The sequence below is a fragment of the Hetaerina americana genome, unplaced genomic scaffold (genome assembly GCF_022747635.1).
Source record: "Hetaerina americana unplaced genomic scaffold, ioHetAmer1.1.p SCAF_39, whole genome shotgun sequence".
NCBI classification, from domain to species: Eukaryota; Metazoa; Arthropoda; class Insecta; order Odonata; family Calopterygidae; genus Hetaerina; species Hetaerina americana.
Window position 1 is genome coordinate 877349 of NW_027286974.1, and position 72089 is coordinate 949437.

The 72089-nt window shown below is 36.5% G+C and overlaps 2 protein-coding genes across 2 annotated transcripts; both read right to left on the reverse strand.

Moving 5' to 3' along the window:
• Positions 1 to 6271: 6271 nt before the first annotated feature.
• Positions 6272 to 39558, reverse strand: LOC139691672 (GDNF-inducible zinc finger protein 1-like). The gene is made up of 6 exons (XM_071589515.1): positions 39445 to 39558; positions 35357 to 35476; positions 35037 to 35153; positions 17254 to 17377; positions 10632 to 11030; positions 6272 to 6426 (listed from the first exon to the last, which is right to left on the reverse strand). Exons 1-6 carry the CDS (start codon positions 39556 to 39558, stop codon positions 6272 to 6274), a joined length of 1029 nt encoding a protein of 342 aa, XP_071445616.1.
• Positions 39559 to 50510: 10952 nt separating this feature from the next.
• LOC139691673 (zinc finger protein 239-like) lies at positions 50511 to 51665 on the reverse strand. Its single transcript, XM_071589516.1, has 4 exons — positions 51655 to 51665; positions 51451 to 51610; positions 50742 to 50918; positions 50511 to 50627 (listed from the first exon to the last, which is right to left on the reverse strand). Exons 1-4 carry the CDS (start codon positions 51663 to 51665, stop codon positions 50511 to 50513), a joined length of 465 nt encoding a protein of 154 aa, XP_071445617.1.
• Between the last annotated feature and the right edge of the window lie 20424 nt (positions 51666 to 72089).

Genomic DNA, 72089 nt, shown 5'->3' on the forward strand with positions numbered 1-72089 from the left:
GGGATCCGTAAAAAAAAGTCTACATAGAATTTTAAGTTGAATAAATAGCAATTGAAAAGTTCTGTGCAAAATTGCCCTCTTCAAAAATGGCTGGTGGAATTTTATATCCTGATATTTTTTGAATTGTATTACTTATTATATTATTTACACATAACCAGGCATTAAACTATGGACTACAGTTTATTTCAGCAATTTCATGGTTACAATATAGCTGTAATATAAGGCAATGTTTTCACAAGGCAATGTAATCAGCATTTTCTCTCAAATCTCTTAACTATCAAAGAGTTAACAACATTGTCAACAGAATAAAATGCTTAAAAATGTTAGGGTAGATGGGAAATACTAAAATATACAAAAATTAGTATCAAAAATACAGTAACAGATGAGATTATATGCATATATACAAAACAAAACTACCAAAAACATACCTCTATGTGGCTAAAAGGACATACTAACAGTAATACTAGCACACACACTCAATAGATATAATAACGCGCACTCATGAAGACATACTAACACATGCATAAACTTACACGCATGAGATGGCACATATCTGGGTGCTCCAGTCATTTAAACCTCCAAGATTGAATCATGTCCAATTTCAGTCACCACTTAGCAATCCTCTCTCACCACCTTGTCAATTTCCTATTGGACGAACAGATCTTCTTCCCTCACAATTCCCATACCAAAACTGTCTTCATTTTTACCCCAATGACTACTTTATGATGGCTACCATCAAAACTACTCACATAAGTATCCTTTCTTTGTTCTTGTAATATCTTGATGCTTATTTTTATACATTTATGAATGGTCATGAAGCATTGTGTTCCAAAGATAATTATATAAGTATGTATATATATATGAAAATACACACATATATATATATATATATATATATATATATATATATATATATATATATATATATATATATATATATATATATATATATATATATATATGTATATAAGTGGGTTGCTGTAGTCCAGTGGGTAAAGCATTGGACTGCTGAACAGAGGGTCCTGGGTTTCAATCCCAGGTAAGGTACTCAGGGCACCTGCAGCTCCATTAAAGCTAAAGTGATTTTTGGGTAACAGGTCTTCCAGGGAAAGCATAACTGGAACAGAGAAAGGAACTGGCTTTCATACCCTGATAATTCCCTGATAAGTTCTGAAATTGTGTCTGCAGGGCTAGAGCCCATGTGGGTGGCTCCTGCTCCCTCATGCTCAGTGGTTATGATGGGGGCTCCCAGTCTGCTTAGTCTCAGATTTGGGGACCAAGTGGATATACAGGTGAGACAAGGCCTGAGTTGGTCATTTGGTCAAAAAGGTTCAGAGAGACAGAGTGCCTCCAGATCTCTCCATTGTTAGTGGTGGGTACGCACATGTCAAACCAATTGACCTCACTGGTCTTCAGTCCGAGACACATCTGGCAACAAGCAGAACATCCAGAAGTTAGACACAGATCCCATCCACAGCCAAGCATGTCTCTGCCATCTCCTGAACCAAGGAACATGTCACCAATGCTGAGAATGGGGGAGAAGGATCACCCGCATGGGCTCCAGCCCTGCAGACACAATTTCAGGCCGTATCTCAAGTGATGCAGACCACTAGGCAATTGCAAATCCAGCCCGGTAAGTCAGCAAGACTGATAACGCTGCTACCGCCAGTACAAATGATAGCACTGGAGTAGATGTTCGTGGCACTATGCTCTGCAAGCCTGGTCACATGGACCACCCTACCAGAGGACAATGATGAGGTCCTCACCTTGTGCCATTAAGTTAAGGATGGCAGGAATTCATCTAAGCTGACCCGGCATGACCTCCACAAGTTTGATGTAATGGTAGCCACTTTGGCCTATTGAATGATAATCCTGGACCTGGTAAAACATGTAGTATAAAATAGAATCCGGGTACTTGCTGTCATCCAGGCACATTTCTGGGAAACAGACACCATCAGAAAATGCCCTGCTGCAGCTGCCCTTGAATACTATCCAGCCGCAGCTCACCATTATAGTAGAAGCACCACCACGACAACAATACCAGCCAGCAGGACCGCCCAGCAGACAGGCAGGAGCCAAGAATGCCTATACTCAGTAATCCGGGCAGCCCTTTTGGGGCAAAAGATGCCCAACAACAACATGTTCCTCCTCTGCCGGGTTTGACAACTGAGCAAATGCCTGTGCCAATGCCATCACTCCCTGTGGTGCCAAGCAATCTTAACTAGATGGCTAATGAATCTGGGGTCCTTGTTGAGTCCCTCAAAGGTTCCAGAGACCCCAGACACCAAGGAGTGGGAGACAGACTCCTCATCTTCAGAAGAATCAATGGTAATTGAAAGTTATAAACAGGAAATAGTGACAGGTGTGTCAACCACAATGAGAAATAGTGAACTTGATATGGACCCATACGAAGAGACAAGTGTGAAGCAATTGCCACCGCAACTCGCTACACATGACACGCATGGCAATTACAAGGGCCAGAATTATAACTTTGAGCCAGACAAGGAAAAGGAGCCAAGGGAGCAGCCACTGTTACCAGGACTACAGGAAGAAGAAGGAAAAAGTACTCCCTACCTCAGGCAGATACCCATATAGATGTGCATCCTTCAGTCAGACCATCCATTGGGGTGCCAATGTACCAAGACCAGAAGGAATTCGGACGAGAATCTTAATGTGTCATGCATTGGCACCTGCCATTTTCCAACAGTGGGTGCAGGCAGTTAGTAGTGAACTGTACAAGAAATTCCAGGTAGTCATGATAGCATATCAGGACCATTGGCTTATCCTGTTGAATACTGACCAAACAACGTTGGTGCAACAAATACTCCAGTTCATAGAAGTAGAGCTAGGAATAATGGTCAATCTTGAAAAGAGCTTGTTAATTCCATCAGTGAGAATAAAATATCTGGGGTTACATATAGACACTGCTTTAATGTAGCTCAGCTTGACAAAGTACACATTGAAGCAGATCAGATTCATGATTGATTTTGTCCAGAGATAACAACAAAAGGATAAACCCAAGGCAGCGGCATATATTGCCTGGATAACCTGCATTTTGAAACTTGACCTAGTCCAGGACACAGCAAGGTGCAACATCACATGGCTGGAGTGCCGATCGGATGAAAATGAATGTCAGGGACCCATAGCCTTTTCCAATTATAAGTACATTTTAGATGTGTTCAGTTACAACACCCTATTCCAGGTAGCATGGGTGATTCCGATGCTTTCAACCTCTGAAATATGTGCCATAGAGCATTAGAGACCAATTATGGAGACATAGGCTTTGGTGGCCTAAATGAAGGCCTATCATGCAATCAATATTGCAGACCCCAATATGAATGCATTAATTTGTTCAGATGATGAAGCTGTAATTTCATCCCTGACTATGGGAAAGGGTTTTATATTTATGTGTCTTGATATCTTATATCCATTTATGAGCTTAATAAAAGAATGGTCACAGAATGTGACCTGGAGGTATATTCCCTTGGAACAAAATCTGGCTGACCATCCTCCGACTGTCCTGCCTCCCTATGTCCACTTGGCCTTGGATTTGGGAGTCAGGTGGATATATAGGTGAGTTGAGGCCTGAGTTGGTCAGTTGGTAAAAAAGGGTCAGAGAGGGAGTGCCTTCAGATCACATCCAGTCCTGTATACCTCTGATCATCCTCTGCCATTCACCCGACCTGACTTATCCTTAAAAGGTAACAGATATCACCCTTGAAAACTATTTTCCCGCCCTTTCCATCAAGGAGTCAGCTGGAGAGGCATTCATCTCGGAGGAGATCTCTGCAGACCTGCAGGGCGAGTTGGAGGAAGAGGAGGAGGAGAGGAGAAATGGGAAGTTGCTGGAGAACAGTATGGTGGTGGTGGGAATCATCTCAGTGACTCCATACCGGATCAATGCCGGCTAGATCCCCAGCAGTGCTGCAGCACCATCTGACTAGGCAGCAGTCAGGTAGGATGTCATTGATGTTAAGGAGCCAAGGTGCAATGGAAATAATGAGATGGCATCCTGGGATGAATTGACCCCCGGCACCAATTGGCTCAAGTTTGGTCAGCAGCTGATCCTGTCTTAATCCACGCTGCTTACTTAGTGACTTAAGCCACTTGGCCCACACAGACTCCTCCGTGATGGAACTCAGCTAGTCTGAGGAGCATGAACTCATGCCTTCAGAGTCAGAGGTGTGATGGACAAGGGCAGAAGTGTGCGCTGCCCTTTGCGGTTGGAGTGGATTCTTGAAACAATAGGGCTAAAATCAAGGAAAAGAAGAAATGAAATACAATCCATTTAAAGAAGTTGTATTTCCAAATTGTTTGTGTAGAAGAAGGGGGAAGGAGCTGGATTTCCTCCCAAAAGTATTTTCCCACATCTTCCCACCCCCTTGCCTCTACCTTCTTCAAACCTGGGCTTTCCAGCAAATAATCTTATTTTCTAGGTCAATATTTCTTAAATATTCTTATTTTCTTCCTTTGCATCAATAAATATTCTATATAATTAACATGTCATTAAACTTGCAATCATTTATTTCAAAACCTTTATGGCTATGTCTTAGGTGAACCCCGGCATTATATAATAATGAGCCCTGAAACCCTGATATTCATGATATTATATTTAAGGATGGACAAAATAGTGAATGAAAATGTTGATAAAAGCAAAGTATTCATAAACCTATCAAATGATAATTTATTATTGGTAGAAGTGCACATGGAATCTACACCCTTGATCATCATCTACATACCAAGCAATCATAATCAGAAATTAATTGATAGGATTTATCAAATTTACAGGACATAATAAATAATGAGTTCATGCAGGTAAATAAGGCAGCATTTGTAGCTTACGATAGTGATATAAGATTGGAATAAGATGTAAGGCAAATTAGAGATGGGAATTAGGTCCGAGACTACAGTTTGTGCACAAGAATTCACCACATAGAGAAAGACATTGAGTTCTGCAGGTTAAAATGAGGATTAGCCATTATTTATTCCTTGTTTGGACACAAAAAGACATAGGTATGCATGAAAAACGCCAGGTAACTCAGATAGGCATTAGTTAGATAATTAATACTAAGATTTAGGTACAAATAAGCATAAGGATAAATAATAAATTAACCTAAATTATACTAGTATAAAAAGAATTGTATAAATGTTGTCTGAGGCTGTGGAAAGTGTACAGAGTAAGGGTGGAATTGGTGCACTATACAGTAATGCAGACTAATTGCCATTTGTTCAATGCCATTGGCTTGCTTCTTGTATTATAATTTCAGGGAGAGAGTACTAGGAAGGGAGAGATTGTGAAGAATTGGATGAATTTGTAAAAGTGCATTAAATAATAAATAATGCAAGTAAGCAATAATGCAATACAAAGAATTTATCTTGTCTTAATGCTGGAATGTGTATGATCAGTTACCATCTTACTTGCCTCATCATTGTCTGACCATTTCCCATTCGACAAACATCTCCCCTCACAATTTCCCTATCAAAACTGTCTTTATTCTTCCCCCAATGACTACTTTCTGATGACTACCATCAAAGTTACTCATGAAAGTATCCTTTCTTTGTTCTTGAAATATCTTTATCCGTATTTTTGTATATTTATGCATGGTCAAAAAGCATTGTTTCAAAGATAATCATAAGTATGTGTGTATTTATAAATATAAACATATATATATATATATATATATATATATATATATATATATATATATATATATATATATATATATATATATATATATACACATATACATGAAAATACACATAAATATATACATATATATATATAAATATATATATATATATGTATATATATGTATGTATATGTGGGTTGCTGTAATCCAGTATTGGCATTGGAGCATTGGACTGCTGACCGGAGGGTCCCTGGCTCAATTCCCAGGCAAAGCACTCTGGGCACCTGCAGCTCCACTAAATCTAAAGTGATTTTTAGGTACCAGGTTTTCCTGATAAACCTTAACCGGAAGAGAAAGGAACTGGCCCCCAATACCCTGATGAGGCCTGATATTGAATCTCCAGGGCTAGGGCCCTTACGGGTGGCTCCTGCTCCCTAATGCTCAGCAGTAATGATGACGGCTCCCAAATCCGGTCCGCTCAGCTTCAGATTCAGGAGTTGGGTGGATAGATAGGTGGGATAAGGCCTTAGTTGGTCAGTTGGTCGAAAAGGTTCAGAGAGGGAGAGTGCCTAGGAATCTCTCCATTGTTCATGATGGTTACCCCATCATGTACATGTCCAACCAGTTGACCTCACCCATCTTCAGTCTGAGACACACCCAACAACAAACAAAGCATCCAAAATTTGGAAACCCATCTCGACCACAGGCAAGTCTCTCTCTGCCATCTCCTGGACCAAGGAGCATGTAGATAATGCTGAGCATGAGGGAGCAGGAGCCACACGCATGGGCTGCATCCCTGGAGACATAATTTGAGTCCTTATCAAAAGAGATGCAGACCATTAGGACATTGCAAATCTATCCCCGTTAGTCAGCAAGACCAGTAACACTTCTACCACCGGCACCAAGGCTGACACAGGGGAAGATGTTCGTGGCACTATACTCTGCAAGCCTGGCCGCGTGGATCACCCCACCAGAGGACAATGATGAGGTCCTCACCCTGGGCCATCAAGATAAGTATGGCAGGAATTCATCTAAGCTGGCCCGGCATGACCTGCACGAGTTTGACTTAATGGTAGCCATTATGGCCAATTGAATGATACCCCCAGGCCCAGTAAAACATGTAGTATACAATAGAATCTGGGTACTTGCTTTCATCCAAGCACATGGCTGTGAAGTAGCCATGCAATTTCAAGAAATATTGGGTAACATCCTGCTGCGGCTGCCTTCAAATACTATCCAGCTGCAGCCCACCATTATAGTACAAGCACCACGGCAATAGCTATATAAGCCAGTAGGGCAGCCCAGCAGATAAGCAAGAGCATAGAATGCTTATACCCCGAATACTGTAGATTCTGGGATAGCCCTTTCAGGGTTGACAACTGAGCAAATGCCTGTGCCTGCACCATTACTCAGTGTGGTGCTAAACCATCTGAACAAGTTGGCTAATGAACCTGGGGTCCTTGTTGAGTTTCTCAAATTTCAGATCCCCTAGACCCCAAGGAGTAGGAAACAGACTCGTCGTCTTCAAGAGAATCAATGGTAAGTGAAAGTGGGAAACAGGTAATAGTGACAAGTGCATAAAAAACAGGAGATACATTTCCCAATTACTTACTGAACTTTAGTCTGTAACTCAGTGACTGGTGTTGAGAAAATAACATAAAAGGTAATAAAATTCAATTAATATCAGAGTAGAAAAGTTCTGCCATTTTTGGAGAAAGAAACTTTGGACCAAACATTTTAACATCTATATATATATAATTTCATCATTGTGTATATGCTCTTTGTAAGGCTCCTATTGCATGGATACCCAATAAAAAAAGGAATTTTTAAAAATGAGAATGAGTATTGTAATATCTTACCGCTAGCATTAGAATTTCCTCAATTGCTCTGATTGAATTTTAAAACCTTTCATGTTATTTGCTCAACCCCAGTAACTGAATAACTGATTACAGTTCAGCAAGTAATTAGGAAATTTGCCCATTATGCATCTCTGTTTTTCAAATGGCACTCCATAAATTCTCTCATAACCTCAAATTAAGGTGCATTTTTAATTAGATACATGCGAATAGTTTATAAACTAATGCATACATGTTTGTAGACCATATTCAAAATGACCTTCAGGACCATATCTGGAGGTAACCTTTTCTTATTATGCATGCAAAGTTTTTTAGTCATTACATTCATAAAGTATATTTTCAGGAGTATCTTTTACAAAAACATATTCAATTACTATGGAAAGAAAATCTAAACCTTATGCTGTTTACAAATTTCAGTGAACTAGAGAGTTATTAAGTTGAGGATGAAGTTTTTTTGATGATTGTAACAGGATCCATTTGCTTTCATGAGGGTAATGCTTATTAACATAAGAATTCTCGTGAGAGTACGAAAAGGCAGGATAAAAGGAGATAAGTATAAAAGTTCTCAACTTGACACAGGAATGCAATTTCAATCAGAGAAATATTTATGATTCCTTCCTGGATGCATGTGTGTTTAGTTTGAAAGGCAAGTTCCATATTTTTCTCTCAAATAGTTTTTTAAACATATTGTAAGAGTACTAGTCTTTTGTGTTTCTGATTAAAAGTGAAAAACTTGAATTTCTTGCAGAAGTGAAATTCTTCTTTTTAAATGAATTAATTCCTTAGGAAATTCACTTGAAGTTTATGAATGTTTAGGGAGACTCATTCAATTTCAGCTGATAAAAACTGAGATGCTGAAATTTAACAGGATTCTAATATCCCTTTGAGATGACACACAAGATGGAGAGCCATCAAGTGCTACAGTACAGAAAAATATCAAAATATATACAAAATAGTACGACATTAGACGATTAAAGGGGCATGAGATACGTAAGACCTTAAGGAAAGCAAAGGAAAAGTTGCAAAATAACTTGCCTAAGAAATTTGGATGGGTAAGCTCAAGGCAAGGTGAGTGCTGCATTTGTTAAAAGCCCTTTAAAAGCAATTTCCCAAACAATGTTTTGGCAGATTCCAGACGTTACCAATACATTATCAGGTGGCTTAGTCCCAAAGAAACCAATGGTGAACACATATGGTTTAATAGCAGGAGTATTTGGGTAAATAAATTTTTAAATGTTTCGATGATAAAAACTTCCTTCATTAACCCCATGTGGTTTGGACTGAAATATATCAAAGCCTCTTTATCAAGAAAGCAAATTCCACAGAAATACCTGCATTATAATCTATTTTCATATAGAAACATATATTCACAAATCCTAACATCCTGACCCACTTGCCCAAAGACAACATATGATTAGGCAAAGTAAAAATACGACTAAAAAATACATTTAAAACCCAAGGTATAAAAAACTTCATTTATATTCCCAATTGAGTCATATTTCTTCAATAGCAGTGGGAGTGTTAAGGATAATCAAGTTGGAAATGTTTGGATGAGAAAAGCTTTCACTATTGATCCCTTAATTGACCTAAATACATAAAAATAAGGTATTTTGGACTGGTATACCTCAACACCTCCTTATCCAGAAGGATCATTTCACTGAAAGTAGTAAACTTCTTATCTCTATTTTTGTTTAGAAAGAGATACTCCCAACTCCTATTTTACTCTCCCCACCAGACAATGTCAGCAATACAATCCTCATAATGTTCAGCAAGAGCTGGGGAATACCCTTGCAGCATTTCAGCATTGATATATAATGGCACGTCTATAGATGTCTACTTAATACTAATTAAATGCTGTGCATTTGAAGATGGATCTCTTTAGTATCTTCTTACTTTAAATGAAGTCATGCAACAATACGTTTTGCAACACATCAGGGTTGTTGATGAACTGCCAAACTTAACAGCACTCTTAATGAAAAATCCACCTTCACTGAAAAGCGTTAGTAAAAAATATATTCTCATAATGTCCTACACTATTCCTCTTTCATATCAACAACCTATCTAAATATTTACACGCAGTTGATTCATGCATAGGTCATCAAATGATTGGAACATTAAGTCATTGTAGCTTGACTTAATTATATTCAAATGAATGATAGTCAAACGAAATTTTTCATAACTGTTAATTTTTATTCAAAGAAGTTTTACAAAACAGAAGAATGATGTCACAGTTTTACAAACTTGAAATTTATGTATTATAATGATCTTTGGTAGTGATAAAATTATTTGGAAGTTTTTTATCATAATATAAACGTCATTATCTAAATTATGCATGTCATTCATACATTGCCTCTGTACTTCTTGGGAGAAGGATTTTTTTAATTCGAGCACTTTAGCTTTTTCCTTGTTTCTAAGCCTGCCTTTATTCAATGATAAAGGTTGTTTTTAAAATTCTCACGAACATATCAACCTCATTTCTGCTTTCAAATGTATGTGGCCTTCAATAAGGCTCCGGTTATGAGTATGAGTGAATGAAATTGAATATAATTTACATTGCTCCCTGATCATTTTGCAGTGTGTGACTTCATGTGTGACTTGAGATTTCTTTTCCGAATGAATGCTTTAGAACAGATGTGGCACCTATGTGGTCTTTCTCCAGTGTGTGTCATCATATGCCTTTTAAGATCCCTTTTCCAAGCAAATGCTCTTGAGCATATCTCACACTTGAGACTTTTTTCTCCGGTGTGCACCAACAAATGCCTTTTAACATCATTATTCTGAGTAAATCCTTTAGAACAGATCTTGCACTGGTATGGCTTGACACCAGTATGTCTCAACAAGTGTATCTTTAGATGACTATTCCGAGCAAATAATCTTGAGCATATCTCACACTTGTGTCTCTTTTCACCAGTATGTGTCAACACGTGCCTTTTAAGACCACTGTTCTGAGTAAATCCTTTGGAACAGATTGTGCACTGGTATGGCTTTTCACCAGTATGAATCAACAAGTGCGACTTTAGAGTACTATTCAGTGCAAATGCTCTTGAGCATATCTCACACTTGTGCCTCTTTTCATTCGTGTGTGTCAACATGTGCCTTTTTAGATAATAATAATGAGTAAATGCCCTTGAGCATATTTCACAACTATGTGGGTTTTCTTCAGTATGTGTCAAAATGTGCCTCATTAAATACTGCTTTTGAACATAACCTTTCAAACATATAGCACATTTAAATGGTCTTTCTGCATTATGTGATGACTCTTTGAGCGCAGGTAAAGTTTTGATGAAGTTTTGGGTGCAGAATTCACGTTGGAACTTCCTTTTCCCAGCATGCACCAAGTTGATGTGCCTTGCAAGGTCATTTTTTCTGTCAAATGCCTTTGAGCAAGAGTCACAATAGAATTTTGTTGCATTCCAAACATGCACATGCAAGACATGATCTTTGAGAAGGTCCCTTTGTGCAAATTCCTTGTAGCAGATTTGACAAGCATGCAATAAAATGCCTCCTGCATCTTTCCCTGCAACATCTTGTTTCTTACAATTATCTGAAAGATTTAAAGAAAAGTAATCTTATCAATGAAAAATTTTAGCTGCAATGAACAAGTTTTTTATCTCCAGATGACATTTAAACATTTATGTACATAAATTACTCCTATAATATAATTGTACTATGGCATGTGGGCTCATTTCAGATGATTTTCATTATGCCATCTTCAATAAAGCTAAAAGGCCAGGGACAAAGCACGTCATTATCTGATGCTGACCCAATAATGTATTCAGTTTTTTTCTCAGAAAGTCTGCTGAAAATATTTGTACTCAACACAAAAAGGTTAGCAGAATACCATTTAGCTTCTATAATACCTTTTTCAGAAGATATGGGCCAGGAAATTGTTTCCCTGAGTTGTTACAATCAAATCATCCATTGAAGTTCTATTTGAAACAAACAAATTAAAACACATATACTTGTTGCTCCATTACCTGATTTTATAAAATCATGTTTAAGAATTATTTTCATGTTCCATTAAAATTATTTAATGTAAATGATGATTGAAAATTTTTAATGTCAAGAAATTAAATTATGACCCTTGCACAAGAGTTCACCAATTTACTTAACTGATGGCTTGTTTCAACCAGCTTGCACATTCCATGAGCACCTAATCGTTGACTTTAAACATACAAGTACAAAGAGATACGCAGTAAAATGAATATAGTTTTCTGGTGGTAAATTGACTTACATACATAAAAAATTATCAAGAAAAGGGTTCAATGCCATCACGCATTACATTTCCACAATTGTTTACTTGGCATGAAAAAATGCCTAGAAAATTAAATTTGTAAAAGGATTTTGAGAAGAAATAAGAATATTTCCTGTTTTAAATGAATGGAATCAGAGAAAAGACTGGTGTATAAAAAAGGGAAATTCATTTCCTAGGGAATAGATAATTAATTGAAATTAACTGTGTGGCTGTTTTTTACCCAAAGCACAAAGTCCAACAATAGAAGTTAAAATACCAAAATGACAATATTTAAGATGGGGACTAGGAGAATGAAAATCTTTATTGATTAATAAAATCCTCAATTCATTCATGGACAAATTACTAATCAGGTAAAATGGTCATTTTAGTAAGTGATAAAGTCATTTTCCTCAAATAATTTATGTTTCATACTAAATTTATTTATAACATCTATTTATTATGTGAAAATACTATTAGTATGGCAATCCCTGATTTCCAACTGAGACATATGATTCCCTTAAAATTACTTTTATACATAATTTTGATAAAATTTATCCAAAAAAGACGTTTCACATTTCCTGGCATAACTTTTCATATAGTTGTCCTTTAGATTGCTAGAACTTTCTGCAGCAAATAAATTTTTTACAAGAAATTTAAGAAAGAAAATAAAACCCCCACTTTAAAGTTCTGTAAATAAAACGATTTAAAAACATATTTATTGCTTAAAAAGGAAATTTATTTTTAGGTTTATGGTCTGAAAACAAAATTTATGGTGGTTTCTTTAAACAAAAAAAAGTATCAGTGTATAATATGTGACAATTCTGTTGGGTTTAAAAGAAAATTATAATAAAACAAGTTATAATTACGAAATGTAAGTGTCATAAAAAGTTATGCTGAGCAGCTATTGCTAGCTGCTTGCTGGCTTTAGGCAAGATCAATTCTGAGGCACTTCTCTGTCATGAATATTTTAAATGCCAGCATTCATTGTGCTTTAATAAAAAAGAATTAAAGAGTATGACCTTGTTTCAATCATGGGCAGATAATTCTGACTCAATTACATGGGCTATTAATTTAATTCTAAAGAATAAAATACATTAACTATAATATTCTTTTTCTTGATATATTTAAAATTTCACTACCTAGCAATGAAAGAAATATAGGACCAATTGGCGAAATTATAACCTCAAAGTGACCAAGATAAGTGTATATTAACCCTCTTAGTGTGGTTGGGATTTCAGGGGTATTAGTGTGAAGTGCGAAGTTTAATTTAAGAAAATGTGTCGCCTTAGAAAAAAAACATTATGAAGTTATTTGTTTAGATATCCATATGCAGTTTTTTTAATTTAAAATATAATAATAAAGTTAATAATGATGTAGTGCATTTACATCATCTGAATAATGAATGTAATTATTAGAGTATCATAAATTTGAAGAATATTTCTTGAGCAATAATATTTTGATTTTTAGACACAAAAGAAATTTTTTTAAAGACATTTTTCAATTAAACTATGATATTTATATATAATAAAGAATCGAAAAGACGTGTAGAAAATATTATAGATAATTAAAGAGAAACCAGTGAATAGCAAATTTTTTTGTCAGCCTCTGCATAGTTTGATTTTGTTGAAAAGGCTTAATTTACTGTTGTTAAAATGGGACTTTTCCCCTTTCCTTGAGACTGTGGCAATGTGCTTACAATCTAAAGGCAGAAAAAAACCAAGTTCTAACTCACAGAGAACTGCTGACAATGTAATCCATTAAACAGGGCACAATTGATTAGATAGGATGGACGGCAAGAGAAACCAAAATGAATACAAAGCAGTGGCCTCATTTCCACCGTCTCAATAAAGTCTTAATAAGCAGGTACATATCAATACGACCACTCAACATCACATTCAAGAGATTACAGATGAAAACAGATTAGTAGCCTTTCAGTGGCTTTTCATAGTGGAAAGACCACTCAGAAAAAAAAACAGGCAAACAATTATGCTGAGATTCCTGATCTGTACAAAACTGAACGAAAAATTATAATAGGAATTATAGTATTTTAAAAGCATTTAAAATTGCTAATAAAAAATTAAAAAATTGGTTATGCAGTTCTAGCAAATTCAACCTATTGATAGCACAAAAACGATAAATTATTAAAGAAAAAACCATAAGTTACAATTATTTAAACAAAAGCCTACGCAAGAGCCAATATATCGGCCTGCCGCAATTTTCACCAGGGATACAAAAGCTGATATATCAGCCCACTGCACTAAGATGAGCATGGCAAAATAACTCATTAGGACCTTAGAATTAAAAATATGTTAGTAGCTACTAAACTTACTTTTAGCTGCAATAATATCTATAACAGTAGGGATTATATTTTTAATTTTTTGTGACTTCATGTTACATCATTATTTGGCGCTCTGGTTCAATTATGAAATTAGGAACTATGAAAAGATATGGCATAATTCCAGGCTAAAATATCTCTTGAGTACAGGATGTGAAATATAATATATTAAGGTGCTAACTTTTTAAAAGGTAATTATTTCTCACAAGGACTTTGCTAAGGACTAAGATGTTAATTCCCAAAAAAAAAAACTAGAAACTAAATAAGCAAAGAGGATATATAAAATTAAGAATGTAAGCCATTTCTATAAAAGGACAATATCTCAAACTATTGTTTTATACATTTGAAAAAATTACATCATTAAGGAATTATAAACAAAGCTAAAAAAATTCTGAAACCGCAAATTTTGGATCTGCACAACTAATAAATAATTGGCATTGACAACTATGGCATGATAATAAGGCTCTTCTTAAACAAAAGGATTCAGACTTCTTTTATGGAAAACGGTGGATTTTTTGTGTGAATGCACTTACAGGGTCAGTAAAATAGGTATCAGGACTGCCTTGCTGTAGTCCAAATACAGCAGTGGATAGGTGTGTGACTTGTAGGCTTAGTAGAGGATATCCCCAAAAATAATAAATATTAGTTTAATTGGCTCTGTGCATGTATTGAGAAAGATGGTGGATATTAGTTATGACTGATTTTTTTTTGTTTTCATGAAAGAAATTAGTGTATATGGGAGCAATGCTCTAGTTCCAGGTCTTAAATTTGGAGTCCTGGAACTAATTAAAGAGGCTTATGCAAATGATGTCTTAAGCCTGAGAAGTTTTTAAGTAGCAAAAAATGTATAAGAAAGCGTGACAACTTAATAAAGATAAAGGCCAGGTAAGTTACCTCATGACCACTGCAACTGATTCTGAGCTGTCAAAAATAAAACTATTTCTCACTCTGCTATGCATTTAATAACCTCCCTAGTTAGTAAAGAATCCAGCCTATTGGGCGGAACCAACATTAATAATTAATGAAGATCTTGTGTTAAGGGAGGTATGGGCAAAGGTGGTTGCAAGAGTCTTGAGCAAGGAACAAAAATAGAAAGAAACTGCTGACATAATTTGCCATTGCAATGCTCTTATAAGCCCTGAAATGGCTCTACTGTCCCTTTTCTTGTATTTGAAACAAAAAGGCAGATAAAAATATAACAATTATACTCCAATCTAACAGTTCAAGTACTGATGACAAATGCTGAAACAATATTCTAGAAAATGATTTTCAGTAGACTTTTGACGAGTGGAAGATAAACCAACATGTATAGGTATATTGATGCAGGATGAACAAATTTTCAATTTTTTTAGGTACCTGTAAGGATAACATCATTGGCTTCTGATTTTTAGAGGCAACGATGATACTTATTATGTATGGATCCTACTTAATTTTATACCCAAAATCCCTAAAGTGAATAATTAAAGGTTAAATATTCAAAACAAGTAAATTGGAATACCTTTTAAAAAACGTTTCTACAAATTAAGACCATAGTAAATAAACCTGGAGTTAAATTGATCAGTGTACTAAAACCTTGACAAAGGAAACTTCCGAACTGAGGAAGAATATTCAACAATTCCATTTATAATCATGGCCAAAAGGGGTAGAGATCCTTAACTGTTAGTATAAAATGTAAAAAAGGCAACCATGGAATATTTGTGGTTCAACATATGTATCAGATTGGTACTTAAATTATTAAAGTTTGAAAACAAGAGGGACTTAGAAAATAACAACCAGCAGCAGTGAAATGAAATCTATTATATGCATTTTATTTTGTTAATTTTTAGGATTTTTGCCCTGTCAATTCCTGAAAGAGAGCATTTTATTTTGCAAAGTCTTTTGCAGTTGTTCTTGGGATCATAACCAAAAGGAAAGAGAGTAAGGCAATCAATAACTTACAGGATGATCAGTTTAGGTATAGGAAGGGGGAGGTACATGTAATGTCATTGCAGCAATGAGATTTTTAATCAAAAGGAATAAAGAACATGACCACAAGATATAATGCCAAAAAAAGGAATAGATTAGAGGGAAATGAGGCTAATCTGCTACCTGTTCATGTCCAAGACTGCTCAGGTGCGAGTGGAAAACGGGGAGTCAGGATGGGCAGTGTTAGGAAGAGGTGTAAGGCAGGGTTGCCCATTATCACCATTGCTGTTCAACATGTATGCAGAGGAAATGAATAAGAAGGCATGGGAAGAACTGGAGGTAGGAATGAAAGTGGGTGGGGAATTCATAAAATCAGTTAGGATTGCTGATGACCAAGCTTTAGTTTGTCAGTCAGCCAAGGGGCTGCAAGCATTGCTTAGTAAATTGGCAATTCGGTACAACAGGTATGAGATGAGAATCAATATTGATAAAACAAAGAATATGCAATTTTCTAGGATGAAAAAGCTTAGGTTAACATTAAAATAGGGAGGCAAAAACAAGAGCTGGAAAAACAATTTATGTATCTCAGTATTCATTGGACCAACACAGTAAAAGTAATAGGGACATAAGGATAGGAATTGCTTTAGGCAAAGGGACGTTGAGGAAGGACATTATGAAAAGATTCTTTAGGAAACTTTGATATGGAGGATAGCTATATACAGTGCAGAAACGTGGTCATTGAAGCAGGAGGATAGACATTGACTGAAGGATTTTTAAATGTGGGTGTGAAGAAGAATGGAGGAAGTAAAATGGACAGAAAAGAAAAAAAATGAGGAAGTACTTGGTATATAACGCAAAGAAAAAGGTTTGCTTGGAGATATCTTATGGAGGCAGGAAATGTTTCTGAAGGGGGTATTGACTTGCAGCTGGATGTTGAAGACTAATGGAGGGTAGATTGTTAGGCAAATGAGGAAAGAGAAGGAACAGAATAGGGATGTTAGACTGGATGATGGGAGGAAGAAGGAACTCAGAGCTGAAGAGGGACCTGATATAGCATAGAATGTTGTATTTTGCTAGGGGTGGAAATTATTTTATTAGTGTTTATGTCTATCCATAAACCTACATTGACCGGTAGATTACCTGATAATAATAATTATGTTACAGGTTTATTCTGATTTAAATATTTTCCCATCAATTTTTGTAATTAGTCATAATATTGTATCTGACGTTTTCAGTATTTCTAAAATATTCAAAATGCAAAAGTAAGACAACTGAGTCTCCAGCTCCCCTTACCTTGTGTCTTCAACTGATCTGATGTAACTCCGCCCATCTCCTGCAAAGTACTGTCGTCACATTCTTCCTTATTATCTACTTCTTCATCAGAGGATAAATGCAATTCTAAATCTTCTAAATCATCCTGAAAAATATCAACATAACCAATGTAGATTGTATTCATGTGAAACATTAATAAAATGCCCCAAAAACTTTCAAACCTAATCTATAAAATTACACAAGGTTTAAAATTATATATTTTGATTTAAATTAATAATTACCGAGCATTTGTCTTAATTTCTTCAAAAGCATTAACATTATTCATTGAACCTTCTAACATCAAATGATATTGCCAGTGTATCAATTCAAGTTTAGAGAAGGTAAATTAAGGTTTTCCCTTTGACAAATTCCAAATAAACTGCGGGAGATGCTCGGTAGCTTAAGTGGCTAAAGCACTCGACCGGATATTGAGGGATCTGGGTTCGAGTCCCAGTCAAGGCGAATGATTTTTACGCTCTGAAATTGTTGCATTGAAATGCACATTAGCAGATGACTCCGTTAAAAAAAAGTTACTGTTGCGGCATCTCCTGCAGTTTCTTTGGAATTTGTCAAAGGGAAAACACCATAACTGTTTAAAGTTGGCTTTAACCTCGTGGACAGTGGTGCCTCGCGCACGACTACGAATGCATGTGACATTGTATGTATGGTATTTCGTCATAACATCTAGTTCCTTTAAAAGCCCCAAAATTTCAGAGTTTAAGAGGACGCCTCGGTAGCTTAAGTGGCTAAAGCACTCGACCGGATATTGAGGGATCTGCGTTCGAGTCCCAGTCAAGGCAAATGATTTTTACGCTCTGAAATTGTTGCATTGAAATGCACATTAGCGGATGACTCCGTTAAAAAAAAGTTACTGTTGCGGCATCTCCCGCAGTTTCTTTGGAATTTGTCAAAGGGAAAACACCATAAGTGTTAAAAGTTGGCTTTAACCTCGTGGACAATGGCCCCTCGCGCACGACTACGAATGCATGTGACATTGTATGTACGGTATTTCGTCATAAAATCTAGTTCCTTTAAAAGCCCCAAAATTTCAGAGTTTAAGAGGACGCCTCGGTAGCTTAAGTGGCTAAAGCACTCGACCGGATATTGAGGGATCTGGGTTCGAGTCCCAGTCAAGGCGAATGATTTTTACGCTCTGAAATTGTTGCATTGAAATGCACATTAGCAGATGACTCCGTTAAAAAAAAGTTACTGTTGCGGCATCTCCTGCAGTTTCTTTGGAATTTGTCAAAGGGAAAACACCATAACTGTTTAAAGTTGGCTTTAACCTCGTGGACAGTGGTGCCTCGCGCACGACTACGAATGCATGTGACATTGTATGTATGGTATTTCGTCATAACATCTAGTTCCTTTAAAAGCCCCAAAATTTCAGAGTTTAAGAGGACGCCTCGGTAGCTTAAGTGGCTAAAGCACTCGACCGGATATTGAGGGATCTGGGTTCGAGTCCCAGTCAAGGCAAATGATTTTTACGCTCTGAAATTGTTGCATTGAAATGCACATTAGCGGATGACTCCGTTAAAAAAAAGTTACCGTTGCGGCATCTCCCGCAGTTTCTTTGGAATTTGTCAAAGGGAAAACACCATAAGTGTTTAAAGTTGGCTTTAACCTCGTGGACAGTGGTGCCTCGCGCACAACTACGAATGCATGTGACATTGTATGTACGGTATTTCGTTATAAAATCTAGTTCCTTTAAAAGCCCCAAAATTTCAGAGTTTAAGAGGACGCCTCGGTAGCTTAAGTGGCTAAAGCACTCGACCGGATATTGAGGGATCTGGGTTCGAGTCCCAGTCAAGGCGAATGATTTTTACGCTCTGAAATTGTTGCATTGAAATGCACATTAGCAGATGACTCCGTTAAAAAAAAGTTACTGTTGCGGCATCTCCTGCAGTTTCTTTGGAATTTGTCAAAGGGAAAACACCATAACTGTTTAAAGTTGGCTTTAACCTCGTGGACAGTGGTGCCTCGCGCACGACTACGAATGCATGTGACATTGTATGTATGGTATTTCGTCATAACATCTAGTTCCTTTAAAAGCCCCAAAATTTCAGAGTTTAAGAGGACGCCTCGGTAGCTTAAGTGGCTAAAGCACTCGACCGGATATTGAGGGATCTGGGTTCGAGTCCCAGTCAAGGCAAATGATTTTTACGCTCTGAAATTGTTGCATTGAAATGCACATTAGCGGATGACTCCGTTAAAAAAAAGTTACTGTTGCGGCATCTCCCGCAGTTTCTTTGGAATTTGTCAAAGGGAAAACACCATAAGTGTTAAAAGTTGGCTTTAACCTCGTGGACAATGGCCCCTCGCGCACGACTACGAATGCATGTGACATTGTATGTACGGTATTTCGTCATAACATCTAGTTCCTTTAAAAGCCCCAAAATTTCAGAGTTTAAGAGGACGCCTCGGTAGCTTAAGTGGCTAAAGCACTCGACCGGATATTGTGGGATCTGGCTTCGAGTCCCAGTCAAGGCGAATGATTTTTACGCTCTGAAATATTTGCATTGAAATGCACATTAGCGGATGACTCCGTTAAAGAAAAGTTACTGTTGCGGCATCTCCCGCAGTTTCTTTGGAATTTGTCAAAGGGAAAACACCATAACTGTTTAAAGTTGGCTTTAACCTCGTGGACAGTGGCGCCTCGGGCACGACTACGAATGCATGTGACATTGTATGTACGGTATTTCGTTATAAAATCTAGTTCCTTTAAAAGCCCCAAAATTTCAGAGTTTAAGAGGACGCCTCGGTAGCTTAAGTGGCTAAAGCACTCGACCGGATATTGAGGGATCTGGGTTCGAGTCCCAGTCAAGGCGAATGATTTTTACGCTCTGAAATTGTTGCATTGAAATGCACATTAGCAGATGACTCCGTTAAAAAAAAGTTACTGTTGCGGCATCTCCCGCAGTTTCTTTGGAATTTGTCAAAGGGAAAACACCATAAGTGTTTGAAGATGGCTTTAACCTCGTGGACAGTAGCGCCTCGCGCACGACTACGAATGCATGTGACATTGTATGTACGGTATTTTGTCATAACATCTAGTTCCTTTAAAAGCCCCAAAATTTCAGAGTTTAAGAGGACGCCTCGGTAGCTTAAGTGGATAAAGCACTCGACCGGATATTGTGGGATCTGGCTTCGAGTCCCAGTCAAGGCGAATGATTTTTACGCTCTGAAATATTTGCATTGAAATGCACATTAGCGGATGACTCCGTTAAAAAAAAGTTACTGTTGCGGCATCTCCCGCAGTTTCTTTGGAATTTGTCAAAGGGAAAACACCATAACTGTTTAAAGTTGGCTTTAACCTCGTGGACAGTGGTGCCTCGCGCACGACTACGAATGCATGTGACATTGTATGTATGGTATTTCGTCATAACATCTAGTTCCTTTAAAAGCCCCAAAATTTCAGAGTTTAAGAGGACGCCTCGGTAGCTTAAGTGGCTAAAGCACTCGACCGGATATTGAGGGATCTGGGTTCGAGTCCCAGTCAAGGCGAATGATTTTTACGCTCTGAAATTGTTGCATTGAAATGCACATTAGCAGATGACTCCGTTAAAAAAAAGTTACTGTTGCGGCATCTCCCGCAGTTTCTTTGGAATTTGTCAAAGGGAAAACACCATAAGTGTTTAAAGATGGCTTTAACCTCGTGGACAGTAGCGCCTCGCGCACGACTACGAATGCATGTGACATTGTATGTACGGTATTTCGTCATAACATCTAGTTCCTTTAAAAGCCCCAAAATTTCAGAGTTTAAGAGGACGCCTCGGTAGCTTAAGTGGCTAAAGCACTCGACCGGATATTGAGGGATCTGGGTTCGAGTCCCAGTCAAGGCGAATGATTTTTACGCTCTGAAATTGTTGCATTGAAATGCACATTAGCGGATGACTCCGTTAAAAAAAAGTTACTGTTGCGGCATCTCCTGCAGTTTCTTTGGAATTTGTCAAAGGGAAAACACCATAACTGTTTAAAGTTGGCTTTAACCTCGTGGACAGTGGTGCCTCGCGCACGACTACGAATGCATGTGACATTGTATGTACGGTATTTTGTCATAACATCTAGTTCCTTTAAAAGCCCCAAAATTTCAGAGTTTAAGAGGACGCCTCGGTAGCTTAAGTGGCTAAAGCACTCGACCGGATATTGAGGGATCTGGGTTCGAGTCCCAGTCAAGGCAAATGATTTTTACGCTCTGAAATTGTTGCATTGAAATGCACATTAGCGGATGACTCCGTTAAAAAAAAGTTACTGTTGCGGCATCTCCCACAGTTTCTTTGGAATTTGTCAAAGGGAAAACACCATAAGTGTTTAAAGTTGGCTTTAACCTCGTGGACAGTGGCCCCTCGCGCACGACTACGAATGCATGTGACATTGTATGTACGGTATTTCGTCATAACATCTAGTTCCTTTAAAAGCCCCAAAATTTCAGAGTTTAAGAGGACGCCTCGGTAGCTTAAGTGGCTAAAGCACTCGACCGGATATTGAGGGATCTGGGTTCGAGTCCCAGTCAAGGCGAATGATTTTTACGCTCTGAAATTGTTGCATTGAAATGCACATTAGCGGATGACTCCGTTAAAAAAAAGTTACTGTTGCGGCATCTCCCGCAGTTTCTTTGGAATTTGTCAAAGGGAAAACACCATAAGTGTTTAAAGTTGGCTTTAACCTCGTGGACAGTGGCGCCTCGCGCACGACTACGAATGCATGTGACATTGTATCTACGGTATTTCGTCATAACATCTAGTTCCTTTAAAAGCCCCAAAATTTCAGAGTTTAAGAGGACGCCTCGGTAGCTTAAGCGGCTAAAGCACTCGACCGGATATTGAGGGATCTGGGTTCGAGTCCCAGTCAAGGCGAATGATTTTTACGCTCTGAAATTGTTTCATTGAAATACACATTAGCGGATGACTCCGTTAAAAAAAAGTTACTGTTGCGGCATCTCCCGCAGTTTATTTGGAATTTGTCAAAGGGAAAACACCATAAGTGTTTAAAGTTGGCTTTAACCTCGTTGACAGTGGCGCCTCGCGCACGACTACGAATGCATGTGACATTGTATGTACGGTATTTCGTTATAAAATCTAGTTCCTTTAAAAGCCCCAAAATTTCAGAGTTTAAGAGGACGCCTCGGTAGCTTAAGTGGCTAAAGCACTCGACCGGATATTGAGGGATCTGGGTTCGAGTCCCAGTCAAGGCGAATGATTTTTACGCTCTGAAATTGTTGCATTGAAATGCACATTAGCGGATGACTCCGTTAAAAAAAAGTTACTGTTGCGGCATCTCCCGCAGTTTCTTTGGAATTTGTCAAAGGGAAAACACCATAAGTGTTTAAAGTTGGCTTTAACCTCGTGGACAGTGGTGCCTCGCGCACGACTAAGAATGCATGTGACATTGTATGTACGGTATTTTGTCATAACATCTAGTTCCTTTAAAAGCCCCAAAATTGCAGAGTTTAAGAGGACACCTCTGTAGCCTAAGTGGCTAAAGCACTCGACCGGATATTGAGGGATCTGGGTTCGAGTCCCAGTCAAGGCAAATGATTTTTACGCTCTGAAATTGTTGCATTGAAATGCACATTAGCGGATGACTCCGTTAGAAAAAAGTTACTGTTGCGGCATCTCCCGCAGTTTCTTTGGAATTTGTCAAAGGGAAAACACCATAAGTGTTTAAAGTTGGCTTTAACCTCGTGGACAGTGGCGCCTCGCGCACAACTACGAATGCATGTGACATTGTATGTACGGTATTTCGTCATAACAACTAGTTCCTTTAAAAGCCCCAAAATTTCAGAGTTTAAGAGGACGCCTCGGTAGCTTAAGTGGCTAAAGCACTCGACCGGATATTGTGGGATCTGGGTTCGAGTCCCAGTCAAGGCGAATGATTTTTACGCTCTGAAATATTTGCATTGAAATGCACATTAGCGGATGACTCCGTTAAAAAAAAGTTACTGTTGCGGCATCTCCCGCAGTTTCTTTGGAATTTGTCAAAAGGAAAACACCATAAGTGTTTAAAGTTGGCTTTAACCTCGTGGACAGTGGTGCCTCGCGCACAACTACGAATGCATGTGACATTGTATGTACGGTATTTCGTCATAACATCTAGTTCCTTTAAAAGCCCCAAAATTTCAGAGTTTAAGAGGACGCCTCGGTAGCTTAAGTGGCTAAAGCACTCGACCGGATATTGTGGGATCTGGGTTCGAGTCCCAGTCAAGGCGAATGATTTTTACGCTTTGAAATTGTTTCATTGAAATGCACATTAGCGGATGACTCCGTTAAAAAAAAGTTACTGTTGCGGCATCTCCCGCAGTTTCTTTGGAATTTGTCAAAGGGAAAACACCATAAGTGTTTAAAGTTGGCTTTAACCTCGTGGACAGTGGCGCCTCGCACACGACTACGAATGCATGTGACATTGTATGTACGGTATTTCGTCATAACATCTAGTTCCTTTAAAAGCCCCAAAATTTCAGAGTTAAAGAGGACGCCTCGGTAGCTTAAGTGGCTAAAGCACTCGACTGGATATTGAGGGATCTGGGTTCGAGTCCCAGTCAAGGCGAATGATTTTTAACTCTGAAATTGTTGCATTGAAATGCACATTAGCGGATGACTCCGTTAAAAAAAAAATACTGTTGCGGCATCTCCCGCAGTTTCTTTGGAATTTGTCAAAGGGAAAACACCATAAGTGTTTAAAGTTGGCTTTAACCTCGTGGACAGTGGCGCCTCGCGCACGACTACGAATGCATGTAACATTGTATGTACCTTATTTCGTCATAACATCTAGTTCCTTTAAAAGCCCCAAAAATTCAGAGTTTAAGAGGACGCCTCGGTAGCTTAAGTGGCTAAAGCACTCGACTGGATATTGAGGGATCTGGGTTCGTGTCCCAGTCAAGGCGAATGATTTTTACGCTCTGAAGTTGTTGCATTGAAATGCACATTAGCGGATGACTCCGTTAAAAAAAAGTTACTGTTGCGGCATCTCCCGCAGTTTCTTTGGAATTTGTCAAAGGGAAAACACCATAAGTGTTTAAAGTTGGCTTTAACCTCGTGGACAGTGGCGCCTCGCACACAACTACGAATGCATGTGACATTGTATGTACGGTATTTCGTTATAAAATCTAGTTCCTTTAAAAGCCCCAAAATTTCAGAGTTTAAGAGGACGCCTCGGTAGCTTAAGTGGCTAAAGCACTCGACCGGATATTGAGGGATCTGGGTTCGAGTCCCAGTCAAGGCGAATGATTTTTACGCTCTGAAATTGTGGCATTGAAATGCACATTAGCGGATGACTCCGTTAAAAAAAAGTTACTGTTGCGGCATCTCCTGCAGTTTCTTTGGAATTTGTCAAAGGGAAAACACCATAACTGTTTAAAGTTGGCTTTAACCTCGTGGACAGTGGTGCCTCGCACACGACTACGAATGCATGTGACATTGTATGTACGGTATTTTGTCATAACATCTAGTTCCTTTAAAAGTCCCAAAATTTCAGAGTTTAAGAGGACGCCTCGGTAGCTTAAGTGGCTAAAGCACTCGACCGGATATTGAGGGATCTGGGTTCGAGTCCCAGTCAAGGCAAATGATTTTTACGCTCTGAAATTGTTGCATTGAAATGCACATTAGCGGATGACTCCGTTAAAAAAAAGTTACTGTTGCGGCATCTCCCGCAGTTTCTTTGGAATTTGTCAAAGGGAAAACACCATATGTGTTTAAAGTTGGCTTTAACCTCGTGGACAGTGGCCCCTCGCGCACGACTACGAATGCATGTGACATTGTATGTACGGTATTTCGTCATAACATCTAGTTCCTTTAAAAGCCCCAAAATTTCAGAGTTTAAGAGGACGCCTCGGTAGCTTAAGTGGCTAAAGCACTCGACCGGATATTGTGGGATCTGGCTTCGAGTCCCAGTCAAGGCGAATGATTTTTACGCTCTGAAATATTTGCATTGAAATGCACATTAGCGGATGACTCCGTTAAAAAAAAGTTACTGTTGCGGCATCTCCCGCAGTTTCTTTGGAATTTGTCAAAGGGAAAACACCATAACTGTTTAAAGTTGGCTTTAACCTCGTGGACAGTGGTGCCTCGCGCACGACTACGAATGCATGTGACATTGTATGTATGGTATTTCGTCATAACATCTAGTTACTTTAAAAGCCCCAAAATTTCAGAGTTTAAGAGGACGCCTCGGTAGCTTAAGTGGCTAAAGCACTCGACCGGATATTGAGGGATCTGGGTTCGAGTCCCAGTCAAGGCGAATGATTTTTACGCTCTGAAATTGTTGCATTGAAATGCACATTAGCAGATGACTCCGTTAAAAAAAAGTTACTGTTGCGGCATCTCCCGCAGTTTCTTTGGAATTTGTCAAAGGGAAAACACCATAAGTGTTTAAAGATGGCTTTAACCTCGTGGACAGTAGCGCCTCGCGCACGACTACGAATGCAAGTGACATTGTATGTACGGTATTTCGTCATAACATCTAGTTCCTTTAAAAGCCCCAAAATTTCAGAGTTTAAGAGGACGCCTCGGTAGCTTAAGTGGCTAAAGCACTCGACCGGATATTGAGGGATCTGGGTTCGAGTCCCAGTCAAGGCGAATGATTTTTACGCTCTGATATTGTTGCATTGAAATGCACATTAGCGGATGACTCCGTTAAAAAAAAGTTACTGTTGCGGCATCTCCTGCAGTTTCTTTGGAATTTGTCAAAGGGAAAACACCATAACTGTTTAAAGTTGGCTTTAACCTCGTGGACAGTGGTGCCTCGCGCACGACTACGAATGCATGTGACATTGTATGTACGGTATTTCGTCATAACATCTAGTTCCTTTAAAAGCCCCAAAATTTCAGAGTTTAAGAGGACGCCTCGGTAGCTTAAGTGGCTAAAGCACTCGACCGGATATTGAGGGATCTGGGTTCGAGTCCCAGTCAAGGCAAATGATTTTTACGCTCTGAAATTGTTGCATTGAAATGCACATTAGCTGATGACTCCGTTAAAAAAAAGTTACTGTTGCGGCATCTCCCGCAGTTTCTTTGGAATTTGTCAAAGGGAAAACACCATAAGTGTTTAAAGTTGGCTTTAACCTCGTGGACAGTGGCGCCTCGCGCACAACTACAAATGCATGTGACATTGTATGTATGGTATTTCGTCATAACATCTAGTTCCTTTAAAAGCCCCAAAATTTCAGAGTTTAAGAGGACGCCTCGGTAGCTTAAGTGGCTAAAGCACTCGACCGGATATTGAGGGATCTGGGTTCGAGTCCCAGTCAAGGCGAATGATTTTTACACTCTGAAATTGTTGCATTGAAATGCACATTAGCGGATGACTCCGTTAAAAAAAAGTTACTGTTGCGGCATCTCCCGCAGTTTCTTTGGAATTTGTCAAAGGGAAAACACCATAAGTGTTTAAAGATGGCTTTAACCTCGTGGACAGTAGCGCCTCGCGCACGACTACGAATGCATGTGACATTGTATGTACGGTATTTCGTCATAACATCTAGTTCCTTTAAAAGCCCCAAAATTTCAGAGTTTAAGAGGACGCCTCGGTAGCTTAAGTGGCTAAAGCACTCGACCGGATATTGAGGGATCTGGGTTCGAGTCCCAGTCAAGGCGAATGATTTTTACGCTCTGAAATTGTTGCATTGAAATGCACATTAGCGGATGACTCCGTTAAAAAAAAGATACTGTTGCGGCATCTCCCGCAGTTTCTTTGGAATTTGTCAAAGGGGAAACACCATAAGTGTTTAAAGTTAGCTTTAACCTCGTGGAAAGTGGCGCCTCGCGCACGACTACGAATGCATGTGACATTGTATGTACGGTATTTCGTCATAACATCTAGTTCCTTTAAAAGCCCCAAAATTTCAGAGTTTTAGAGGACGCCTTGGTAGCTTAAGTGGCTAAAGCACTCGACCGGATATTGTGGGATCTGGGTTCGAGTCCCAGTCAAGGCGAATGATTTTTACGCTCTGAAATTGTTGCATTGAAATGCACATTAGCGGATGACTCCGTTAAAAAAAAGTTACTGTTGCGGCATCTCCTGCAGTTTCTTTGGAATTTGTCAAAGGGAAAACACCATAAGTGTTTAAAGTTGGCTTTAACCTCGTGGACAGTGGCGCCTCGCGCACGACTATGAATGCATGTGACATTGTATGTACGGTATTTCGTCATAACATCTAGTTCCTTTAAAAGCCCCAAAATTTCAGAGTTAAAGAGGACGCCTCGGTAGCTTAAGTGGCTAAAGCACTCGACTGGATATTGAGGGATCTGGGTTCGTGTCCCAGTCAAGGCGAATGATTTTTACGCTCTGAAGTTGTTGCATTGAAATGCACATTAGCGGATGACTCCGTTAAAAAAAAGTTACTGTTGCGGCATCTCCCGCAGTTTCTTTGGAATTTGTCAAAGGGAAAACACCATAAGTGTTTAAAGTTGGCTTTAACCTCGTGGACAGTGGCGCCTCGCACACAACTACGAATGCATGTGACATTGTATGTATGGTATTTCGTCATAACATCTAGTTCCTTTAAAAGCCCCAAAATTTCAGAGTTTAAGAGGACGCCTCGGTAGCTTAAGTGGCTAAAGCACTCGACCGGATATTGAGGGATCTGGGTTCGAGTCCCAGTCAAGGCAAATGATTTTTACGCTCTGAAGTTGTTGCATTGAAATGCACATAAGCGGATGACTCCGTTAAAAAAAAGTTACTGTTGCGGCATCTCCCGCAGTTTCTTTGGAATTTGTCAAAGGGAAAACACCAAAACTGTTTAAAGTTGGCTTTAACCTTGTGGACAGTGGCGCCTCGCGCACGACTACGAATGCATGTGACATTGTATGTACGGTATTTCGTCATAACATCTAGTTCCTTTAAAAGCCCCAAAATTTCAGAGTTTAAGAGGACGCCTTGGTAGCTTAAGTGGCTAAAGCACTCGACCGGATATTGTGGGATCTGGGTTCGAATCCCAGTCAAGGCGAATGATTTTTACGCTCTGAAATTGTTGCATTGAAATGCACATTAGCGGATGACTCCGTTAAAAAAAAGTTACTGTTGCGGCATCTCCCGCAGTTTCTTTGGAATTTGTCAAAAGGAAAACACCATAAGTGTTTAAAGTTGGCTTTAACCTCGTGGACAGTGGCGCCTCGCGCACAACTACGAATGCATGTGACATTGTATGTACGGTATTTCGTCATAACATCTAGTTCCTTTAAAAGCCCCAAAATTTCAGAGTTTAAGAGGACGCCTCGGTAGCTTAAGTGGCTAAAGCACTCGACCGGATATTGTGGGATCTGGGTTCGAGTCCCAGTCAAGGCGAATGATTTTTACGCTTTGAAATTGTTTCATTGAAATGCACATTAGCGGATGACTCCGTTAAAAAAAAGTTACTGTTGCGGCATCTCCCGCAGTTTCTTTGGAATTTGTCAAAGGGAAAACACCATAAGTGTTTAAAGTTGGCTTTAACCTCGTGGACAGTGGTGCCTCGCGCACGACTACGAATGCATGTGACATTGTATGTACGGTATTTTGTCATAACATCTAGTTCCTTTAAAAGCCCCAAAATTTCAGAGTTTAAGAGGACGCCTCGGTAGCTTAAGTGGCTAAAGCACTCGACCGGATATTGTGGGATCTGGCTTCGAGTCCCAGTCAAGGCGAATGATTTTTACGCTCTGAAATATTTGCATTGAAATCCACATTAGCGGATGACTCCGTTAAAAAAAAGTTACTGTTGCGGCATCTCCCGCAGTTTCTTTGGAATTTGTCAAAGGGAAAACACCATAAGTGTTTAAAGTTGGCTTTAACCTCGTGGACAGTGGCGCCTCGCGCACGACTACAAATGCATGTGACATTGTATGTATGGTATTTCGTCATAACATCTAGTTCCTTTAAAAGCCCCAAAATTTCAGAGTTTAAGAGGACGCCTCGGTAGCTTAAGTGGCTAAAGCACTCGACCGGATATTGAGGGATCTGGGTTCGAGTCCCAGTCAAGGCGAATGATTTTTACACTCTGAAATTGTTGCATTGAAATGCACATTAGCGGATGACTCCGTTAAAAAAAAGTTACTGTTGCGGCATCTCCCGCAGTTTCTTTGGAATTTGTCAAAGGGAAAACACCATAAGTGTTTAAAGATGGCTTTAACCTCGTGGACAGTAGCGCCTCGCGCACGACTACGAATGCATGTGACATTGTATGTACGGTATTTCGTCATAACATCTAGTTCCTTTAAAAGCCCCAAAATTTCAGAGTTTAAGAGGACGCCTCGGTAGCTTAAGTGGCTAAAGCACTCGACCGGATATTGAGGGATCTGGGTTCGAGTCCCAGTCAAGGCGAATGATTTTTACGCTCTGAAATTGTTGCATTGAAATGCACATTAGCGGATGACTCCGTTAAAAAAAAGATACTGTTGCGGCATCTCCCGCAGTTTCTTTGGAATTTGTCAAAGGGGAAACACCATAAGTGTTTAAAGTTAGCTTTAACCTCGTGGAAAGTGGCGCCTCGCGCACGACTACGAATGCATGTGACATTGTATGTACGGTATTTCGTCATAACATCTAGTTCCTTTAAAAGCCCCAAAATTTCAGAGTTTTAGAGGACGCCTTGGTAGCTTAAGTGGCTAAAGCACTCGACCGGATATTGTGGGATCTGGGTTCGAGTCCCAGTCAAGGCGAATGATTTTTACGCTCTGAAATTGTTGCATTGAAATGCACATTAGCGGATGACTCCGTTAAAAAAAAGTTACTGTTGCGGCATCTCCTGCAGTTTCTTTGGAATTTGTCAAAGGGAAAACACCATAAGTGTTTAAAGTTGGCTTTAACCTCGTGGACAGTGGCGCCTCGCGCACGACTACGAATGCATGTGACATTGTATGTACGGTATTTCGTCATAACATCTAGTTCCTTTAAAAGCCCCAAAATTTCAGAGTTAAAGAGGACGCCTCGGTAGCTTAAGTGGCTAAAGCACTCGACTGGATATTGAGGGATCTGGGTTCGTGTCCCAGTCAAGGCGAATGATTTTTACGCTCTGAAGTTGTTGCATTGAAATGCACATTAGCGGATGACTCCGTTAAAAAAAAGTTACTGTTGCGGCATCTCCCGCAGTTTCTTTGGAATTTGTCAAAGGGAAAACACCATAAGTGTTTAAAGTTGGCTTTAACCTCGTGGACAGTGGCGCCTCGCACACAACTACGAATGCATGTGACATTGTATGTATGGTATTTCGTCATAACATCTAGTTCCTTTAAAAGCCCCAAAATTTCAGAGTTTAAGAGGACGCCTCGGTAGCTTAAGTGGCTAAAGCACTCGACCGGATATTGAGGGATCTGGGTTCGAGTCCCAGTCAAGGCAAATGATTTTTACGCTCTGAAGTTGTTGCATTGAAATGCACATAAGCGGATGACTCCGTTAAAAAAAAGTTACTGTTGCGGCATCTCCCGCAGTTTCTTTGGAATTTGTCAAAGGGAAAACACCAAAACTGTTTAAAGTTGGCTTTAACCTTGTGGACAGTGGCGCCTCGCGCACGACTACGAATGCATGTGACATTGTATGTACGGTATTTCGTCATAACATCTAGTTCCTTTAAAAGCCCCAAAATTTCAGAGTTTAAGAGGACGCCTTGGTAGCTTAAGTGGCTAAAGCACTCGACCGGATATTGTGGGATCTGGGTTCGAATCCCAGTCAAGGCGAATGATTTTTACGCTCTGAAATTGTTGCATTGAAATGCACATTAGCGGATGACTCCGTTAAAAAAAAGTTACTGTTGCGGCATCTCCCGCAGTTTCTTTGGAATTTGTCAAAAGGAAAACACCATAAGTGTTTAAAGTTGGCTTTAACCTCGTGGACAGTGGCGCCTCGCGCACGACTACGAATGCATGTGACATTGTATGTACGGTATTTCGTCATAACATCTAGTTCCTTTAAAAGCCCCAAAATTTCAGAGTTTAAGAGGACGCCTCGGTAGCTTAAGCGGCTAGAGCACTCGACCGGATATTGTGGGATCTGGGTTCGAGTCCCAGTCAAGGCGAATGATTTTTACGCTCTGAAATATTTGCATTGAAATGCACATTAGCGGATGACTCCGTTAAAAAAAAGTTACTGTTGCGGCATCTCCCGCAGTTTCTTTGGAATTTGTCAAAAGGAAAACACCATAAGTGTTTAAAGTTGGCTTTAACCTCGTGGACAGTGGCGCCTCGCGCACAACTACGAATGCATGTGACATTGTATGTACGGTATTTCGTCATAACATCTAGTTCCTTTAAAAGCCCCAAAATTTCAGAGTTTAAGAGGACGCCTCGGTAGCTTAAGTGGCTAAAGCACTCGACCGGATATTGTGGGATCTGGGTTCGAGTCCCAGTCAAGGCGAATGATTTTTACGCTTTGAAATTGTTTCATTGAAATGCACATTAGCGGATGACTCCGTTAAAAAAAAGTTACTGTTGCGGCATCTCCCGCAGTTTCTTTGGAATTTGTCAAAGGGAAAACACCATAAGTGTTTAAAGTTGGCTTTAACCTCGTGGACAGTGGTGCCTCGCGCACGACTACGAATGCATGTGACATTGTATGTACGGTATTTTGTCATAACATCTAGTTCCTTTAAAAGCCCCAAAATTTCAGAGTTTAAGAGGACGCCTCGGTAGCTTAAGTGGCTAAAGCACTCGACCGGATATTGAGGGATCTGGGTTCGAGTCCCAGTCAAGGCAAATGATTTTTACGCTCTGAAATTGTTGCATTGAAATGCACATTAGCGGATGACTCCGTTAAAAAAAAGTTACTGTTGCGGCATCTCCCGCAGTTTCTTTGGAATTTGTCAAAGGGAAAACACCATAAGTGTTTAAAGTTGGCTTTAACCTCGTGGACAGTGGCGCCTCGCGCACGACTACGAATGCATGTGACATTGTATGTACGGTATTTCGTCATAACATCTAGTTCCTTTAAAAGCCCCAAAATTTCAGAGTTTAAGAGGACGCCTCGGTAGCTTAAGTGGCTAAAGCACTCGACCGGATATTGTGGGATCTGGGTTCGAGTCCCAGTCAAGGCGAATGATTTTCACGCTCTGAAATATTTGCATTGAAATGCACATTAGCGGATGACTCCGTTAAAAAAAAGTTACTGTTGCGGCATCTCCCGCAGTTTCTTTGGAATTTGTCAAAAGGAAAACACCATAAGTGTTTAAAGTTGGCTTTAACCTCGTGGACAGTGGCGCCTCGCGCACAACTACGAATGCATGTGACATTGTATGTACGGTATTTCGTCATAACATCTAGTTCCTTTAAAAGCCCCAAAATTTCAGATTTTAAGAGGACGCCTCGGTAGCTTAAGTGGCTAAAGCACTCGACTGGATATTGAGGGATCTGGGTTCGAGTCCCAGTCAAGGCGAATGATTTTTAACTCTGAAATTGTTGCATTGAAATGCACATTAGCGGATGACTCCGTTAAAAAAAAAAATACTGTTGCGGCATCTCCCGCAGTTTCTTTGGAATTTGTCAAAGGGAAAACACCATAAGTGTTTAAAGTTGGCTTTAACCTCGTGGACAGTGGCGCCTCGCGCACGACTACGAATGCATGTGACATTGTATGTACGGTATTTCGTCATAACATCTAGTTCCTTTAAAAGACCCAAAATTTCAGAGTTTAAGAGGACGCCTCGGTAGCTTAAGTGGCTAAAGCACTCGACCGGATATTGTGGGATCTGGGTTTGAGTCCCAGTCAAGGACGAATGATTTTTACGCTCTGAAATTGTTGCATTGAAATGCACATTAGCGGATGACTCCGTTAAAAAAAAGTTACTGTTGCGGCATCTCCCGCAGTTTCTTTGGAATTTGTCAAAGGGAAAACACCATAAGTGTTTAGAGTTGGCTTTAACCTCGTGGACAGTGGCGCCTCGCGCACGACTACGAATGCATGTGACATTGTATGTACGGTATTTCGTCATAACATCTAGTTCCTTTAAAAGCCCCAAAATTTCAGAGTTTAAGAGGACGCCTCGGTAGCTTAAGTGGCTAAAGCACTCGACCGGATATTGAGGGATCTGGGTTCGAGTCCCAGTCAAGGCGAATGATTTTTACACTCTGAAATTGTTGCATTGAAATGCACATTAGCGGATGACTCCGTTAAAAAAAAGTTACTGTTGCGGCATCTCCCGCAGTTTCTTTGGAATTTGTCAAAGGGAAAACACCATAAGTGTTTAAAGTTGGCTTTAACCTCGTGGACAGTGGCGCCTCGCGCACGACTACGAATGCATGTGACATTGTATGTACGGTATTTCGTCATAACATCTAGTTCCTTTAAAAGCCCCAAAATTTCAGAGTTTAAGAGGACGCCTCGGTAGCTTAAGTGGCTAAAGCACTCGACCGGATATTGAGGGATCTGGGTTCGAGTCCCAGTCAAGGCGAATGATTTTTACGCTCTGAAATTGTTGCATTGAAATGCACATTAGTGGATGACTCCGTTAAAAAAAAGTTACTGTTGCGGCATCTCCCGCAGTTTCTTTGGAATTTGTCAAAGGGAAAACACCATAAGTGTTTAAAGTTTGCTTTAACCTCGTGGACAGTGGCGCCTCGCGCACGACTACGAATGCATGTGACATTGTATGTACGGTATTTCGTCATAACATCTAGTCCCTTTAAAAGCCCTTAAATTTCAGAGTTTAAGAGGACGCCTCGGTAGCTTAAGTGGCTAAAGCACTCGACCGGATATTGAGGGATCTGGGTTCGAGTCCCAGTCAAGGCGAATGTTTTTTACCCTCTGAAATTGTTGCATTGAAATGCACATTAGCGGATGACTCCGTTAAAAAAAAGTTACTGTTGCGGCATCTCCCGCAGTTTCTTTGGAATTTGTCAAAGGGAAAACACCATAAGTGTTTAAAGTTGGCTTTAACCTCGTGGACAGTGGCGCCTCGCGCACGACTACAAATGCATGTGACATTGTATGTACGGTATTTCGTCATAACATCTAGTTCCTTTAAAAGCCCCAAAATTTCAGAGTTTAAGAGGACGCCTCGGTAGCTTAAGTGGCTAAAGCACTTGACCGGATATTGTGGGATCTGGGTTCGAGTCCAAGTCAAGGCGAATGATTTTTACGCTCTGAAATTGTTGCATCAGGCCTTTAGTTACATGCATGAAAAAATCAGATAAATGTCGGACTCTACAGAATCATTCAACAAAAATTATTCTATATTATGAATTTAATCAGAATTACAATCAATATTCAATCAAATGATTCCCGAAGATCAAGTTATTTATTTTAGAATTTAAATGAGTAATTACATCACTTATATTCTGATTGCCTTTTTCTTGCAATATGCCTTTATTTCTAATGATGACTTGGAGATTGGCAATGTCCTAATCAATATCATTTAAGCAAATTTCAACTCTCTTTACCTTAAACTTCCACCATTATGGTCTGATAACTTTTATACAAAACCTTCTTAATGCCATGCCATACCACAGTAATCATTTCATTTATTATTATACTTCTATATTAATTCCTAGATATACCTTCTTGCATTGCAATATACTTATACATCGCATGCAATAAAAACACATTCTCTATATAATGAGCAATAATATAACATTATTGTCTTTTTGATTAGCAAGTAATTGCACAGCTCTGTGGTTATGATAATCTTTCAAGCCAAAAAAAATTAGTGGTTTTCATTAATACCTATCCGTGCATCAAAGATTTAGTATAAAGTATTGTATTTTTTAAGATGACTTACAGAAAACTTTTCTACTGTAAGTATTCATGAGTTGAAAAAAGAAACATGAGCAATAATAGAACTAATATCACAGATTTAGTTTATTAATTACCTTTAGAGAAATTCCTTCCAGATTCTTAACATTTTGGTCCACATCTCCCTGGCTAGCTACAATTTTATTGGTCTCTTGGTCTTCAACATCCACTTCCTCTGTCTTCACTATAGTGCCCTGAGTTAATTGAATAATTATTAAACAGTAAAAATATGGAACTTCAGTTATTTATAGAAAATTATATGTAAACAAATTTCATATATTAAGTAAAAATTAGTGTCATTAAAGTCTTTTCAAATGCAAATGAATAAGTATTTGCAAAATAACAAAAGCTTTGGATGAGCTTTGAAAATATCAAACTGTTCCAATGTCTTCCTTACCTGAAGAGAATCTTCTTCATGATTATCCATAATGTGGTCTACTATTTTTAGCCTAGCTGTCATTTCAACAGTTTCCTGATCTTCATTATCTGAAATTTCTTTTTTAACTGTGATCTGAACCTAATTGTTCAAAATTTAAATATTGAAAAAGATTTTAAAAAGTGGATGAACATTGAAATTGAATTTTAAATTCTTGATACACATTTTCCATTTCATTTTTATGCATATATATTTCCTATGCATGAATGCAATACAAAATTACACACCAGTGCTTCTCTCCTAAAATTTTATGGATATGATATGAGAGTATCAATGTTTACCTGAGGGGGGATAATTTATACCTGAAACACGACTAGATATAACAGCAAAAGCAATTATTTAAGGATGTAATTCGAAAATGCAAAACCAAACCACCTGATAGCTGATTTCTGCATTGAAAATGAGAATTTTAAGAGATTAGATACATAACATCAGACCATTATTGACAGGTATGAAGGATTCAGATAAATCTCAGTTTCTCTTTATTCACTGAATAACAAGTAATTTCTTCAATTTAATGGATTTATTCAAAATTGTTATCAAAATTCATTTCCATAGAATCAAGGGAATAAAGGTATCAATTTTAGAATATTAATGAGTACTTACCCTGTTCACACTGGGATTGCATATTTCTCCTAATATGCTTGATGCTCTAGTGACCACCCGCAAATTGGCAACTCCCACATCACTATCACTGGAGGCATCATTTAACTCTGTCTCTACCTTTAGATTCTTCTACAATAAACCAACAATGAAATTTATTAAAATTAATGCGACCCGATTATTTGGAAATATATTTTCTCCAGTGGATATACCAGTAGTAACTTCCTGGAAAAAATGATAAGCGAAATGCTGTAAAATGAAATTGAGCAGCCTACAATTATACAGCCTTTAGTAGATATTAATAACTATTTAAATAGGGTTATTGCAACTCAAGTTAATAGAAGCCTTAGTTTATGAGTTTTAAAAATATTAATGAACTGTTGGGAAAAAAATACAAAAAAGTTTTAATTACGAGTTTTTTTATTAAAATAGAAGATATCAATTGAAAAAATATATTAACTAATAAAATATATCAAAAGGATCAATCTCTTTCCAACATTCCCCTCAACACTTGTTTAAAAAGTGCATTATTTTTTAATCTTTTTAAAATTATGAATACTTCACAAAATAATTCCTAATAATTACCTTTAACATCACTAAATAATTGCTATCAACGAGTTTATTGTGCTTTTACTTCATAGAGTTACAAATATTAGAGGCAATTTCCTTAAAATGGAATGACATAATGAAATTAAGAACCAAAAGAATATTCTAGGGAGTACTCCAAGATCTTATTTTAATACGAGATATCATTGTTTACATGGACATTTGTATATTATCATCCTTTGCGGTTAACTCACAATTTATGAAAATTGATTGCCTACTTGCTATTAATATATTCACACTTTAATTAAAATTCACTCTCAGCTCACTGTAACTTGAGATTTCCAATTGAATATTAAATAAAATTGCTTGAAGTGTTAACAGAAGAGTGGTTAATTCCAAATTTGTATATAAACGCCAGTATAAGTCATTTGGTAATAAGACCTTAACACTTGCGTACAATAGCGAGGAAACTTCTTAAAAATAAATATGTTCATTATTCAATTTAAGTTACTTCCGTTGACGCATAACGTTATCCAAAACATTCCTCATAACATTACAAAATACCAACCATAATTGGCCTCGACTCACCGTTGCGCGGCGGTTATTTCTCTCCGCGTGTCTCTTTGTCCTTTGACTGTTCAATAGATGGTGGTTTTCATGGCACTGCTGCTTAAACATGTAGAAATCCGTCAGCAGTTTAAAGCATTTGTAGCACAGCAACCACGGGTTGCTCCTTTCCCTGACTACCTATATAAACATGATTATCAAAGTATTAAGCCCTAAACTTTCGCTCTCAATGGGGCTCGAATCATTATCCGAATAATTTGAAGGCTATTTTCAGCTAAAATAGGGCATTGTCGCACATTTCGTGGTAAATTTACTGTAAAAGCATCATTATCAATAATACGTAAACATACAACGCGTAGCTTACTTCCAATTCCAACAACTCTTCTATTGCTTCCCGCACCAATTTCTCAGCATCGTTGTTTTCATAAAATATATTTGTGTACCGTCCACCACGGCTAAGACATAATCTACACTTTAAACTTTCGTGTCGAGGCATCTTTGGAGCACTTCAATCTGTCAACATTTACTACAACAAAACAGTAACTTTCAAAATGGCCGACTACATTTCGATAGGTCGTTCGTTCTGAATCGATTACTAAGTGCGAGTTCGAGAATCGATTTCGTTTTATTTCGGCGCTAAGTGATCGCCATATTTAAATATTTTTAAATTATTTAAACTCTCACTTTAATAGAAAGTGGTCATTCCTGTGAATTTATAACTCTTTTGCACTGCCGAGAAATTTAAAAAAAATTACTCAAATTCAACATTACCTTATGTGTGTATATTTTATTTTGTACCTAAACTAAAAATTTTAATCCTGTTAAATTGATTTTTTGTTTACATGAATATTTTCTCGGGATAAATATTTCTAATAAGAATTATGACTTGAAGTGAAAATTGTGTGATTAATTTTTTCGGCGTAAAATTCTAAAAATGAACCAATGTGTTGATATACCAAAGGTTTTGCGTATTACGAGAGGAACTCCGAAAATTGGACCTTCCACATTTTGATACGAGCATTAAAAGTGCATTAATTCCAAATTACAGATTTTCTTTCCAACTATGACAAAATAACTAAGACGCAGGGAAAGAAATTACATTTGCATGTTTATTCTTAGGCAAAAAATGAGGGCGAAATTTACAAACGAATAATAAAGTGAATAATAAATGTTAACATCAAACCATTCAATGATATATTTATTATCACATTTCAAAATTTGTATAGCAGCATTCGTGTCTAAACCTTGAAGGTATAATTTTGACGTGAATTCAAAAAGGATGTCAAAAGAAGCACATTATACTAAAATTATAATATATTCTGACTACCCTATACCTACGACAGTTAATGCATCCCAATATTTATGGTTATTTTTTAAAATTGACATCGTAAATAATACAGCAATGAATCTTTTGACCTGAATCTTTGAAACGAATGATTGTCACATTTACAATATCATATTGAGCTTTTCTGATATTCTTTCAACAAGAAACGATTATTCTAGACAAAAATAAAGGTTAACGTTTTTTATGTGTCCTTGTACTATCATTTTTTCATCAATTTATTGGTTTAAACTAATTGCGGCATAGTTGACATCACCAATAATATTTTTGCCAACATGAGTGTGCAATGATCTAGTGTCTAGAACATTCAGAGTTTTTCTTTCAGTATTATATAGTGCCAGTGCTTATCTAGGACTTAGCCTTCTACAAAAGGTTTTTCCAGTGAATTAATAGAAATTTCATAAAACATGAAAGTGGATTATATTTACTTTATGTATGTGGTGTAAAGGAATAATAATTAATAAATGAGGAGCAAGGACTCAAGTAGTATAAATTATGATTACATACCGGGAAACCTGGGTATTGATTTTTTTCAATCACACCTCTCTGGTCCCCCTTTACTGGTGACTTGAGCTGCCTGATTCTTAGGAAGATACCAGATGTTGTCTTGGGAAACTAAAGGTGGGCATAGGAAAAGAATCAGAAAAAAGAAGCGTGCTTACATCACATAATGCTGTGTGGGGCTGTTCATTTATTTTTGGCAGTTGCCCCCAACCCAGTTATTAGTACACTGATAGAGAAGATAGAAAATCTCTCTAAACAAGTGGCAGTGCATACCAAAGTGCATGAAATGCCCTCACGTCCCCATTCCCTCAGCCATGGCCGAACCTCCTACCTGGCTATCCAACCATGTTTTTGTCAGTGGCACCTTGTCCGGTATAATTCCTTATAGATATTGGTGCCCTCTCTGTCTCTACCCAGTCACATGGCTCCATGAGCATAGAGGGAAGTCAGATCTTCAGCTTTACTCTGCCAATGACACTGTAATCACCACATACGGAACTGCCACTCTCTCACTTTCCCTTGGCCTCTGGCGAGAATTTTTGTTGAAGTTTGTCATCGCCAATGTGCCGCAGCCAATAATAAGGGCAGTTTTCTCTGCCATTTTGGTCTCCTTATGGGTATTGCTCATAAACAATTAGTGGGCAATGCAATTACCCAATTGTTTAAGAGCGCCATTGCATCTCCCAGCAACGGTCAAGTGTAAGTTATCTCTGGTGCCTCCAGTTATTCTCACCTTTTGGACAAATTCCCTGACATTAAAAATCAATCACGAGCATCTGGGCAAGTCAAGCAATCCATGGTTGATTTTATAGACACCATCCCTGGCCCTCTGGTTTCATCTTGGCCCCACCATCTCACAACAGATGAGCTTGGCTATGCCAATAAAGAATTTGAGCTGATGCTTCATATGGGTTCTGCATGGAGGTCATCTAGCTCTTGGATGCCTGCCTTACACCTGGTGCCAAAGAAGAGCACCAAATTGAGCCTGTGTGGCAACTACCACTTGCTGAATTCCAGAACCATGCCTGATCATTACCCAGTACCGCATATCATGTGTTTTGCGCAGGGGTTATTTGGCTGTACCATTTTTGAAAATGGATTTAGTTTGTTCATTCCACCAATAGCTGTCAACCCTGCAGGTATTCCCAAAACTGCAACAATAATGCCTGTTGGCCTTTTTAAGTTTCCATTTATGACACTTGGCCTTTGAAACACTGTGCAGACCTTTCAGAGGTTTATAGATGACATGTTAAAGGGATTCCCTTATGCATATGCATACATAGATGATATCCTTGTTGCATCTCGTAATTCTGTAGAGCATGAGCAGCATCTGGCGACAATATTTAATTATTGTGTTATTAATCCCTCAAAGTCTGTGTTTGGTGTGAATGAGATACAGTTTCTACGATGCATGGTAATGGAGGAAGGAACTTAACCACTCACTGAGAAGATTAATTTCTATGCATCATTTTCCCCTACCAGCTACCATACACCAGCTGTGGCAATTTTTAGGGCTAGTAAATTATTACAACCATTATATCCCTTATGCCGTAAATAGCCAGGATCCCCTTAGCAACCTTCTGGCAGGTAAGGTTAACAGCAAGGACTCAATCAGCTGGACACCAGCATCAGAGACTTCATTCCTAGACTGCAAAGAGGATTTATTCAATACTGCCGTTTTAGCTCATCCAAACATGTCTCTCCTCTGACCCTTTTCACAGACTCTTTGGAGTTTTTGGTTGGTGTTGTCCTTCAACAACTCACTTTCATTGGATATCAGCCTCTTGGTTTCTGGACCAAGAAACTGAGTGATGCCGAAAGGCATTATAGTGCTTATTACATGGAACTTTTAGCAGTATATAAGGCAGTGATCCAGTTCCGGCATATGGTAGAAGGACGAATCTTCATCAACCATAAATCCCTTTCTTTTACATTTTCCCAGAAGCATGAGAAGTGTTCTTCTTGGTAGTTTAGGCATTTAGACTTAACAAGCCTATTTACCACAGACATCATGTAAATAGCTGGTAAAGATAATATTGTAGCAGACACCATGTCTGGCATTCATAGCATTTCTGCCTCCATAGATTACTCTGCACTAGCTGCCTCTCCAGTGTCTGATCATGACCTTGTCAATTCCATTCAGAATTCCTCATTAATTCTGAAAAAATTTTTTTCCTAGTTCATCAAATCCTCATATATGTGATATGTCCACTTTCTTAGCCAGGCCAGTATTCACTAAGCCTTTCCATAAACAGGCACACCTCAGCATGCATGGATTATCACATCCTGTCATTTGACAGACAACCTGCTTAGTAGCAGCTGAGCACTTTGTTTGGCCTTCCATGAGGAGAGACGGCAAAACACGCTCATGTTTACAAAGGAGGAGCAAAATCACAAGTTATGTTTTGTCCCCCATTGGTATTTTCTCATTGCCAGTGCCAAACTTACGCATATTCACCTAGATTTTGTTGGGCCTCTTCCATGCAGCTATGGTTTGTTCTACATAATTGCATGTCTTTACCACTTCAGCCAGTGGCCTGAAACGTTCCCAATTCAAGAAATCACTTCAGAAACTGCAATAAAGACCCTTTTCCAGGAGAGGATTTAACATTTTTGAATTCCCGTTTGCATCACCGCTGACCAGGGGCAGCAATGTCAAAGCAACTTTTTCCGGCAGCTGATTCAGTTGATGGGAGTAAAGCACCTGCAGATATCAGCCTATCACCCTGCATCCAATAAGAAGATTGAATGCCTTCACCACCAATTGAAGGCAGCTATCCATTGCCATCATTTATGGCCAAACACTGGCTTCCTGGAGAATTGTTTTCTCTTTTCACTAGTGCCATTGCTGCTACTGCAGATTATGTCCCTGGGGCAGGGCCTTTGCCAACTCCAGCCACTGCCAGTCTCCTGACATGGAGCTTGCAACATTTTCATTTTTAAAGACCTGGAAGCTGTTTCCCATTTATTTTAGAGAAATATTAAGCTCCATCCATTGTTGGTTCCTCCTTATGATGGGCTATTTAAGTAATCCAGCATGATCCCTAAACATTCAAGCTGAAAATCCAGGGCAGAGAGGTATCTGCAGCAATTGACCACGTCAAACGAGAATATGTCATTAATGATGACGTTTCTTGTGCCCAGTTAGGTGAAACTCCCTGATTACTGCCACATTGCCCTGCTGTTACCATACCTAGGGCAACTAATCCTACCATTCCTCAGCAGCCTCCCGTATTACCACAACCTAGACAATCACAGAGAAGAGTGCCTTTTCCCAAACATTTAACTGACTTTGGGACTTAGGGGTATTTCAATTTCATTCCCTCTCCTGTATGTTATCTGATGTTACCTTGTAGTTGCTGCTGTGTATTGCATAACAGTATTTGTTTTTTATGTTCTCTTACGAACCTGGCATTTGTTAAAAAAATTTTTGTGTATTTTACAATCAATTTGTGAAGTGCCAATTACAATTTCTCTCTCTTTGCAAGAGTATCCTTCGCATTTACCAAGGAAGGTGATGTGGCGGTTCTTTTGTTTGTGCAATTCAGCGGTGTGCTATGAGGTGTCACCCTAGACACAATCCATGAGGAGGCATTTTGACCCACACTGACCCAGTCACATCTCAACCCCAGCTAAGCATTCATCCCTCTTGTACACATTACACCCTTGGCATATATATTACTGTGTTCACCTTGGTCTTTTATTCAAAGAACTCAAATTAAGTCTGCTGTTCATTCAAACTCTTTACATGGCCTTTATTATTATTTCCTAGCACCACCTGTACCAAAATCATTTCCAGCACTCCCACACTGTTTAAGGCTTGGTAATGGTTTAACTCTAACATTAATTACTTAACCAACCTCTCCATTGCTTACTGCATCATAAGGGTTATAAGGAAGAAGTTGTGTGTTGAGCCAAGAAACATGGGTGGAGAAAGGCAAGGAAGGCATATGGTTGATGTTATTTCATGCAAGGTTAGGCATTCAGTAGTTCTCTGGAATCTGTTAAACATATGGATTAACCAGCAACAGCTGAGAGGGAAGAGAACTATACTGTGACCACATAAATGAGTTTATCATCGGCCTTTATTTAATTCTAAGGTGTGTATGTTTTGCATTTGTTTTCAAGGGAGTTCAAGAAAGACTGACAAGGAATGATATGTCTCTAAAAATATTAACAGCAGTGCTATGAATGCTGGAGATTGCTTGATCATTGTCAATGAGTAAATCGACCCTTCTAGTTAATCCTTTGATGCTTCATTAGAGTGTGTAGATTAGTCAGAGGGCAAATCAATTCCAAAAGGTGACCATACTTTGTTTGGCAATGGGGAAATTATAAATTTAGGGAGTGTGCATTTTTATGTTTGCATTATTAGCCATCTGTGCTTTGAAACCAATGCTACTTAAGGTCCGACTATGCTATTTCAATTTGAAATATCTCCCTAAAGCTGACTTTTTCTTAAACCTTCAATTCATTTTCATGAAATGTGACCATTAGGACTGCAGTTGCTATTGTTCTCCTTACTGTAGTGATTAGTAGAATGTAAACTGTTCCATTAATATTTTTAATCATATGGAAATGTTTAGAAAAAACTGCATGTGAAATATTTGTCTTTTTTATTACATGACCCTTTGGAATATTGCAAATTACATCTGTCAAATGAGGAATAATATATTAAGGAAGAGATTGACTTTGACATCTCTCAGGAGAAATGATGCCTGAGAGATGACATGTTACAGTATCAACAGGTCAGACAAGTATTAATTTTTTTTAATTAAGCCTCAAGAAAATCCCTTTCACTGCCCTTGGTGATTTCTTGATTTAGAACTGTTTTTGGACATGCGAAAAGTTTGGTGTTGATATCTCTCAGGAGAAATTATTATTAAGAATTATTAATTTTTTACCTTTTGCCTCAGGAAAATCCCTTTCACTGCCCTCAGTATTTCTCATTTAATGATTGAGATCAGTTTTTGGACATGCCATCAGTGTATGCAAAAACGAAAATATTAATATCTTATATTTGTAGGTACTTTGTTAATGTCATTTCAATACGTTTCCCTAATATTTAATCCACTTTTGTGAATATTAGTCATGCTACAAGGACAATCAATAGTTTATGGTTTATTCTGCAAGCATGCTATTTTTCAGGTGTTTTGCCCTAATAACATTTGATTCTGGAGAACCCTGAATTCTTCATTCCTTCCTACTTTAGGTTTTTCCCAGCAGTTCTCCCTGACTATTTTATTAGGACTTCCTAATTTGTTTACCTTTCTGTCAACTTTATTTTCTTTAAACCAAACATAAAAAAGCAACCAGTTCAAATCTATCATTTTGCTACAGTGACAATGTTCCTGAATCACAAAAAAGCTAAAATACCCAGTCATTAAGATTAAATGAGGTACCAGGCAAAGATAAATCTAGATATATCAATCTTGATAAACTCATCATCGGTTAATGTCAAAACATAATTCATCTCCAACCTTTTCCCCAAATGCCCCATCAACCTATGCTTACAATCAAGCATTCCACTCCTAAAATCACCAACCCATCCCTATGCCACTCACCAGTTGTAGGCTCCTTTGAGGGGAAATAAGCATTGGAATGACATGAGGAGGCAATAAGGGATTGTGGGAAGAGAGGTTTAGATCTACTAAGCTGACATGTATTTATTGAGGTTGATTTCAAGTAGAGAAAATATGATGACATTTATTAGGAGGGGATTAGGCAAACAGATTGGTCGATCTCACAAGGCTTTTTAATTGGCAGTTCATCTATAGGTGAGAGATGAACATAGGGGCTTTAAAAATGAGGTGCCATCATTACCATGTGAAATGGGCATTAGATCTTTCAGAAAGAATTTCAGTCCGTGGGATCCCAGGAAAAAGGTGATACAAAGGTTAAATCCTATATCAGATGTGTGGCTTTTTTCTTTAATTTGTGATGCTGGGTGAAATGGTTTATTTTATTCTCTTTGAGATTTTTTGGGTATACCTTTCTATGGAGTACATTGCATAGATTATGGGATGTTTGCTGAGGGTGACTGTGATGTTGAAAATCGGTGGTCTGCAGAATGTGAGAGAGCAAAAATATTATGATTGTCAAGCACTTGTGGTCATGCTCTTCATTTTATGCAATGGAATGCATTACCAACTTGTACAATCAAATAAACAAACTCCCTTACCCCTGTAATTCTACCTTACTCTCTTTTTTCCTATCTTTTTAAACCGAAACAACCATTCCTTAAACCAGTGATCCTCTATAACCATCCAAGAATCCCAATTGAGCCAACAATATAGAGGTAAGGACTCATGAAGCTTTGTATATACTAGATTACACATCGTTTAAAAAAAATTGAAAGAAGTTCCTGAGAAACGACAACTTATATTTTATATGCTGACCATTACTTGGGAAAACCATATAAACATAATGAATTTCCAAACATGATCATTCTGAAGCAATATCCGTAATGTCATATGCATATCCATGCTGGGGTGAAGTCTGCACAATTGTGAGGTATTCAGGTGTTTGCAGTGCCTAAAAGGGCATATGTTCAACAACGGAAGCAAATCCCACCAATGAATTTTTTTCAAGGATAAACATATATTTTCAAATTTGGTTCAATGGCTGATGACTAAGTGTATTCCTGAGGGATATTTATGTTATCATCGTGTGCTACTTTCTATAAAATGGCGGTTAAACAGATTTCATACCGATTTAAATATTAATTTGCATTACACAGTCATTTGAGTAAGGCATGTTTATTGATTTCTCCTAAGAGGGAAAAAAGCAGCATTTTTTAGTAATTTGCGTTTTTCTGGATTGTAGGAACTATCTACGACCACAGTATAATATAGGTTCAGCAAACTTAAATGTGAGAAAACATCTGTTTTTGATGAGCAGCTACCAGGACAACAGTCACATATGATTACCAAAGAAATCATTACAAATGTCCAATCCTTGATTCTTGCTGATCAATAATTAAAAGTGCTTCAAGTAGCAGAGGCCATGAATGTGTCGACCAGAATGGTAATTAATATTTAACATAAGTTGGCGATGATAAAATGTTCTCCCAAATTGATGCTGCGATTGCTCATGGTGGACAACAAGCTGATTTGGCTGACAACTTTGAAATATTGCATTCAGCAAATAACTCAAGATCTAAAGGTGTTTTTGTGTTGAGTTATCAATGTTGATAAAGCCTGGATTCATCCAGATTGTTTTTTGGCATGCAAGAGGCATCTATCTCATGCATTATTTAGAAAAATGAAGAATTATCACCAACGAATACTTAATTGAGTTATTGGACCAATTTAATAAAAAATTGGAGACAAGGCTTCATTTGGCAAAGAAGAAGGCCCTTTTTCACCGCAATAATGCACCAGCATATTCATCCGGAGTTGGTACCGCCAAACTGCATTAACTACATTAGGAAAAGCTGCAATATATCCTGTATTCACCTGGAAAAAATGTTATTCAAACAAGGAAGTTATTGCTGAGACAGAGGTGTGTTTTGGAGAGTTAGGCAAATCTGATTTTTTGGAGGGGTTATACAAATGGCAAAATTGGTGAGAGAACTGTATATTTCTTAAAGGGGACTATGTTGAAAAATAAAATAAATGTTTTTTTGAAAAAATAGTTTCCTTATTTCTAACCCGGGTACTTATTGAACCTCCCTCTTAGATGCAGCCTTGAAAGTGTACTTGAATGTTAACCTGAGGCTGAATACCAGTGAAGGGAGGTAAAAAGAAGAGGATTTATTTATATAAATAAACATGGATTAGGAATGAAAACTTTTAATACTTGGTTCTTTTATCCTTAGTTTTAAAAGAATACATGTATATAAGTTAAGGTAATAATTGCATCTGTTTTAATACTACATGCAGCAGCAAACTGCAATATATACAGTGTTGCATCCAAAAGTGGTAGGCCTGATTTTCTCTGGCAGGAATGGAGGGTTGGAGGGGGGTCTGCCTGGCAATGTAAGATGGAGGGGGCGCAAAGTAACAGACCAGCATAAACCTCATTTGCCTGCAAGCCGTCGTTGAGTGAGGACACCGTTTTTAGTGAAGCAAATTTTTTGTCCACGTCAAAAGACAAAATGAATCTAAATTTAAAGCTTTATCCTGTGAAGTTTTGTGCAAAACTTGGGAAGACTAACTAAGACCTGCGATATGATCAAGCAGGCTTATGGGGACACTGGCTTATGCCATTCCACTGTATTTGAGTGGCACAAGTTGTTTAAAGAGGGTGCGGAACTCATTGAAGACAACCATCACTACGGATGGCTGTCAAATGCAAGAACTGAGATAAATGTGGACAGAGTGAGGGCACTGCTAAACACAGATCAATGCTTAACCAGAACCAGTGAACAAATTGCAGACCAGTTGGGTCTGTCTGCATCCAACGTCCAATGCATTATTTCACAGGATTTGGCCATGTGCAAGGTGTAAGCCAAGATGGTCCTGAAAATTTTGCCATGGCATGCTGGTCGTCAGAAACCTCTGGGGCAACACCGCATTGCCACATTGTTGCACCCGCCCTATTCCCCCCATCTGGCACCACCAGACTTCTTCTTCTTACCCCTGATTAAAAGACAGCTCAAGGGATGACATTAAGACTCAACAGAGGCCCTTCAAGAGGCTTCTACAAGGGTCATCAATGCCATCCCAAAAGAAAATTTCCAGCAGGCGTAAGGGGAATGGGAGCAATGTTATACTAAGTGTGTAGCATCTCAAGGAGCATACTTTGAAGATTATTAAGCCGAAGGAAGTATATTCTCAATAAAATTCTTGTACAAAATCAGTCCTTCCACTTTTGGGTGCAACCTTGTCTATGCTATTGGAGATTTTGCCACTCAACATAGATAGAAATAATACATAAATAACCCAATAATTTGCAAACCTGAATATATAATTAGGTTTAAAATATGACCAAAAGGGAGGTAGCTTAGCCTACCATTTTTATACGAAAAAATATGAATGATGATACTGTAAAAAATCACAATTAAGCTCCTTTTAAGCTTAAATAAATGATTCTAGAGATTTGATAAAATGTATCAAGGGCCATTTGAAAAACAGCCTTGCATACAAGGAAATATCGTAAAACTTGCTGAACTTTAGTTCAAAACTCAGTGACTGATGTTAAACAAAAATCAAAATAGGTAATAAAATTCAATTAATATCAGAATATAAAAATTCCATCTGCTATTTTTGCAGTGGGGTTTTTTACACCATATATTTAAATTTTTATTTAATCTAGTTTAAAACTTTGTTTATTGTGTCTCTAAGACTCCTTTTTCATGGTTACTCTGTTCAAAAACCAATTTTTAAGAATGAGAATGAGGATACTCATTTCCAACCCCTAGCTTTGGAATTTCCTCAACTGTTCTGACTAAGAAGAAAAAGGTTTTTATAGCTGTTTACACTGGTGAATGTGTAAAATTTATTATTCTAGAAAGGTAAGAATGCTGTTATCCTTATGAAATGCTCAAGGGTTTGTTACAGAACCATTTTTTTTTTAAATGAGGTTTGGAGAAGAATCTAGTCCTGCAGCAACATTTTTTAAATCATTAATGTCTAAAAATTAAACTTTTTCAATTGGTAAAGCTTTCTAACAAAGTGTTCTAATTATGAGTTGACTCCGTGTGGCTTTTTAAATCTCTTTGGTTGCATTAACAATTAGATACATGAGAAGAGGTTAACAATTAATGCATACATGTTTGTACACCACATTCAAAATGCCCTTCACGACCATTCCTTGTGATATTTGGAAGTCAACTTTTTTCTTAATATGGATGCATAATTTTTAAGTCATTGCATTCATCCAGTATATTTGAGGAGTATCTTTGACAAAAACATTTCTAGGGCTACAGCAAGGAAAGGTAAACCTTATGCTGCTATCAAATTTCAGTGAATTAGAGAGTTGATGAATAGAAGATGAAGTTTTTTCAATGATGGTGACAGAATCCAGTTACTTTAATGAGGAAAATCCTCATTAAGATGAGAATTCTCCTGAGAGAACGAAAATGCATGATAATAAGGGATAAGTATACAGGTTCTCAACTAAACACGAATGGTATTCCAATCAGAGAAATATTTATGATTCTAGCCTGGGTGCAAGTGTGTTTAGTTTGTAAGCAGAGTTCCAAATGGTTCTGTCAAATAGAGTCTGTAATCAAATTGTGGCAGAACATGATTTCTGATTAAAATGAAGAACTTGAATTTATTTCTGTAATAAAATTCCTCATTATAGAGGGATTAATAGGAAATCCATATGAAGTTTACAAAAGTAGAGAGGGACTCATTTAATTTCAGACAACCAAAACTTAGTTGCTGAATATTCAACAGGGACCAAAATCCCTTGCAGATGACCTCCCAGAAGGATAGCCATCAAGTGCTACAACAGAAAAATATCAAAAAAGATACAAAACATCATGTATGACATTAAGCCACCAAAAGGGCATGAGATACCTTAGACCATTAGGATAGCAACAGAAAAGTTGCAAAATAACTTGCAGTAAGGAATATGGATGGGTAAACTCTGGGAAAGGTGAGTGCTGCATTTCTTAAAAGCCCTTTAAAAGCAATTTTCCCAGCAAAGATTCGTAGATTCCAGAAGTTACCAACACATTTAACCTTGCCGCTCAGTGCCAAAGAAACCAAAGTGAAAAGCAAATGTTTCAGCAAATTGCAAACATATCCAAACCCATGCATTTCAATGCCAGAATACCAACAATTTCATTTATATTTCCAACTAAGTGGCATTTCTCCAAAAGAAGCAAGAGTATTTGAGATGATTAAATTTGAAATGTTTGGATGAGTAAAACTTTCTTCATAGACCCCTTATTTTGCTCCTTAAAGAGTGTGATTTGGACTGAAATACCTTAAAGACTCCTTATCTGGAAGGAAAATACCACAAATAGTAATAGCATTCCAATCTTTATTTTTATTTAGAAACAGATACTTAAAACCCTTAAATTCCCAATGCACTGTCTCAAAGACAATGTCAGCATTGCAATTCCATTAATGATAACTTAGAACTAGGGAATTCCCTAGCAGCTTTTCAGCAATAAACAACAAAGGAACCTATGTAGATATACCTCAAATTCATTTGAACTAAATATTGTGCAATTGAAAATGGATTCCTAATAGATTTAATAATATTCAAATGATAGATAGCAAAATAAAATATTTCAAAGCTGTTAATTTTTATTCAAATAAGTTACACAAAACAGAAGAATGATGACACTTTTTGAAAAACATGAAATAAATGTAGTACGATGGTCCTTGGTGATATAATTATTTGGAAGAGTGTATGATCATTCATTCATACATTGCCTCTGTAATTCTTGGGGGAAGGATTTGTATAATTCAAGCACTTTAGTTTCTTACTTTTGTCTAAGCCTTCCTGTATTCAATGATGATGCTTTGCTATTAAAATTCTGACGAACATGTAACTCATTTATGTGGGCTTTCAAAAGTATATGGCTGTGAATAAGGCTCCAGTTGTGAACATGAGTCAATGATATTGAATATTATTTACATTGCTCACTGATCATTTTGCAGTGTGTGACTTCATATGTGACTTGAGATTATTGTTCCGAATGAATGCTTTAGAACAGATCCCACACTGGTATGGCTTCTCACCAGTGTGAGTCAACAAGTGTCTCTTTAGATTAACATTCTGAGCAAATGCTCTTGAGCATATCTCACACTTGTGGCTCTTTTCACCTGTGTGTGACAACAAGTGCCTTTTCAGATCACTATTCTGAGTAAATCCTTTAGAACAGGTCATGCACTGGTATGGCTTCTCACCAGTATGTGTCAACAAGTGCATCTTTAGATGACTCTTCAGTGCAAATGCCCTTGAGCACATCTCACACTTATGCCTCTTTTCACCAGTGTGGGTCAGCAAGTGAATTTTTAGATTACTATTCTCAGCAAATCCTTTAGAACAGACCCCGCACTGGTATGGCTTCTCACCAGTGTGCGTCAAAAAGTGTCTCTTCAGATTATAACTCAGTGCAAATGCTCTTGAGCAAGTGCCGTTTTAGATCAATATTCTGAGCAAATGCTCTTGAGCATATCTCACACTTGTATCTCCTTTCACCAGTGTGTGTCAACAAGTGTCTCTTCAGATTTAAACTCAGTGCAAATGCTCTTGAGCATATCTTGTACTTGTGCCTCTTTTCTCCAGTGTGCGCCAATAAGTGTGCCTTTAGACTACCATTCAGTGCAAACGTTCTTGAGCATATCTCGCACTTGTGGCTCTTTTCTCCAGTGTGCGTCAACAAGTGCCGTTTTAGATCAATATTCTGAGCAAATGCTCTTGAGCATATCTTGCACGTGTGTCTCCTTTCACCAGTGTGTGTCAACAAGTGTCTCTTTAGATTAAATCTCAGTGCAAATGCGTTTGAGCATATTTCACATCTATGCGGTCTTTCTTCAGCATGGGTCAAAATGTGCCTCATTAGATACTTCTTTTGAACAAAACCTTTCACACATATTGCACATTTAAATGGTCTTTCTGCAGTATGTGATGACTTGGGGATTTTGAGTTTACTCAAAAATAGAAAGTTTTTGGTGCAGAATTCACATTGGTACTTCTTTTTTGAGGCATGCACCAAGTTGATGTGATTTGCAAGGTCATTTTTCCTGTCAAATGCCTTTGAGCAACAGTCACACTTGAATTGTGTTGCCTTCCTAACATGCACCTCCAAGACATGATCTTTGAGAAGGTCCCTTTGTGCAAATTCCTTGTAGAAAATTTGACAAAAAAGCAATAAAATGCCTCCTGCATCTTTCCCTGCACCATCTTGTTTCTTGCAATTATCTGAAAGATTTGAAGAAAAGGAATCTTATCAATGAAAAATTATTTACCTGCAATTAACAAGTTTGTTATCTCCAATGGGTGGTAAATTGACTGATAAACAAAATTATCAAGAAAAGGGTTCAATGCCATCATTCATTATATTTCCACAAATGTTTACTTTGCATGCACAAATGCCTAGAAAATTTAATTTGTAAAAGGATTTTGAGAAGAAACACGAATATTTCCTGTTTTAAAAGACTGGAAAATGAGAAAAGACAAATGTATAAAGAAAGGAAATTCTTTTCCCAGGGAGTAGATAATTACATGAATTTAACTCTGTGTGGCTGTTTTTTACCAAAAGCACAGAGTCCAACAATAGAATTTAAAATACCAAAATTACAAACTGTAAGATGGGAACGATGGGAGAATTACTATCTTTGTTGATTAATAAAATCATCAATTCATTCTTGGACAAATTACTAATCAGGTAAAATGTTCACTTTAGTGAGTGATAAAGTCATTCACCTCAAATAATTTATATTTAACACTTAATTTATTTATTACTTCTATTTAATGATGTGAAACTATTATTAGTATGACAATCCCTGATTTCCAACTGACACATACACTGTGCTTAAAATTACTTCTATTAATAATTTTGATAAAATTTATCTAAAAAAGATTTCTCACATTTTCTGGGATAACTTTTCCTATAGTGGTCCTTTAGATATATTACAACAAATATATTTTACACAGGAAATTTAAGAATGAAAATAAAACCCCTACTTTACCTTTTCCATCAATAAAACGATTTAAAAACTTATTTATCACTTAAAAAGGAAATTTTTTTCCAGGTATATGGACAGAAAACAAATTTAATGCTGTTCTTTTAAACAAAAGAAGGGTATCAGTGTATAACATGTGACAATTCTTTTGGGTTTAAGAGAAAACTATAATGAAACAAGTTATTATTACCAAATTTAAGTGTCACAAAAAGTTATGCTGAACAGCTATTGCTAGTTGCTTGCTAGCTTTTCACAAGATCAATTATTAGGCACTTCTGTGTCATGACTATTTCAAATGCCAGCATTCATTTGACTTTAATAAAATGTAAGAATTAAAGAGTATGATCTTGTTTCAATCATGGGCAGATAATTCTGACTCAATTACATTGGCTACAAAAAGAATTCTAAAGAATAAATTACATTTACTTTAATATTCTTTTTCTTGATATTTTAAAAATTTAACCACCTAGCAATGAAATAAATATAGAACCAATTGGCACCTCAAAGTGACCAAGCTAAGTATATATTTAACCATGCCACAACAACTCATTTGGACCTTAGAATTAACAATAGGTTAGTAGCTACTAAACCTATTTTTAGCTGCAATAATATATATCACACAAACATTATAACAGTAGGGATAATAATTTTGATTTTTTGAGACTTCATGTTACATTATTTTGCTTTCTGGTAAATTATGATATAAGGAACCATGGAAAGATTTGGACTAATTCCGGGCTGAAATATCTCTTGAATACAGGAAATGAAATATAAAATATTAAGGTGCTAACTTTTTAAAAGGTAATTATTTCCCACAAGGACTTTGATAATGACTAGGGGGTTTTTCGCAAAACAAAACTAGAAACTAAATAAGCAAAGAGAATATATATAAAAATAAGAACGTAAGCCATTTCTATAAAAGGAATATATATGAAACTATCGTTTTATACACAAGAAAAAATTACATTATTAAGGAATTATAAACAAAACTAAGAGAATACTGAAACTGCAAATTTTGGATCTGTACAATTAATAAATAAATGGCATTGACAACTAGGGCCTAATAATACAGCTCTTATTAAACAAAAGGCTTCAGAGTTTTTTATGGAAAATAGTGGTTTTTGTGAGAATGCAGTTATAGGGTCAGTATAATAGGTATCAGGACTGGCCTGCTGTAGCCTTAATAGAGCATTGGATAGGTAACTGACTTGTTGGCTTAGTAGAGGGTATCCCCAAAAATAATAAACGTTAGTTTATTTGGCTCTGTGCATGTATTGAGAAAGTTGGTGAATATCAGTTATGACTGATTTTTTTTGTTTTCATGCAAGCAATTAGTGTATATTGGAGCAATGCTCTGTGGTTCAATTCAGCATTTAACTCAAGAAATTCATATTTGGAGACCTAGAACTAATTAAAAAGGCTCATGCAGATGATGTCTTACCCCTGAGAAGTTTTTAAGTGGCAAAAAATGCTTAAGAAAGCGTGACAACTTGTTAAAGATAAGGGCCATGTAAGACACCTGATGAACACTCAATATGAAAATGAGGTATCAAAAATAAAACTGTTTTTCACTCTGCTATGCATTTAATAACCTCCCTTATTAGGAAAGAATCCAGCCCTTTGGGTGAAACCAACATTAACAAATTATTGAGGATCTAGTGTTAAAGGAGGTATGTTCAAAGGTGGTGGCAAAAGTCTTGAGTAAGGAACAAAAAAAGAAAGAGCTTCAGACATAATTTGCCATTTCAATGCTCTTATAAGCCCTGACCTTGCTCTAGTGTCCCTTTTCTTGTATTTGAAAAAAAAGGCAGATCAAAAGATATCAAATATACTCCATTCTAACAGTTCATGTACCGATGACAAATGCTGAAACAATATTCTAGATAATGATTTTCAGTGGACTTTTGATGAATAGCAGAAAAACCAACTGCGTATATTGATGCAGGATGAACATATTTTCAATTTATTTAGGTAGGTGTGAGGATAACATCATTGGCTTTTGATTTTTAGAGCCAACAATGATACTTATTGTAAGGATCCTGCTTAATTGTATACCCAATATCCCGAAAGAGAATAATTTAGGGTTAAATATTCAACACAAAAAAGTTGGAATACCCTTTAAACAAACTTTTCTACAAGTTAAGACCATAGTAAATAAACCTGGAGTTAAATCGTTCAATGTACTAAAACCTTGATGAGGGTAACTTCCAAACTGAGCAAGAATATTTAACAATTTCAATTACAATCTTGGTCAAAAGGGGTAAAGATCATTAACTGTTAGTATGAAATGTAAAAAAGGATACCATGGAAATTTACGGTTCAATATATGTATCAGATTGGTACTTAAATTATTAAAATTTGAAAACAAGAGGGACTTAGAAAATAACAACCTGAGGCAGTGAAATGAAATCTATTATATTTATTTTATTTTGTTTATTTTTAGGATTTTTGCCCTGCCAATAGCTGAGAGCATTTTATATTGCAACATCTTCTGTTGCAGTTGTTCTTGGGATCAAAAACAAAAGGAAAGAGAGTAAGGCAATCAATTACTTAGAGGATGATCAGTTCGGGTATAGGAAAGGGGAGATACATGTGATGCCACTGCAGTAATGAGATTTTTAATCAAAAGGAATAAAGAATATGACCACGAGGTATAATGCTAAAAATAGGAATAGATTGGAGAGAAATGAGGCTAATCTGCAACCTGTTCATGTCTCAGACTGCTCAGGTGCAAGTAAGGAATGAGGAGTCCAAATGGGAAGTGTTAGGAAGAGGTGTAAGATAGGGTTGCTTATTATCACCGTTGCTGTTCAACATGTACACAGAGGAAATGAATAAAGAGACATAGGAAGAACTGGAGGTAGGAATGATAGTGGGCGGGAAATTCATAAAATCAGTTAGGTTTGCTGATGAATAAGCTTTAGTTTGTCAGTAAGCCAATGGGCTGCAAGCATTGCTTAGTGAATTGGCAATTAAGTACAACAGGTATGGGATGAGAATCAATATGATAAAACAAAGGATATGCAATTTTCTAGAATGAAAAAGGCTAAGCTTAACATTAAAATAGGATGGAAAAAACTAGAGCTGGAAAAAGTTTGTATCTCAGTATTGATTGGACCAACACAGGAGAAGTAATAGGGACATAAGGATAATAAATGCATTAAGCAAAGGGATGTTGAGCAGGGACATTATGAAAACTCTTAAGGAAACTTTGATATTGAGGATAGTGATATACAGTGCAGAAACGTGGTCATTGAAGCAGGGGGATAGACAGTGACTGAAGGATTTTTAAATGTGGATGTGGAGAAGAATGGAGAAGGTAAAATGGAAAGAGAAGAAAACAAATGACAAAGTACTTGGTATAATGGGCAAAGAAAGAGGTTTGCTGGGAGATATCTTATGGAGGGAGGAAAAGTTGCTGAATGGGTTATTAACTTGCAGCCGGATGTTGAAGACTAATGGAGGCTAGAATGTTAGGCAAATGAGGAAAGGGAAGAAACAGAAAAGGGATGTTAGACTGGATGATGAGAGAAAGAAAGTACTCAGAGCTAAAGAGAGACCTGATATAGAATAGTATGTTGTGTTTTGCTAGGGGTAACAAATTACTTAATTAGTATTTACGTCTATCCATAACTTAACTTGTCTGGTAGATTACCTGATAATAATAATTCTGTTACAAATTTATTCTGTTTTAAATATTTTACCATCAATTTTTGTAATTAGTCATAACATTGTATCTGACATTTTAGGTATTTCTAAAATATTCAACATGCAAAAGAAAGACAACAGTCTCTCCAGCTCCCCTCACCTTGTGTCTTCAACTGTTCCGATGTTAATACATCCATCTCCTGCAAAGGATCAGCATAACATTCTTCCTTATTGTCTACTTCTTCATCAGAGGATAAATGCAATTCTATATCTTCCAAATCATCCTAAAAAATAACAACATACCCAATGTATATTGCATCCATGTAAAACATTGATAAAAATCCCCAAAAAACTTTCAAACCTAATCTATAAAATTAAACAAGGTTTAAAATTTAACATTCCTATCTAAATTAATAATTTTAGCATGCATTTATATTGAACATTTGTCTTAATTTCTTCAAAAGCATTAATATTATTCATTGAACCTTCTAACATCAAATGATATTGCAAGTGTTTCAATTCAAGTTTAGAGAAGGTAAATTATAGAAGAGCTTACTGTTACAATATAAGCAAACGTTTGATATCCATAGATTGAAAATATAAAATAAAAATTTTTAAATACTGTTAACAAGAAAATGCCTCAACTTTATGAATAATAGTTTTGGCCCACCAAATAAATTAAATAACATATTAATTACAGAGAATAGGTCTGGTGGCTTATTTTTCTCAGAGCAATAAGCTTCTTTAACAAACTATAAGAAGTCATCACAATATCTAATTGGAATTATGATCTTGTTCAAAAATACAACCAGATCATTTTGAACTAAGCAAGCCCCAAATTATCACCAAAGAACACTATCTAAAGCTTTCCTCATCTATCATGATACTAATGCCAAGGATACCCATTCTTATCTATTATGACAGATGGTCCAAATTTCAAAATAATTTAATCCAGAGCATACATCTTGGGAGCTAATTTCTTCAAGTTACACTGGTACTTGAATCATTTGGTAGTCCTTCATTTTCTTAAAAACAGAAAATTTGATACTGTTAAAAGTTGATTTGCATGAAAGTAATACTCAGTAAAGTTATTAAAGATTTTTAATGCCAGTCCTCATTTAAAGAAAGATTTAGCCATGCAGAACCACATGGAAGGCCATTTCATCTCATAATACTACCTAAGATTGAAAAGCCCTGTAGTCAGGATATAACATAAAGTTTATTGTTATGAGAGAGTGTTGGTTATGAAAGCAATGCATAATAGCTTTCTTTCCTCACCTGAATCTCAACTGCTTCACAGTTATCATCATCTATCAAATTCACATTAGTGTTGGCTAAATAATTATCATCTTCCTCAATTGATGTCTTTTTAACTGAATGGTCAGTAGGTTTCATTGAACTTCTCAACTTCATCAAATTTTTTCTTTTACCATTCACTAAATCAACACCATGGCTCTCTGAATCCTTCTGAAGGTTTGGGAGCACACACAGCTCCTTAATAAACATAAATAATCATAATCAACACCAAGATGTTTGATAAGTAAATATAAAGTTCACCTAACAATAAGCCCTATATAGGCATTACTTAAAATTATAATATTCATAGGCATATCATAGAGAGAAAAGATAATATACTTTCCCTAGGTTACATATTGTTTCTGAATGAGAAATTTTGTGCATCATTCATGTTTGCACAGAAATAGCAAATTTTGAATGGTACTTAGAAATATTTGCTAGGCCATCAAAACCAGGAAATATGGCCGTTTCAACTATATGGCCATTTGTCAAATTATCTTAAAGGTTTTATATTAATCTATAACATTAATGGGAAGGGAATATATGAAAAGTATAATATTATCAAATATTCTTCTTAATTAAAAAGATTTCTATCTGGCAATTTAAGAGTGAAAGAAGTGCCTGCCATTTTATTTTATGCCTAGGACGTGGTCAATCAGAACTTTGTACCTGAGGAAGGAACTGCATTTTATATTTTTTTACGTAAGTGCTGACTGGGCTAAGAAAAAGAGTCAACAATGTTATTATAACAAACAGAAAGTACATGAATCTATATAAAAAAAGTTTATGACCTTTATGACACCTCTAATTAGCCTTACCATGTCATCTATTACTTTTCCTTTGAATTGAAAACTCTTAAAAAGACATTTTAATAGGGTTCCTCAATGCCAAACAAATGTCTGTTCTATTTTGGGATATTCACGACTTGTAAAAAGAAGCATTTATAATAACAGCACATATATCACCAAAAAAATTTGGTTATATTGGTGCCATTATGGTTTAAATGTTTTTTAAATACCTCAGAGGTCCCTTTTTCATTCTCCACGTTGTTGTCCATTTCCCTATGCCTAGCTGGAATTTCAACAGTCTCCTGCTGTTCAACTTCCATTTTATCCATGTCTACAATTGTCTGGAAAGTTAGTTAAATGGTGAGAAAACAGTAAAAATATATGATTTTAGGTATAATTTACGTATTTATGAATTTTCTTAGCATAAATGGAATTCAAATTTGATTAAAATTGCATTTGGTATTAAATTTTCAATATTTACCTTGAGGAATTATAATTTTTATGTATAATATCACTAGGTATCAAAACAAAACCAATAAATGATGGAAACATATTTAAAATGAAAAATAAACTCTCATTTGATAATTGAAACATTATAAATGAGAACTACAGATGAGATTAGATAAATTATATCAGGCCTTTAGTTGACATGCATGAAAGAATCAGATAAATGTCGGACTCTACAGAATCATTGAAGAATTATTCTATATTATGAATTTAATCAGAATTACAATCAAAATTCCATCAAATGATTCCCAAAGATCAAGTTATTTATTTTAGAATTTAAATGAGTAATTACATCACTTATATTATGAATGCCGTTTTCTTGCAATTTGCCTGCATTTCTTATGATGACTTGAAGATAGGCAATGTCCTAATCTCTATCATTTGAGCAAATTTCAATTCTCTTTACCCTAAACTTCCACCACTATGGTCTGATAACTTTTATACAAAACCTTCTTAATACCATGTCATACTACAGTAATCGTTTCATTTATTATTATACTTCTATATTTATTCCTAGATAAACTTTTTTGCATTACAAGATACTTACACATCACATGCAATACAGAACATCCTCTATATAATAAGCAATAATATAACATTATTGTCTTTTTGATTTGCAAGTAATTATACAACTATTTGGTCATGATAATCATTCAAGAAATAAAAAATTAGTGGTTTTCAGAAATGCCTATCCGTGCATCAAAGATTTAGTATAAAGTATTGTATTTTATAAGATGACATACAGAAAACTTTTCTACAGTAAATATTCATGAGTTGAAAAAAGAAACATGAGCCATAACGGCACTAATATCACAGATTAAGTTTATTAATTACCTTTAAAGAAGTTCCTTTCGGATTATTAACATTTTGGTCCGCATCTCCCTGGCTAGATGTAATTTCATTGGCCTCTTGGTCAACACCCACTTCCTCTGCCTTCACTATGATCTCCTAAGTTAATTGAGTAATGACAAAAAAGTGAAAATATGGAACTTCAGATATTGTTTCAAAATTATATGCTATGAAACCTTTTAAATTAAGTAAAAATCAGTGACTAGAATATTTTAAAATAAAGATGAATATGTTTTATCTAAATTGCCAAAGCTTTGGCCGAGCAAGGTTTTTTGTTGATATCTTAAACTTATAGCTCAAAAAATGAAATGTCACTATAGTGCCCTGTAACTATAGTGCCTTCAGTCATGGATAGAAAATTATATGCAAACAAATTTCTTATATAAGTAAAAATCAGTGCCACTAAAGTCTTTTCAAATGCAAATGAATAAGTATTTGCTAAATAACAAAAGCTTTGGATGAACTTTGAAAATGTCAACCTGTTCCAATGCCTTCCTTACCTGAAGAGAATCTTCTTCATGATTATCCATAATGTGGTCTCCTATTTTTAGCCTAGCTGTCATTTCAACAGTTTCCTGATCTTCATCATCTGAAGTTTCTTTTTTAATTGTGATCTGATCCTAATTGTTCAAAATATAAATATTGAAAAAGATTTTGAAAAGCAGATGAACATCGAAATTGTATTTCAAATTCTTGATAAACATTTTCCATTTCATTTTTATGCAGATACATTTCCTATGCATGAATGCAATTCAAAATTACACACCAGTGCTTTTCTCTTAATATTTTATGGATATGATTTGAGAGTATCAAGGTTTCCCTGAGGGGGCATAATTTATACCTGAAGCATTACTATATATAACAGCAACAGCAATTATTGAAAGATACAATTCGAAAATGCAAAACCAAACCACCTGATAGTTGATTTCAGCATTAAAAATGAAAATTATAAGAGATTAGATAAATAATATCAGACCATTATTGATATGTATGAAGAATTCAGATAAATCTCAGTTTCTCATTATTTGCTGAATATTAATTCTTTGATTGAATGGATTTATTCCAAATTGTTTTCAAAACTCTTTTATTAAGAGTCCAGAAGATGAAGGTACCAATTTTAGAATTTCAATTAGTACTTACATTGTTTACACTGGGAATGCATCTTTCTCCTAATATGCTGAATGCTCTAGTGAGCACCCGCAAATTGGCAATTCCCCCATCACCATCATTGGAGGCATCATTTGACTCCCTCTCTACCTTTACATACCTCTACAAACAATCAATGGAGAAATGTATTTAAATTAACAAAACATTAGTATTATTAGGAAATATATATTTTCCTGTGGATATACCAGTATTAACATCATGGAAAAAATGATAAGCAAAATGCTGTAAAATGAAATGGAGCACTATACAGCCTTTAGTATATATTTATAACTATTTAAATAGGGTCATGTCTACTAAAGTTAATAGAAGCCTTAGTTTTTGAGCTTTAAAAATATCAAATAACTCTTCACAAAAAATGACAGAAAAAATTTCTTAATTATGTTTTTTATTAAATAGAAGATATCAATTGAAAAATGTTTATTTATATGAATTAATAAAATATATCAAAAGGACCAATCTATTTCAACCATTCAAATCAACACTAGTTGGCCAAGTGCATCATATTAAAGTATTTTAATCTTTTTATAACTATGATGACTAGATGGTTAGGCTTCACAAAATAATTCCTACATATTCTTTTTACATCACTAAATGATTGCTATCAACGAGTATAATGTGTTTATCACTGCATTGAGATACAAATATTAAAGTCAATTTCCTTAAAATTGAATGACCTAATAAAATTACGATTCAAAAGAATATTCAAGGGAGTACTCCAAGATCATATTTTAATAGGGGATGTCACAGGGACATTCGTATATTATCATCCTTTTCGGTTTACTCATAATTTATGAAAACTGATTGCATAAATGCATTCAATATTTTCACACTTTTAGTGAAATTAACTCTAAGTACACTGTTACTTGATATTACGAATTAAATATAGAATAAAATTTCTTTATGTGTAACCAGGAGCATAGTTAATTCCAAATTTCTATATAAACGCCAGTATTAATCATTTTGTAATAAGTCCTTAAGACTTACGTACAATAGCGAGGACACTTATTAAAAATAAATATGTTCATTATTCAATTTAAGTAACTTCCGTTTACACATAACGTTATCCAAAACATTCCTCATAACATTACAAAATACCAACAATAGTTGGCCTCGACTCACCGTTGCGCGGCGGTTTTTTCTCTCCGCGTGTTTCTTTGTCCTTTGACTGTTCAATAGATGGTGGTTTTCATGGCACTGCTGCTTAAACATGTAGAAATCCGTCAGTAATTTAAAACATTTGTAGCACAGCAACCACGGGTTGTTCCTTTCCCTGACTACCTATAATAACAAGATTATCAAAGTATTAAACCTTAAACTTTCGCTCTTAATGGGGCTCAAATCATTATCCGAATAACATGAAGGTTTTTTCAGCCAAAATAGGACACTATCGAACATTTCGTGGTAAATTTACTATAAAAGCATCAATATCAATAATACGTAAACATATAACGGATATCTTACTTTCAATTCCAACAACTCTTCTATCGCTTCCCGCACCAATTTCTCAGCATCGTTGTTTTCATAAAAAATATTTGTGTACCGTTCACCAAGGCTAAGACATAATCTACACTTTAAACTTTCGTGACGAGGCATCTTTGGAGCACTTCAATCTGTAAACATTTACTACACCAAAACAGTGACTTTCAAAATGGCCGACAACATATCGATGGGTCGTTCGTTCTGAATCGATTACTAGGTGCGAGTTCGAGAATCGATCTCCGTTTTGTTTCGGCGCTAGGTTATCACCATATTCAAATAATTTTCCAAAATTTTTAAATTATTTAAACTCTCACTTAATAGATTGTGGCCATTCCTGTATACTTACAATACTTTTGTACTACCGAGAAATTAAAAAAATACTTGTGTTTTTAAATAAGAGACATTAAATCGAACATTACCTAACCCGAGTATATTTTATTTTGTATTTAAACTGAAAACTTCAATCTTGTTAAAGTGATGTTTTGTGTAGATAAATAGGTTCCCGGCATAACAATTTCTAAGAAGAATAATAGCAAACTGGAAATAATTTTCATTAATTTTATCGTCGAAAAACTCTGAAATGAACTTATATGTGGTGATAAAAAAAAGTATATACCTAATTTAGCGGATTTATTTAGAAAATGATAATTATGTGGGTAATCTGAGAGGAGGAGGAGGAAAAGATACGTACGTCTCAAGCTCAACAATGTGAGCCTGGGCCCTGACCACGGGCCCTAAAAGAATCATCATATAAATAAGTATGCATCTACACATGAAAAAAACGGATCTAACTAAACGGTTATAACTACGTCTGAATAAAACGGCATTCTCGAAGCTCACGCAAAACACGTATTCCCTGTGAACGCTTAGAAAATAACATTTGCAATCACAGAAGACGTATAATCATTCCTTAATCTCATTTCTTCGTCGCAAATATTTTATTTTCCTTTTTTCCACTTCTTCTTCTCCACCCCTCTCCACAGTCAATTTTCAAAGCGCTCAAAACGGCACCTTTTATATGTATTAACATCACAGGCGAAATTGCAAAGCACCCCATGACAGTGTTCTCTGCAGCGTACCTGAAAGGAGTCTGAGACAATTAATTTTTGCACTTCAGCCTCATGTTCCCCAATTTCTTAATTTGTTCTTCATTTTAATTGTTAGTTTTTCGAAATATATGATACAAAATCCACTTTAAGACATTTACTTGTACCTGTACTTATTAGTGCCCTAATTGCTGTGTTGCCTTTCACCCTCCTGAGTTAAAACTGAACATGAGTTAAGGGTTATTCCTTTGCCATAGCTCTCCCCCCTCTTGTAGATACCTTTGAGTATCTTCTAATCTGTGTTTATCTTCCTATACTTCTGTATTTGTTATAAATTGTAGAATCACCATTTCTAGGAAGAGCAATTCAGAGTATAACAGAATACTCTCAGATGAGTTACTCCCTCATATCTATACAATGATAGAATCCTTATGTACTCTTTCTCTCCCATATTCATGTACCCTAAATCAGTTTATTATAATTATTATGATATGATGATTCAATATTTCAGATTCTTTTTACAATTATAACATTATGATTGCGAAGCAGGATGTGTCTCTAAATTAGCATATATGTACATATCCAAATCATAGTTTACAAATGAGTAATAAAATGATTAATGTTTACTTCCAACCATTCAAAGGTATATTTTATGTTACATTACAATTTTAGATTGTTTAAAATAGCAGGGCCACCCTAACATCAGAGGAAGTTTATAGAGGGACGTCAAATGAAGCATGTCACAGTAGATTATAGTAGTATAGTAGTAAATTGTAAAATTTTTACATTACCAGAATTGTTCAGAATAGATTTATGACTGATTTTTAATGTTGCCATTGTAAATACTACAGCATTGAATCATTTGACCCAAATCTTATAAATGATTAAATGGCACATAAGCAAACTGAATCTTGTCCTTTCTGATTTCCCTTTACTATTAAACGATTCCGGTGCTAATATGTCAGCTGAAAAAGTTTAGATATGAAGAGAACAGATACAGAGCAAAATGTCAGTTGCCACACATTAAATGGTATATATTGTGTATCATTTGGGTTTCAATATCTTTTATTATTATGTCCAGTAAATTGTGGAAGATACCATTATAAATTCAACATTATTATATCCAGTAAATCATCTTAAGTACATTAAAATGATTAGAATGTGCAATGAAGCGGAATATGAAGTGTTATGTTTTTGAAGTAAAAGGTTAGGAGTGTAAAAATGTTTTTTGGCAAAAATAGAAAATTACAATTCACTTTCGGAAAATACTGTAAAGGATGTGGTAAATGTTACAGTAAATTTAGTTGTAGTGTTGACATTTTTTTGAAAAATTTTTTTTAATATATCCTGAGTTATATGAATCAAATTTTGCTATATATATTCAGTACAATGTTGTTAGCTTGTATTTTTGGATTTTGGTAATGAGACTTTTGTGCATTATGTGGTTAAACAGTTGTAAATAAAACATTGTAATAGATTGTGATGGATGAAAATCTTCTGTGGTTGTTGTGTTCTAACTGCATGGTGAATCAAACTGAATTGCTGCTTTTTAAGCATTGATGTGACAAATGTTTGCCTGTTTTCAATGATTGCATCTAAAAGGGGTTTAATCCTGCAACAAAAGGGAGGATAAATAATCCAAATGAGGTCAGTTGCAACATTAATTTAGATATATGTCAACAGTGAAGACATCTTTAGGATATGTGGAGCTTTTTTCACATATTCTGTGATCAGTAAGCCATTATTTTTGCATACCAAATTGAACAATGGAAACCATTGACATAATGAGCTTTTTGAATGAATAACAAGATCAGCCCTTTTATCCTCTTACTGACTAACAAGATTTTACCTATTTATTTATATTTTTAAACTAGTACAGTAGCTAGCCAAAGATATTGAAAAAACGACACTCAGTCTGCTTTCCTGAATTGTGCACTGATTTAATGCTAACACAATAGACGTTACACATCCTCAGAATTCACTTTCAAAATGATTCTTATTTCACTAACCTCTTAATATAGTTTATTATTTAAATTTCAATACAAAATTCTACCAAACTCTCATTATTGATAATCTGACTGATACTTTTGTGAGTCACCTGGCATTTTCCATGCATCCATATGCCTTTTGCATTGTGAAAGCCAAGTTATGTTGATGACTTGTCTCATTCCCTAGTCTGAAAACTCAATTTTTTTCTCCCTATGGACATTCCTTGTGCTTAGATGGTACTCGCCCACCCTATCATAAACTCTTCCTTTGTTTTTTTGCTTTCAATTCCAAATTATTATCAAATGTTTCTCCCAGGAACGCATGCCTTACATACACATGTGAAATTTTATATAACTGATAGTATATTATTTCAATTTCTTTCTCCTTATGTTTGCTTAGTATAATGTAGACCAGTACAATAAGGAAGGGTATCAGTTCTGTGTGCACTTCCACTGAAAAGTTTTTCTCAGTTAAAAGGTCTATCTTAACTATGGTTTAATCACCGTTTTCATTCAATATTTTTGCTCACCTGATATTAGGTGTAGAGAATGTCCAGGGGTTTTTGGTTAAGTATTTTGTATTTCCAGTGCTCATCTAAGACATAGCATCATAGCAAAGGATTTTCCAATAAATTATTAGGAGTTAAATGAAATGCTATTTATGTGTAATTTTCTTTACTTAATCCATGTGGTAAAGAGGAAGAATAAATAACAAAGGCTGACCTAGTACTCATATTTGGAAGTGTAAAATGAGATTTCTTTCTCAGAATCCTATGCTTGATTCATATAGACACTTCTCTGGTCCCCTTTACTATTAAAAAGAGTTGCGTGATCCTTACCAGGATACAAGATGTTCTGAGAAATTATAGTAAGGCACTGGAAGAATACCATACTCATCATAAAAGAATATCCTGCAAAAGGTAAATATCACATAATGCTGGTCTTAGTTATATGGTATTGGTATGCTGGTATATAGGTGTATGGTATTGGTATGCTGGTATTAGTTCAACTCTAACATTAGCTACTCACTTATCTCTTCGTTTCTCACTGCATCTATTGTTTGTAAAGCGAAGAGTGGTTTCCTGAGCCAATACAAGGTGCAGAAGGGCAAAGAAGGCATATGGTTGAAGGTAAGCCATGCATGGTTTAGGCATTCAGTAATTCCATGGCATCTGATAATCATGTATATAGACTAGCACAATTTGAGGGGGATGAATAATTTACCACCATTTTTTTTAAGGATAAGATAGTGGCTAATAATTCTAACAAGTGAAAGTATGAGGGAAAGACCCTGAAACTTATGAATCCATGTCAAAACAAATGCTGGTTCCTGAAATTTTACCATACCTTCTTTAAATGCTAATACTTTTGAAAGTGCATCAGTTCGATTTATAGAATTTCTAAGTGTTTAGGTTTTGAATTAATTTCCTAGTGAGATCAGGAAACATTTGATCAGTACAGACTTTACTATGGCATTATTGGCATCAGTGCTGGAGATGATGTAGATGACATGATTTTGGTCAAAGAGGAGATTGACCCTGCTAGTGCTGCTCTGATGCTCCATAAGAGTATGTATATTTTCCAATGGTCAAATCAATGCAAGAAGGTGAAAGTAAATGGTCCCTCTGTTCTTTGAAACCAGTGTTACACAAAGTCAAACTATGGTCTTGCAATTATCTTCTCCCTAAACATGACTATTATATAAAACAACTTATCCCTAAATGTGAGCACAGATCTTCCCTTTTTACTTCCTCATTGTGATTTTTATCCTGCTCTTTAGTGCCTCAATTTCATTTTTCCTTTACACATTTTCACAGCAGTTCACTCTGACTCTGGTATTATCACTTCCTAATTTGATTTTCTTTCCGTCAACTTCTTTTTCTCCAAATCCCAATTTTAAAAGCAACCAATTACTGTCTGTCATCTTGTTTCAATTGTCATGTTTCTGAACTGCACGAAACAAAACATATAAGATGAAATTGCTAAGACTGGATCAGGTACCAAGCAGAATAATTGATCAAATCCAAAACAGCCATTCTCTATCTTCGAAAACATATGTCACAAAAATACTTTTTCCGAAATGCTTCTAAATTACCTTTAAATTATCAGAGCTAAATCAGCCATCCCTTTCTAAAACTTTACCATTGTAAGCCACTACTACTCTCTGGCCTTTTTCAGGGGCAATATGCATTGGAATATGATAAGGAGATGAAAGTACAGAGGAGCAGATATGGGAATAAGAGGCTATAAGGGCTGATCCATTGTATCTGTTAGCAAGAAATCTGGCTGGAAGACTTTATAAGATCAATTTGAGGCATGTCCAGGTTGCCGATTAGCTTCCTTTCCTTCTAATTAATTCTTTTTGGCTGCAATTTGGTCAATATTTTTTCGTTTTTCATAGTATCTAATGACTTTTCCAAATATTCAAAACTGGCAAATATGACTTGGTTGCATTCTATATTCTCCTTTTTTTCTGATCTGATTGCTACAATCCTATGCCTCTCTTCTTCCTAAACACAAATGGATCATCCCCAAAGTAATAATTAGCACTATTCTATCCTTTTGGTGATAATCTGGAGAAAAAGTTTAGCTGGATCATTTATTAAAGTTATTGTTTTGTACATCTCATAAGATGTACCCTTTATATTTTTCGAAATAAGAACTAAGGCTGACCTCACTGTCTTCTCACCAGACTCCTTCCTCATTAATTCTATAAATAAGTTTCTTTCTTATCATTTTTCAATAATATTTTAGTGGTTTTGCAGTTTTACTGTCTACACCAATGACCTTATTTGGTTTTATCTCCTTAAATACCAAAATTATCTTACTGTTTAGTATGCCTTAACCTAACTTTAGCTTTCTCCAACATGTCATGTTACCTTTTTTCCTTTTACATTTTTGCAAATACACTGTACCAATGAGTTCTTATGCTTTTCAACACTCTTGAATCTTTTTTATGCCAACTATAAACTGAAATTACTTTTCCCTACCTGTCAGCTCAGATCTTCCCTTCTTTCTTCCTCATTGTGATTTTTATCCTGCTATTTAGTGCCTCAATATCATCCTTTGTTTACACATTTTCCAATTCCTTGAAACCATGCTTCTTCAGATATGTTAGTGGCATATTTTAATTTATTTTTCAACTCATTTTGCTTTTTTTTGTAAAAGTGCATATTAATGTTCTTCCATTATTTTATATAATCTATATTTCCTATCATTTCATCTGTGAATAATGGTTTCCCTGTCCTTTTCCCATTAACCATTCCAATAAATTCATGGAAAGCTGTTAATATCTATATTTTGATACATTCCCAATTTTTCCATAATACTCACCTCTTTATTATCTTATATGTTTCTTGCCTGCCGGTACTCCTACCTTGTCAATCTATTATATACTTCTAGAATCCATTTCCTAAATCATTGTCCTAAAATTGACTACGTTTTTCATAACAGCCAAATGGTGGCCTGATTCTTCATTGGCTTCTGGGATAATGTGCATATTGAACATAATGTTCCTTAAACTGTGAATTAAAAAAATATTATCGAAATGTTTTTATTCTTAGTCATCTAGCGTTTTCCATCTATACCTATGCCTTTTATGGTCTGGAAACCATGATTTGACAATGACTAAATTTTGACTCCTTTGGAACTCAAAGGACTCATAAATGTGATGTGTATTTTAAAAAATTTAATAATCCCTGAAAGTTTGTATGTTTATCTATACTGAGGAAAAGTCTCATAAATGTGAGTTATGTTTGAAGGAGGGTTTCTCACTGATAAAACAGGTTACCAAGCACAGTTTTGACATACAGTGCCACAAGGCCTCACAACTCTAACTTATGTTCTCCAATTTTAACTAACGTTCCCATAAAAAAGAACTTTTAAAAGCCTCATAAAATCATACATGGATATCAAACTGAAGCCTACAAAAACAATGTGGCCACTGGTGCACATCAACTTCCTCCTGGGCACTAAGAATTTCTAGATAGAATATCAATGTTGGACACAAGAATGCTGAGAAGCTTATGAAACCCTAATTCATATATGTTTAAGGAATCATATATATTTGGCAAATATAGTGAAAACATTTTTTTTATCTTCTCTAACATGTCTATTCGAATTTTAAAAAATGTTTTACAAATCAACACATATAAGGCACCCTGAAACTTCTTTCCCCACAAATGTCTATCTACTTGTTTAACCAACACTGATTATTCCTTATTTATTATTTACGTTTGACCTGCATAATCTTGTGGATGATATTGAGCATAATGTTAGCAGCATGCACAATCAAACTTCCTTTAGTTCTTTTAATTCCTGAAAAAATGAATCTTTCATCATTTTTAGAATAGGAACTCATGTTAACCTGAAAAACATTTTTGGCCAAATTACTCCTGAATTTCAATACTATAACTGCAGTTTGCTACTTTTTCTCCCTCATTTTCCCATTAGCTGTGTGCATTAACAAACTTCCTTATCCCTCGGATGGTAGAGCATTTATCTTTGTGAATGAAAACGTCATCCCTTTACCTGTCTTTTCATCAGGGGGAAAAGTTAGAAGTCTGGTGGTGCCAGATCAGGAGAATAGGGTGGGTGCGGTAACATGGCAATGCCATATTTTGCCAGGAGCTGTCTGATGATGAGCGTGCCATGACAGAATTTTTGTCACCATCCTGGCGCACACCTTGCGCATGGCCAAATCCTGTGAAATAATGCATTGGAAATTGGATGCAGACAGACCCAACTGGTCTGCAATTTCTTCACTGGTTAAGCATTGGTCTGTGTTCAGCAGTGTCCTCACTCTGTCCACAATCATGTTGGTTCTTGCCATCGACGGCCATCCTGAGCGATGGTCATCTTCAACGAGCTCCCTACCTTCTTTAAACAACTTGTGCCCCTTAAATACTGTGGAATGGCTTAAGGCAGTGTCCCCATAAGCCTGCTTCATCATATCGAGGTTCTCAATTGCCGTCTTCCCAAGTTTCACCCAAATCTTCATGGAATAATGTTGCTCTAAATTCAGATTCATTTTGTTTTTCGACACGGACAAAAAACTTGCTTCTTTAAAAATGGTGTCCTAACTCAGCAACAGCCCTCATGCCACTGAAGGTGGTGTCGGTCTGTTGTTAAGAGTCCCCTTGACCTTAACCTGTCAGTCAGACCACCCTTCACTGCTCTGTTCATGCAAGAGAAAATCAGACCTACCACTTTTTGACATGACCCTGTATACAAGAGAATGAATGCTGGCCCTCAAACATACATTCATAAATAAAATGCAATCAGGATGTATTTTCCTGTTCTGTCAATATATTAACTTGGATATTTTTTGTTTATATTTTGAAAACATAATATTTTGAAAAAAGACCAAATTATAAAATTGGGGAAGCATGTGGCTAAAAAAAGGTTAATGTCTCAGACTGCTTACAGGTGTGAACAATGAAAATATGGCAGTATATGGCAATGTGTATTGCAATTTTGCCTGTTATACCAACACATATAACAGGCATTGTGTGAAGGGCTTTGATAATTGAGTTTGCTGATGGATGGAGAAGAATTAGAGGACAAAAAGGAAAATGAAAAATTTGCGATGAGAAAAGGAGATTGAGGATTGTTTATTCATTAATTGCGTTTAAACTTTTATTTTCTCTGCCTTCACAGGGCATACCTCTATTGCATGAGCTTCGAGGCTGTCTTTTTATTTAGATATCACAGGCGTTTTTTGCTGTAAACATGCATACTCATTTTTGTGATGCAACTTTTAGAGCCCAAATCACATTGTGGAAGGTTTTATTTTGGGATGTCGTCTCAAAAATAAGCACTGAAGGTGAAAATACTTAAATTCTAAAAAAATCTGCCAAATTTAGTTAATGCATATAGATGATCAAAACATAAGTTCGTTTTCAGAGTTAATGCCTTATATAATTACACAATTTCCATTTCCAGTCATTATTCTACCTAGAAATATTTATACCAGGAACCTATTTATTTAACATAACATCACTTTAACAAGATTAAAGACTCAGCTATTTCACTTATGTTATCCCATTTAAGTACATCAATATGATACATTATATCACTTACAATATTAGCTGTTTTATCCTCAGAATGATAAATAATTAAGCTGCAAAATCTAAACTTTTCTAAGTTCCATTTGGAATAGTAAAAAAATATGTATCTTTCAGTTTAATTCTGACCTGATCCCTACATTTACCTGAATCATCTTGGACCACTCCATCCTCATTTTGTGAGCTGTTATTGCCAGGCAATTCTCCCTCCTCATTATGCATTCCATTCTGCTGAGACATTTCCACCTATTCCACATGACACGATCTATTATCCTTCTCCTCCATGATGGATTTCGTCAATCAGTAAAACCAAAATGTGACCCAAAACCCACCCGCCCCACATCAATACGCTGTGATATTATCACTTGAAAATTAGAAGTGTTTGGGGAAGATACCCTATAGCTGTTGCTAAGTAGCACGAGATAAAATTCATTCAAATCTTACAAATTGGGGAGGCTCAAACCCAAGAGATGAAGTAGCATTGGGTCTCCAACTTAGGCAAATATTTGAGATGTTGACTACTCCTTATGCTTCAATATCTTCTTGATAACGTCGTCCATATTGCGAAAAATACTAACCTGGAATAATACAGCACAAATAAGGCCCTAGATATTCTCCCCACTCATATCTTGCAACATACAATTTGGTATAGGTCTGGATCTACACAAGTGACATAAGAATTTCCTTTTTTAAATTTAATATGC

What these genes read in the sequence shown, in the direction of transcription:
- LOC139691673 (XM_071589516.1), bottom strand. An exon ending in AATGTGCAATATGTGTGAAA is followed by an intron (nt 50,919 to 51,450) that starts GGTTTTGTTCAA and finishes CCATACCAGTGC; the next exon opens with GGGGTCTGTTCTAAAGGATT. An exon ending in CATACCAGTGCATGACCTGT is followed by an intron (nt 50,628 to 50,741) that starts TCTAAAGGATTT and finishes AATGTTAATCTA; the next exon opens with AAGAGACACTTGTTGACTCA.
- LOC139691672 (XM_071589515.1), bottom strand. Translation starts at nt 39,558, where the DNA reads ATGGCAGAGAAAACTGCCCTTATTATTGGCTGCGGCACATTGGCGATG. An exon ending in TGGAAGGAATTTCTCTAAAG is followed by an intron (nt 17,378 to 35,036) that starts GTAATTAATAAA and finishes GATATTTTTCAG; the next exon opens with GATGATTTAGAAGATTTAGA. An exon ending in AGATCAGTTGAAGACACAAG is followed by an intron (nt 11,031 to 17,253) that starts GTAAGGGGAGCT and finishes TAAATCTTTCAG; the next exon opens with ATAATTGTAAGAAACAAGAT.